At 33.3% G+C, this 72,089-nt stretch overlaps 1 protein-coding gene across 1 annotated transcript; it reads left to right on the top strand.

Moving 5' to 3' along the window:
• The first annotated feature begins 56,220 nt into the window (after positions 1–56,220).
• LOC123541971 (uncharacterized) lies at positions 56,221–71,822 on the top strand. Its single transcript, XM_053522688.1, has 11 exons — positions 56,221–57,069; positions 60,160–60,230; positions 61,304–61,423; positions 63,292–63,417; positions 65,235–65,351; positions 66,286–66,387; positions 67,179–67,276; positions 67,904–67,910; positions 68,385–68,492; positions 70,583–70,690; positions 71,253–71,822. The coding sequence occupies exons 1-11, from the start codon at positions 56,423–56,425 to the stop codon at positions 71,423–71,425; spliced, it is 1,677 nt and encodes a 558-aa protein (XP_053378663.1). The 5' UTR covers positions 56,221–56,422; the 3' UTR covers positions 71,426–71,822.
• The last annotated feature ends 267 nt before the right edge of the window (positions 71,823–72,089 follow it).

Here is a 72,089-nt window from a genome sequence, read left to right as displayed (position 1 = left end):
ATGTAAATGGATGATACTATAATAAATGGTCTAATCTAGAATGTACTGCGCTGAGGAGCGACGTCCACACAGTCAATTAAAACATGTTTAAGAGTAAGCGGCGTTTGCCATAGTACACATTCAGGTTAATCTTCTTTGTTCAGAAGATAAAATTAAGTCAAATGTGTATGACCAATTTGACAACGAAAAAGAACAACTTCCTCCCTGCCAACATACCTGTTCTCATGGTGCCATTCACCTTAAAGACGATCGCCATTTAGATAAACTGTATCTATTTATATTTTGGTTAAAATTAGTATATGGTAACTTCAAATTAGATTGTGATAATGAAAGGGATTTCTTTGCTGCAGAATCAGCATCCTCGTTTCCATTAATACCAACACGACATGGAATCAAACAAAATATGATAGATTTTTGACACATATGCATGAACCTAAGAAAAATATTTTGAAAGAAAGGCAATTCGAATTGACTGTAAAACCGAAAGTGAGACGGAAAAGATAAAAAAAACTTTAAAATCATTTTCCGTGGCCCAAGTTGGAAATTTATACAAACACCGCTGTAATTGGAACATCCTGTTCTTGTTCAAAAGATTCAAAAAGAGAAGGACCAACACGTACTTTAAAATTGCGATCAGATAAAAAATGAGACATATAGGAAGATGACATTTTAAACCCAAGTCGTCAAGATCATTTATAATACTATATTACCATGTCGTATCATAAGCTTTTTGTTCTAAATTAAAAAACACATATACAAAATGTTCTTTTTTTTACATATGCATCACGAATAAAATTTTCAAGTCGGTCAACATGATCAGTTGTACAAGGCTGTTTGCGTAAACAGCTTTGAAAAATAACTAGTCCTTGAGATTCTAGATACCTAACTAATCTTGAATTAATCAAGCATCTAGTGTTTTACATAAGCAACTAGGAAGGGCAATCGGTTTGTAGTAATTGGGGTTCGTGTTATCTTTCACGGGTTTTGTTATGGGAATAACTAAAGTTTCTCTCCTAGAATCTTTTCCATGTAATGTTGTAAAATGTTGTTATGTTTCAAGGAGGAGCTCTAATGATTTTTGTGGAAAGTGTTTTAAAAGTTGACAATGGATTTGTCCAGACCAGCTGCAGTATCGTGACATTTCTCAAGAGACTCAAGTAATTTTGTAAGTGAAATTTTTTTTTATCATAATATTTATCAGTAATTGAACTAAAATTTAATGGCTTGTTTGCTTTAATTGATTTAATATTTTGAAAACGTTGATCATAATTGCTAGATGAAGAGGTTGTTTATTTAAATTGTCACCAAGTGTATGCAATAACTTCGTATGTAATGTACTGATCTGATTTGGATGATTTTTAATGTTGAGTAAAATCAGTGCCAGTATAAGTTTACCTTACCTTACCAGAATTTGATGTAGAGCAGTAACTGTAGTAAACAAAGGCCACAGGAAAACGTTGTTTAATTATATAAACGTTACTTTTGGTATGATTACCCTTTAAAATGGAGGTGAGCTGTTTTAGCTTAAAATCACCCAGGCTACGTTTGCCTTCTAAAAAAAAGTTACATATAAAACATAGGATATCATATTTAGTGAAATTATAAACGTCATGTGAAACAATTGGTATATTTATTATGGCAATTTATACGTTGTTGAGAAATTAGTTTGCGTTTTTTTGGCATGGGATAGCGTCTAACTGATTGAGGACCAATACTTGACAATGTCTTGTTTAATAAGACAGTTAAGAGAGGTTTCTGGGACAGGAAATTCTGTATAATTATATTCCCTAGATGTCAATGATCTAGAAATCTCTTTTATTACGTTATTGTTTTTTTCGGCGACGCCGTCTAAATTCGTTTTCGTTACCTATGCCACGTGACTTCAGTTTGCAAATCAAACTACTTGATAACGCATTATAGATAATTTATCAGAATGGAAGATTTATGCAACACTCTGTCTGACTGGACGAGAGTGTCAATTTTTTTCACTCTGTTGATTGTGCTACGCTGAGTGAAATGTAGACAAAGCGTTTATCCTAAACGATGCTGTTCACAGTTTTAAAGATAACTTTGGCTCAGTATATTTAGCAAGAATATTGATATATCTCAAAATGATAAGTAAGTTTAATAAATATGGTAAAAACCTGTTCAAATACCAACATATATCAAATTAAAGAAAAAGCTGAATACGGTCTGCGTATCACATGAATAAGGGTGTGATAAGAGTCTTTTATGTAGAGAAGTGTTTTTTAAAAGATTTTCCTTGTTACAATTGTCGTCTGTATATGGAAAGGTTTCTTGCTTTTGTGACTTATTCCGATTGCATATTAAAATGAGTACTTGTTTGCTTTGATATATTTGTTATAAATTATTTAACTGATTTATTATATATGAATATTTTTCTTTAGTACGGTATGCAAATATTGAACTCAGTTGAAATCTGTTTTATTATATATATGCTATATAATGACTGAATCTCATCACTGTGAAATGAAGGTACGCTGCATACAGTTTATCTATGTGATATGACTACGGTCAAACTTTGCTTATGAAACAGAAATATTGAAATAATTACAATTGTATGTTTTGCTTGACCTTCACTTTTTTATAGGTGTGACGTCATTGTCCAAAGATTCGTGAATAGCGAATAATTATGCTATTTGATAAAGCGGGATCAGCTGGGCTATTTTAGAAATAAATAAAAATAATAAATAAAAAAATCCTTTAATTGATTTTTTCTCATGTATTCTAATCAAACTTGATTTGTAGCATCTTTATTAGGCCCGCAGCCAACTTTGTTCAGCTGGGACATTTGACCCCTTTTAGGGGCTGCTAGAGCTAAAACTAGAAATGCCTTTATACAGCGTCTCATGAACAGCTTGGTGGATCTTTGTCATATTTGGTCTGGAGCATCATTTTAAGGTCCTCTTCCAAATTTATTTATATAGGAACTTGGGCCCTATTAGGGACCACTATAGCTAAAAGTAGATATGCCTTTCTTCGCATTAACCACTAAAATGTAATGGATTTTTATCAAACTCGATGTGTAACAATATCGTAAGGTCTCCTGCTATTTTGTTACAAATGGGGATAGGGACCAATTTAGCTAAAATATAAACACGTTTAATGACCTCTTCTCATGAACCGCTTCATGAATCTTCATCAAACTACTGCTGTAATTATTCGTCTAAGGATAAACGAAACAAAATTGCAACCCTACGAAACCTTTGCGAAAAATCAAAAGAGAACCATTTAAATTGTTAAAGTGCGGTGTTTAGTTTTGCAATTTGAAAAATGTTAGATGAAAGATGAATGTTAGATGAAAAAATCATAAACTTCTTTCCTTATTACAATTCGCCGACCATCATTTTTAAAGATATTTCTTGTTTACTGATAGAAACCTCAAACACGGCTTTTATCTGCGGGATGTAAGTATTAAAAGCACATACAATTCCAGTATATCCGGGTGAAATGAGAGAATAATAGAAATTACATCTGTGCAGTGAACTAAGAATCATGCATTGAGACAACTTTCAGGGGGGATTCCGGAACCATTAGACATTACTTAATGGGAAATGGATTTGGTAAAAGCAGTTATTCTATAATGCAGTAACTTAAATCTTCCAAGAGGATTTGTTTTGAAATAAGAATATATTAGGTTAAAACATGTCGTGATATCGCAAGGGAAACACTTAATATTGCTGCCCTTTGTACGGTTGCAATTTTCAGCTAAGACGATATTATTAGTTAAGAGCCAGGACAGATACTCTTAGAAATTTGTATATTCTTTCGATATAAATATAACTTTACTAATAAAATCAGAGAAAAGTGTAATTGTGTTTGTTAATAATGAGGGGTAAACAAATATGTTATTCTTTCACGATTGCCGGCTGTGATTTTACTCCGTTACCGTAATCTATTTTACGGCTCACCGCTTGTTTATGTGAAATGCTAAATAAGATGATGTCTTTTGTTTCTGATGGTATGATGGAAAAAATACACTGTAAATAGGTACATACAGTACATATTTTTAAATATATCATGTAAACGGTCTGATAAATTAAGAATTTATATTTGAGAATATGATAACTATATAAGCTATTCATTGTTTATTTTCTTTCTTTTTTATTTATGATTTTTTTTTCATTTAATACTATTCCGTATTTTCATTGATATATGTATAGTAAGCTGTATGCGATGTATATATTTTCTCTGTTTCTACATAAAGATCTATCTATCTATTACTGTCATAACATTCACATATTTTATATATATCTTGACTTCAGTCAAGCTTTTGTATTCATTTATTATGTTTGTGAATGAGAATACAACCAAAGCAGTTTTGATTCCCAAAATTAGTGGTTTATAGCAGAGAAACCAAAACAAACCAGTCAATATGTGCATGCACAGTGAACCTCGATAATAAACGTGACAAAGTTGTAACACTTTCCACCTAATTTCAAACTTTAGATCTCCGCTCAATACACAAACACTTTCATTCTCCATATTTGTTCAATGGAAAATTGTAATGTTCGTTTTCTAAGAACCGCAAATGGAAAGTCACCAAATATCGTCGCTTGTGCCACTGTTTTGACGAGAATGTTCCCAGAACTTGATACTAACAGTATGCGCAATTTACAAAACAAAATTATAAACGAATGGAAAGGAAATATATTGTAAATATTAGAAATGATTGTTTTTGGAATTCATCCGAAATTGACGAAAGAAATTAATCATTAGCGGAATTCATTGATTTGGCCTTTATATTTCGTCTTTCATTTCTCCGCAAAATCAAATAATTTTCTTTAAAAAATAAACACGGTACTTTTGATAACATAATATTGAATAAACTTATTCCCGTTTAACCATAAATGAGTGTGAATATACCTGTACTGAGAGATAGTCTGCCCACAAAGACTTTTTTTTATTTCCCTGTTTGGTCTTTTCAAGCAGATTTGACTGTATTTTAAGGAATTAAACGCGTCCTTATAGACAAGAAAGTAAGTCCCGGTATACGCTAAAACCCATTCATTTCTACACGTATAAACAGTTCCACAGAGAGTTTTTAAGTATATCAAACGTAAACATTTTATTGCGATTTTAGTGTTTGAATACAATATTATTGATATAGCAGAATTCCGTTAACAAAAAATACTAAGTGCTCACAGATCATATCTTGTGACGATTATGTTAGCGTGTAAAATACATGTACATTGTATGCCTGTGCATAACAAAACATGGACCCTAAATATCTGATTAAGAAAAAGGAGCATAATTTCCATAAACAATAAATATAATTTTGATGATTGGTTTATTTGTATTTGATAAAAAAAATGTGACATAAGAGCGTGCGTTCGGATGCTTTAGTTTGAATTATGAAACTGTTGTAGTCTGGCATGGTTCGAAGCATACAATTATCCACATGAGTTTATAAGTACTTAACCGTGTTTGACATGTCACGTTACTGATTTCATAGATATTGTACCACTAACATCAGAGTTTTCAAGACAATTTTAACGATATTAACTAATTAACAAAATAAGTATTAAATGAGCCGCGCCATGAGAAAACCAAAATAGTGCGTTTGCGACCAGCATAGGACCAGACCAACCTGCGCATCCGCGCAGTCTGGTCAGGATCCATGCTGTTCGCTTCCAAAGCCTATTACAATTAGAGACACAATAAGCGAACGGCATGGTTCCTGACCAGACTGCGCGGATGCGCAGCTGGTCTGGAACCATGCTGCCCGCAATGTCACTATGTTGGTTTTCTCATGGCGCGGCTCAAATAATCTACAAACTAATGAAACAAATTTGTGATACTCACGATAATCTTTGACAGGAAATAGTGCTTAATCCAGCTGCTGCTCTTTCACATAAGTGACTGTTGTTAGACAATTACCCGTCTGAATTATTTTTTTGATTTTGGTTCCGTCTTTTAATGAAAGAACAACAGTTGTTGTTTCTTTTTTGCGTCAATAATACACAGGAAATGTACCTGTATCAACAACACTTTCTTTTGAACTATAATTACTTTAATCCGGATTTATAGACGGTTTTAAAGCATACATCGAAGCATCACTTTCCGATTACTTCTGTCTATGTCTAATGAAAGTTCCATCAAAGAAATATTTCGTCATATGATACTCTTGTTTGCCAATATCAGTCGGCTCTCACGATTCATTCATCACAAAAGGCATTAAGCTACAATTAATGCCAGTACTTAATTGAAATAAAATAATGTAGCATGGATGCTACATATATAATGGTTTACATTAATACATGTTTTAACGTCTGGGAAACTGGTTATATATAGATTGTGGTATGGAACATTTAACATTGAAACGATATTTTTCAAACCGCGAAACATTTCAAATTGTAACATTTTAACACTTTGGTCTTCATCTTGATCAAATGTTTATTTTGTTAATCAAGCAGGCCAACATTCTAAAACAATGCATGGCAGGGTTGTGATATTTTGACCTACTTTAATCAGCTCATAGTGATAAACGAGTGAACATATTTTTTTAAAGCTATAGTTCTTGTAGTATTAAAGGGAAAAAAGAACAGCAACTGAACCAATAAAAATAACATTTTCTAAATATCGATAGGGTCATAACTCTGCCTTATCACATCATAAATTTATGGTCCCTTGTTTACTTCTTCCACTAGTGGTAAACAAGTGTACAAAGTGTCAAGGCTTTATCTCTTATTGTATTCAAGAAAAGTATACTAAAATAAAAAAAATAACCAAGCTATATCAAGTTTCTAAATACAAAATATGGCTTTAGTTTTCACTTTTACCCAAATTTAAGTTACAGTTACCGACTTTGATAAAACCAGTTTAAAATTGTCACCACTGGGGTTCGAACAGGTACCATTCACTTTCAAAATGTAGACCAACAGCAACGAGCAAGCCCGCTACACCTCGGTGATTTTTAATAATGTTTACATTGACCTTGAGCCAGCTATCCCCATATGCAATCACAACCTTTGTCTTACTATTACCTACCTGCATAGGCCATGATTTATTTCAATTACTCATCTCAAACATAAGTTACTGAGCGAACATGGCGAATTTGACAACGCCAATATTCGTCCGCCCAACGGCATACTTTAAAAAAATCTGGTTAACACGTGTTGAAGAAACCGTTGCTTTATGTATGTATGTATGTTTTGAATACGTTTGAAGTGAAATGAAAAGTGCGATAAATAAAAAAAATGAACTGCTACAATTATGCTGATGCAGATGCAAGCATTTATTGTTCAGCCAAATTTTGTTAAGGTACATATTAAACGCAAATATTATATAGTTTATTTTGATATACCCTTTCAAATTTTCGATTGATTTTTATCTTTTTTCCTCATACATAAAAGATTTAAAGTAAAATGTAAAGGAAATCCTGGGGATCTTTAGATTTTGAGGAGCAGTCAGCGTCTAGGGCCATAAATTGAGAATTTTACGAATCGATAATGGAGAAGTAGAACGAGGTGTGTTTTCACGCGCTCGTTAAATAGGACAACGTTGATAATATAAAATCAATATAGAACGACGAGGAGGTAGCACTGCGGACAAACAGAAATAAACGAATAACTACTGTATAGAACTGTACAAGTAAATCACAGATTAAAAAAAAATAACTGACATCGCTAGTAACGGACCTAAAGGGAATCATTTGGAGATTACAAATCATCAACACCTCTTCATTCACCTAATGGTCTGAGTTTAGTTCATAAATCTATGAGAAACCTCAAATTGCAAGCAATAAAACATAAAAATAGGGTAAACTCATGGAAGGAAATAAATACTTTCTCCCTGTTTTCCGCTTTTCATGTTGTCCTTTATGCTTTGTTTTAAGTTACCAAATGGCTGACTATAGTATATGGCATAGAAACCAGGGTGGAAACTATTTACTATGATCCCTAAATGGCGGACGAGTTAAAGGGCATAATTTCTTAACTTGATATGGCCGCAAATGTATAGGTAAAAATCAGTGTCTTTTTAACAAAATGATTAAGTTTTTGACATTTTGGTAGAAAAGAAAAACAAAGACAAAGGTTCAACAGGAAAGTCACATTAAAAAAAAAACGCAAGCACATGTACAGCATTCAACATAGACCTAAGGTTACATGGAAATAAATGGAAATGAATATACGCGCTCTATTACGGAGTACATGTCTCCCTTTTGAAAAAAAGACTGCATGTGTCGAGTAAAATCAAATGCTTGTATGATTAGTAATTTCAGGTCGCAGCAGTGAAATTTTGATCGACTTTTATAGTACGCAAATGTAACAATTAAAATCTCGTTCGGAAGATACATTACCCTGAACATTATAATTCTTTCTTTTAAAGTTTAAAGATTATTCTGTAACATAAATATATATTGTGCATATTTTGTATTTCCAATTGGACAACTCATATGAGACAACATTGTGAGCCTTGAAAATTCATTTAAACGGGAATATATTTAATTCCTGTCTCACAATATCTTCTCACATACATGCATGTTTGTTTTAACAATTTATGCATTGCCCAAAGACTTGTCTGCGCTTCACTGCATGCAATAGCTTGTGATTGCTCGAGGAACATCAACTGTCAATTCGTTTTTATGTTGTTGTTGTTTTTTTTTTTTTTGGCAAAATAGTCGGTAGAATTACTTTCTACAGGTGTCAACAACCCAGAAAGCTATTTTACTCCAATATTGTTTTCTCAGGTAAAACTGCAAACCCGACTACAAGCCGCAGGATATAAGGCATAAAACCACAGACAATACCATTATGTCAGAGTAAAATGCGAGAAAGAAGGAAATTATATTTGATTATGTCTGTGCAGTGAACTAAGAATCATGCATGGAGACAACTTTCAGGGATGTAAAGAACCATTAGACTTAATTTTATTGGAAATAGATTTGGATAAAGCAGACAGTTCAGGTACTTATTAAGTGTTCAAAGAAGATACGCAATGAGAAATGATAATGTACCATTCAATATATATAAATAGTACTATTTCTATATTAAAGAATGCTATCAAACTGGTTTTGAAACACTTTAAACTCGTATTTATACATGCAAGAGGAAGTTAAAAGTAAATTTTATGTTTTTCCTATTTCTCATTCCCCATTGCCCCATGCAGTTCCCGCCCTCTCTCCTTTACCGTGAGTGAGGTTAGGTGCCCACTGTATTTTTGGCCACCGATCGTTCCTTCGCGGTGTCTCATTGTGTAGTTTTTTCCTGCCTGCTTGTTTGCTTTGCTTTGCTTTGCTGTGCGTGTGGGTGGGTGCGTGTGTGTGTGTCTCGTGCACGTCCGTGTTTGAGGTGTAGGGAAACTGCGTATTTGGAACTAGGCTTTCCCTGTTGCATATTTATCCTTGCTTCTTTCCTCTTCCGCCAACACCTCGTACTTTTGTCTACCCCTTGCCCATTTTGTATTAAATGTACTTGTTGCTGAATGTTTGAAGCAACCCGTCTGCTATATCTTTCCATTACAAGTTTTTGTTTTTGTTGCGGATGCATGGCTCTCTGGCTGCGTTTAGGGTACTCTATGCTTACGGAAAATCTACCCTAACCTTTTATTTTTTCATATACAGCACAATCAGTCGGTTTACAACAATATAACTTCATAAAAACGTGAAATATATCAACGTTAAGTAGTATTTGAGACAACTGTGTGCCCGGTTGCCATTCCCAGCCCGTTGAAACGACATCAGTAGTCACGAAACGTTACATATATTCTCAGAACATTGCTTCATGTTGGCTGTGAAAGTACTGTCGTAATAAAAAACTTTTAAAGAAATTGTAATAATCTGAATTTCATAGTGTGCATGATTGTGACTATGTTTTAATTAAAAAATATGCCAGTGGAATGAGTATGCGTTTTTGCGTAATTCTCATGTTAAAATGAGCTTATTTTAGGTAAACAAATATTTACTGTTACTATTTTCTTTCATAACTGCCTGCAGCGGATTTTACCCCGTCAACTTAAACTGCTTAAAGTTACACCTCTAGTGAACGTGCAGTTTAGTTAAATTTTATGTCTAAATAAACGGCACGGCATGTGTCCGATTGTTTTTTGGACAAGATAGTGCACAAGAGATATATAAAATTAATCTAAGAACTTTTGCGTAAACGGCTGGATAAGTTGCAAACATGCCTAATAATTAACAAAAAAGAAATAATGCCAAACCACTCAAACATTTTATGCATATCAATATCAAATACATATTTAAGCAAAGTCCTATAAGTGATTCAATTCTAGACCTTGAAGTTGAAGTAGAAATTGAAACTTACCGATCCCCATCTCTCTATTTCATCATACATTTCTATTTCATCATACATTTTCCCTGATATACCTATCCATCACGAACTTACTTCAAGTAGCTCCAACCATTGAGTATTATGTTTCTGTTTAAGTCTGAATCTATAGCTTGAAAGGTTTTAATTCTTAGACGCACAGCAAAATCAGAAAAAGAACAAACTTTGAAAAATATTCTAAATAATCAAAATTGAACTGGAAGAATTTAGATGCAGCCTTTTATAGCAACGTAAGACTCGTAATTTTTTAAATCCAATATAAATATATTGTGCCTATTGTGCATAATTGCGTCAAACGTAATAGATTCAAACTGATGCGACTATCGCAATGTACAGCGTTTCACCTAAGCCTTAGAAGAGCAATATAATTTTGAAATCTTTCAAATTAATAAGAACAGTTCATTTTATGCATTTTACTACTAGAATGTTGATCTTCTGTACAAAAGTTATATTTTAATTGAAATATAATTATGACTTTGTTCCAAATATGGCACTTAATATTGTTGAAAAACAGATTTTTATAAAAAAAGGAACTTTCGCCATATAAAGGACATATGTGGCTGTAGACGGCATCTGTGTTAATTTCAAAAATTCGCGTTTGTTTAAAATACTGGAAGTTTCCAATACCTGTAATGTAAAAAGTGTTTTAAGGTATTTTCTCAAATGTTAAATACTTTGCATTCAGTTTGTTATAACAATAGTTCATGATGGAAGGAATCTTTTTTATTCAATTTAGAGACATTCAGTTTCCAAGCCATTGTTGGTTGCGGGTTTATCCCGCTACCAAAGTTAAGTGTATTTTTGACAATCATGTAGCATCTTTATTTGATTCCAAATCACATCCAAAGGAATTTGTTCATGTGCTACACAAAGTAGTCCCATTCATGAACAATTACATCACTGACTTCCAGCTGTTCATGTAAGGTCAGGCAGAGTTTTTCTTAGATCGAGGCATATTAGTATTTGTTTCTTATAGTATTACATGTATATTTATAGATTGGCATTTAAAATGAAAATAACTCTAGCAAAACCCGCAACCACCAGACATCTCAAGGCATTGATTTTTATTAGAGTGCTTAGTTAATGGACTTGTAAAGTAAACTTGGATTAATAAAAGCATGTCATATGATATTTAGATGATATTATGATATTATTATGAGTTTAGAACAACAATGGCAACATCTTCAGATAAATCTAATTATATTTCTATCTTCCGATTTTCGAACACATTAAAACTGTTTAATAATAAGGATTAATGACTAAACAAAGTTTAGTTTAATTAATGACAAAATCAGACAACCTAACGAAAAATCGCATTGTCCAAAAATGTGTTTAGGTAACTCAAAATTCCTCTTTAAGACTTTTCTACAGAAAGACGACAAAAGATATTTAAATATCTCTTTCGCAAACCTACTTATAATTGAAGCATTTCTGTTCCAGTTATGTCAGTTGTTTTAAGTCATTTTGTTACTGTAGTCAGACAGTAGCTATTAATGTTTCTAAACTTTTTTCTCATGCAATCCATGCATAATTAGCACCATGCAAGTTGCGTTTGTTGATGTTTGAATACAATTTCTGAGACTACATCTTTACCTCAACAGCGTAGACCTGTTGAACAATTCGTTCTACATTTGACTAGTATTCATATTTATCTTGTGGTTCAGAGACATTTGCATGCCATTTGTCTTTTGTTCTTACAATTCGCACATCCTATCGGCTTTATAAGACTGATAATCCTTGATTTATACCCTTGATACCATCTATGTTCAAATGATATATATTCTCTTATTTCATTTGTGAACAAGAGATATGTGGTTAACCACAGAAAAGAAAATCTGTCTACGTGTTACTACCATCCAGTCAATGTAAACACAACTTGAGAACGCCCGAGAGATTACTTTGAGAAAATTGAAAACGTAAATCTTATATTTTTCACATTTTTGCTTAAACAAACGGAAAAACCTGAATGACTACATTTTAGCTTAAAGAAAGAACAAACGACATTTCGCAACACTGCTAGCATGTTTTTGGGTTACTATATAGAAAAATTGCATTTAAACAATTTCAGTTCACAAAACGGGACACGTTTTCTCTTTGAGTTAGAAAACATCTTGCATATTTGTGAGTACAATTTCCACCAATATTTGTAAAGACGTGTATAATAATTGATTGAACATAATTAGTGTCACCTTTTTAAAATCAATTTGGTCGTCCTGTACTTTTTTATAACAAACCCTTTTAAACTTTAAAACTTTGTTAGCACCCAAAGGGAAAAAACAGCCCCCCAATTGCAGGAGTAATTTTCTTTGGGAGGAAATGCATATGCAATCTTTAAACCCAAACCCCCCAACCCCCCCGAAACCCCCGCGAAAGCAAAAATGGTTAACGAGACTAAAATTGACAAAATGAACGCAGTTATCATGTTCTAAAGTTCTAGATAAAAAAAATATAAGATTATTTTTGAAAGCTAAAACGCACTGGGTTTTTCATTGAGTCTTTTCATGAGGGGAAAAATAAAGTGCAATCCCCCTAAAGTGCACTTGCTCACAGCTTCATTTAAAATGCCTTACACAGCTCTCGAAAACCAAGGGTCTCAGAAAAATGTATGCTTTTTTTAATTTTGTCAATTCTTGTGTCTAAAGTGTGACGAAAGTTGGACGAATTTTTAAAAAACCCCATCATAAAATACTTTCCATCTCAGCCCATTCTTGGTCATGGTTTTGAAAAACAGGCCATCCTTTAAATAAAAAAATAAAAACAAAAACTTTTATACAAAATTTTATTTATTAGATTCCCTTAAAATATCCCAAACAATTCCACCGACTGCAATGTTTTTTTCCTCTGTCAATTTTTTAAATTTTTAAAAATTACTTAGGGAACCATCCACTGGCTTACGGAAGGTCGGGGGTTCTCCCCAAATGCCCCCTCGTGTAAAATAGTGCGGAGGGGCCCCTGGGGTCTTCCTCAACAAAAAAGCGGAAAGCGCCATATACCATAACGTGTTGGTGCGACTTTAAAAACCCAACAAAAAAAATAATTACAAAAATTGCGTGGCAACATTTTGAGATTTTTTTAATTCTGATTATGGTCTTAAAGGGAAAAACAGACTATATTAATAACACACACGAAAAAATATTTTAGTTTTATCATTTTTCCTAAATAACTATTTACGCATGTAATAAAAAGAAACTTTTTCCCAATACTAAATTTTAAATTTATAGCTAGAATGGTGAACATAAAAAAAGGAAATAAACCTTAATATCAGAAAAGCTATTTTTATGAACAAAAAAACGGCGATTCATTTTGCCATTATTTAGAAAAAAACTGCTGTTTTTTTCACTTTTGGGGGGTTTTTTAAAAGGAAGAAAAAGTGGTTAACAAAGAATTCTCGCGCTCATGTGCTGTTATACAATTTTTATATGCGCGTTCCGTGGCAAACGTAAACGTTTTAAAGGGGCCCCAAAAAAAACGGATACTTCAAAGGAATGACGTAACGGAAAAAACAACATAGACTTTAGCCTTTTTCAGGGAAATTTTTATTGACATAAAAGGGCCCCAAGATTCATTTACTTATTTTTACCCCCGTTTTTAAGCTAGAAACGTTAACGATGTTCTTTTCGGTTATCACATCTTCAAAACCCTTTGGGAATTGTTGGTACCCTCGCTCCCGGGCCGGTACCAAAAAAAATCCCTTGGGATTCTGCAGATTTTATAACACGAAAAAACGTTTTACCTACAATATAAACGGGGTTCTTTTAGTGTTATTATGATACCAAACTACAAAAAAAACCTTGAAAAAAAAAAAAAACTTAGCCCTTAAAAAATACTAACACCTTTTAAATAAAAAGCCGAAAAAAAAAGGACAATTTGACTTTTTGTACTTTATGCTGCTCGTTTCTTGAATAACCCGTAAATTTTACTAAAAGTGCCCCCCACGACTACTTTTAGAAAAACAACCAAAGAGAAAAAGAAAATGTTTAAAATGAATTTTTTAAACAAAGAAACCAAAATACAAAGGAGTTCATTAATGCTTTGTAAAAATATACTTAAAGTTGATATGGCCTTAAATACAACCAAATTTTCAACTTTTCGGCCCTTGTTGAGGTAAAACCAAAGTTGTAAATATATTATAAAAATTAAAATCCCATATTTGTACTATAAGGCTTTTTTAAATATCAACGGGGTTTTTCGGGTTTCATTTTCATATTAATAATTGTATTGGAAACCGTGTTCTTTCGTATTTTAATTATCGGTTCTTTTTTAAATTGAGAATTTTGTGTGCCGTAAAATGCTCATAAATATTCTTGAAGATACGTGTTACATTAAAAACGTAGGGGTTGTTCAAATTTTCAACAACATGGCTTGGGAATCAGTAAACACCCTGTGACGGAATGTGTATTTTGTAGATTTTTTTAGCCCTTTCACGGGAACTAGACGGGTCTGAATATTTTTGCAAAATTTGTTGTGCTTTTTGACACGTTTTCCGCAAGCCTTTCTTTCATAAATTTTTGGGCAAAATTTTTTTGTTTAAAATTTTAAATTATTTTGAAAGAAGCTTCCATCACAGTCGCAATCCATGTTATGAAATGACCTTTTTATTAAAAAGAAGAAACAACGTTCAAAAACAAAAAATTTAAAGCTTAAAATGGGGGAGAATGCATTCTTAATAAAATCATTTGGGAATATCAGAAAAACGCTTAATTTAAAAATGAAATCTGAATTTGAAGTGACAAAATAAATGTTTTGTGTTTAAAAAGACTATGATATTGCTTTTTATTTTAGTGTCAAAAATGTGTATTTTATATGTATTACAGTATATGATCATAAACTTGAAGCTGACAAAAGTTTGATTAGAAGGGGTGACGTGCTTCAAATGAAAAATTAAAACACAATGTAAAATTTTGGAAACCAAGGTAATACCAATAGAAATAATTACAATATTAATCAAAAAGACTTTTTAATCAAAAACTTTGTGGGGGTTGAAAAGAAAATACGGGCATTTTATATGAATTTTTTATTAAAAAGGAATGAATTTCTGCAATTACAAAAATGCTTTTTGGGAAATTATGCACCCCTTTTTTCATTACCATCGGGGCAGAAAATCATCCTTTCCCAAAAATTTTTTCGTTTGTTTCTTTTTTTATAAAAATTCTAAAGTCGTTTTTGTGTTAATTTTCCCAAAAGAGAAAATTTTTCCCCCTATCAAAAAATTACTTCTTTTTTTTTTTATAATTACCTAACCCCGCTTTATCGCCCCCCCTTTGCGTTTAGGGGGGAAGTCATTTAGTATGCTTGGGAAAATTCTTTTCCCCAATCAAATGTTGTATTCCGTTCCCCTTGCCTAATAAACCTTAATGAGCATTTTAGTCTTAACTCTGTTTGTCAATATCATTCTGCTTCACGATTCATTCCCCAAAAAAAGCACACCGAGCTTTAAATTTTAATCCCTCTGTTTCGGTTAATGAAAAAATTTTTTTTGCCTCATACGCTGGGAAATTTTTAAATTTTTGTTTGACTGTTAAACGTTTAGTTTTTTTTAAAGGGAAAATGGAAAAACATTTTAAACGAATATAATTAATCCTTTATAATATTAAAAAGGTACGTTGATTGAAAAAATTAATCTCAAGTACATTGGCAAAATTTCAGTAGCCATTATGCCCAGGGACCAACGCCTTCTTAATAATGATAAATTTTAATCTTATAGTTTAAAATGCTCATTGCAGAAAGTGTATTTCGAATCTGTAAACTTATTTAAAAAATTTGGTACGATAAAAAAAAAGGAACATTTTTGCTAAAAAACCCTTTGTTCAGTGTATAATTATGCTTCTCAATTTACGGGAATGTTGTTTTTATTTTATTTCATTTATAAGCGCCATTTCAGATTTCATAATTAAACCTTTTTGTGATTTCCTGTACAGGTATATAGACAATTTAAAAGTAGAACAATTCCTAGAAAATTTGGTAATTCCTGATACAGACAGAACAGAACAAATTACGTAAGAAACTGTCTTAAAACAACATACAGCGGCAACACTTACGATAATTGAGTATATCGCTTGTAGGATATCTAAAGGCAATCTATAAAGACAGATGTAAGCCACTCGAACGTTTAACGGGTTATCTTTCAAAATAAAAAGTGGCAAATTGTGGGGAAAATAAAAACCCTGATCAGCTAAAAACTCCCAAAATTAACCATAAAATGGCAAATTGCTGGAACTCAAAAATAAATTGCCAAATTGGGATTTAAAACTGTTATTTTTTTAGACTTTTTTTCTATTAGAAAGGACCTGTTCCCATGGGCACTGGGGCTATTTACAAAGGGAAAAGGCACATCTCGGGACATCATTCCCTTTGCTGAATATTTGGGCTAGAGTCTCATTTAAGACAAAACTTAGTTCAAATGAAAAAAACAAACTTGGTGGCCTTTTAAAGAAAAATTTTTAAGCCGTGTTTGGACGTTTGTGACAAAAAGTGCCAGGGCGTTTTAAAATAGTTGTGTTCCATTAAGAAATAAATCTCTTCGAACATCTAAAGGGAAAAAAGGGTTTTTTTTAAATCTTGAAAAAAAGAAAGTAATTTTTAATTCAAAAAAAATGGATTCCAAAGTCGTGGGCAGCCGCATACCTTGAAATCGACAGTGAAACCTAAATTATCTAAAAGATTGGAACCTTCGAACTTTTTTTATGGGGCAAAACGTCTGTAAAATTATGTTCTCTCATTGTATTTCTAGAATCTCTTTTACAGAAAAACTCAAAGTTAAAGTTTAACTGGAGATAAAACCCGCGGGCCCAGATTTTCGGGTGAGAAAAAAATAGAAAATAGCCTATGCATGAACCCGAAAACGTTTGGGGGATTCATCCCTGTGAAAACTTTTTTCTGGGAACCTTTTGTTATCAGCTTTTCTTCTATTCTGACGTTCATAAATCTTTAAAGGAATTACTTTGAAAAAGCTGTGAAAATGAACTTACTGCTCAAAAATTAAAAATAGTTCTGCCTCAAAAAATTTGGGTAATCTGTGACTTTAGAATTTTATTTTATATTTTTTATACCCCTTGAAATCTTAAACTCGTATATTTTTGTATACAAGAAAGACGAATTCTAAACATTAAAAAATACAACGAAAAACATGAGAAATATTTTCCCCCTTGTACGTTAGCAAGGGTAATAGTTTTGGGCGCTCGGTGCCCATTGCCATTCTTATCACTTAAGAACAGACGAATTCTTTAATAAAATAAACAAAAACATCTCTTTTTTTTAATTTCGGTATTCACAGTGTAAATTTGGTTTTTTGACGTGTTAAGGGAGGAATAAACCATTTGACTGACTTCGTTTCGGGCGTTTTGAAGGGTAAAGAGTTAATTACTGTGACTGGCGCTTAAGGACTTACACCGTTAACATAAATTATATCATCTTCCTTTAGTCAGTTGAATTCAAATTGCCTTCTTTCCGAACCCGAAAAAAGTACAGGGTTTAACAAAAATGCTTTCAAAAAGGGTATGAAAGAAATAAATTTCAGAATATTACTTAACAACGGGTGATAAATTTAATTCAGAACTAAAAGGAATTTTGTAAACAATTATAGGTCCATTTTGAAAGAACGTTATATCATTTTGGACATTTTCAGTGACTTTTATACCTAACAATAGTTGGTCTAAATGGTTCCCAAGAATATTCGTTATTTCTCCCGGTCACTTTTTTGTACACCTTCAATGTATACAAGTATACCAGTGGCAAACCACAAAGTTATGTTTCATTTACAGTTAAAGTATGATTTGAACTATTGTAAAATGTGAGATTAGAAATGTTTCTTAAAACTCTGTTTGCAAAAAAATTTTTCCATGAAATTTATTTCTTATACAAACTTTTTATATGTCTTTAAACCCAGTGGTTCATTTAATTTATTTCAAATTATCATTTATGATACAGATTTCCTAAAAATTGTTTGCATAAATAATATAGGGCCCTCCTAGCTATTTTTTCACGATTTTTTCATCAGTTAATTGCGCGATCAAACTTATTATTTAAAAAACATTTGCATCCTTTTACTTAAATATAGTATGGTCTTTTGTGTCATTGGACCATGTTATAAAAAAAAAAAAAAAGGACAACGCCGGGGAAACCCCACATTCAAAAAACGCAACGCCTGTACACCCCACCCCACAAAAAATTTTGTGTATTTTAAACGTAAATGATACAGTAGCTGACAAAAGTAAAGTCCCAAAAAGGTCAATATGATAAACGGTAAAAAACAGAGAAAAAACTTAAATGAAAAAGGAACAGGTGGGGTACCGCTTTTAAACGGTCGTGGCAAAAAAAAAACATTGTTTTCAAATTTTCCTTTTGGTACCCTTTAGTTAAAGGGGAAAAATACTCTTCAAGGATGATTAAAAACATATTCACAGGGTCTTTGCTAATTTTTTTTTGAAAAAGCCAAAAAACCCATTTATTTATTTAAATTTTGGAAATATTGGGGGGGTATTGGAAGGAATTGGGGTTTTAAAGTTTATTTTGTTTTTAAAAGGGGTTTTTTTTTGAAATGGATGTAAAGATTTTTTTTTTTATTTAAGTTTTTTAATTTTTTTTTTGGGTTTTGGTTTTAAAATTAAATTTTTTGTAAAAGGAGTGGGTTATGAGGGGGGAAAGAGTTTTTTGGTTTAAATAAAGGGGGGAAAAAGGTATGGATTTGAAATTTTTATAAATTATTTTTTTTTATTGTGAAGGATTTGCTTAATTTTTATTTGGTATTTAAAATTGAAGGTTTAAAAGGGTTTAATTTAATTATTTTTATTTTTTAGTTATGATTGTATGTTTTTTATTTTGTAATTTTTGAAGAGAAAACATCTTTGAGCTTTTTCCCGGGGAATTTTAAATACTTTCGAAACCAGCTCTATTTAGGTTAGGGAACTAAAATCGATGTGTTTCTCACAAAAATCTCAGTACTCAGTGTGACAAACTTTCGAAAAAATTCTGCGACAGAGTCAATTTTGTGTTTTTTTCAGTTTTTTTTTGTCGAAAGGTATTTTTTCTGAGTCGTTTTAAAGAAACTGCTATTACGGGGGGCTATCAAAAATACGTAGATTTTCCGGATATTAACAAATGGTTTGTAATAGATAATCAAAAATATACGCAGCATAAATATTTAATTTTCCCCCCAAAAAAATTTAAAAATTTTCAGTAAACAATCAAAGTTAATTTTCATGGTATTATAAAATTGTCCTGCTTACAACACGGCGACACGGTGCAAGTAAAACGACTCTGACGTCGTCATTTAAATTTTTTTCAAAATACTCGCCGTTTTTCTCTATACATTCGTTTTCCGGGCCCCCAATGTTATAGAACCTCTGTCCCAAACACATGACTTCTTGGAAAAGTATAGTTTCATGGCTATCGCAACTGATCAAATTTCAAATTTGTGACCGCGCAATTCGGATTTTAAGCAGGAAAAAAACTGAATCCATGGGTTAGGTCCGGGACTATATGGGGGATGAATCACCGAAACCCCCAATACTTTTTTAAAGGGGTGGTTGATTCGGCCGATGGGGGTGCATTTGCCCTGATGAAATAAATTTAAACCTGAAATGGGGGTTTTTCTTTCGAACCATGCATCAATCTCGTCTGATGACCTGAAAATTGGGATTTTATCTTCAAATCACGTGCCTTACGCTTTTATTCAAATTAAATCTTTTTATGTTTTTAAAATCTAAATTTACTTTGATTTTTTAAAATAGTAGTTTAAAAAATAAAAATATTCTATTACATTGAAATATAAATATCGAAAAAACCCTTTTTAAATAGTATGCTGCGTGCCCGCTGTCCTTGGGGTACGCGTGCTTGGTTTTCCTTTTCCTTCCATGAAAAATTAACAATTCTTTTTGCCTTTTTCACAACTTTTGTTTTTTAATGGGGGGTGATGATGATCTCTTCCACTGGGAGATTGTGTTTACTTTCCGGGTAAAAAAAGAACACCCGGTTTGCTGTGTGATGATTCTTTTAAAAGAAGCATGCCTGGTTGTTGTAACGGCGCAAAATTCCTATGCCCAACACAGGCTTTTGCTCAGCGTGTAAACGAGGTACCCAAACGGATATACGGTGCATACAGAGTTTCTCATTAATATTGTTTGTATATTTCCGAACTCCTGAATTCTATCGCATTTTTCACCTTTAGTATTGCCTGTCTTCATCCACGACTCGTTTTACTCGTTGAATCATTTTAAAGACACAAGTTTTGGGCCCTCCCTTCCCAATCGTCCTCGGTGATTCCCCCTTCCTTTTCGAAAGTTTGTCCAATTTTACACAAACCCCACATACCGGCGGGTTTTAAAATTGGGGTCTGACAACATATTCATGGTTTCCGAGGGGGGTTTTTTTCAGTTTAACACAGAATTTTAATAGCACGCCTGCTCCTCAATTTGGCGTTTTCATTTTTTTTTGTTTTACGATTTCACACCTGTACTACAAAAAATGAAAATTTCAATAACGGTTTTTTGACGCATAATTTTTACCGTATTATAATGGGCTCAGACAACGTAAACTGATGTTTTTTGGGGAAATTTGACTTTAATCACCCGGACAATACATAACAAATTGGGGTATTTTTCTTATTTTGGGTTTTTATTTCGGGTTTCGCCCAAAGGGGCGTCATATGGGCGTTTAAACCAAGAAACACATTTTTATAAAGTTATTATATTATTTTTTTTTATTTAGGTAAATTTACATAATAAACACAAATTAAAAACAATTATAGACAAGCCACATTTTAGTAGTCAGTTTTAAGTGTCTACGTATTTTTTTTATAGCCCCTCGAGTTTAAAATTGTTAAGAAATTTGCTTTAAAAAAGTTATGAGCATAAATTGAATTTTTTTACCTTTTTTCAAACTCCCAAAACCCTCTCCCATAATATTGCTTTGTTTTGGACATTCAAAAAAAAAAAGAGGCAAGTTTAAAAAACACTTATTTTCGTATTAGGTTGTCTTTTACGCAATGTACACATTTTTTTGCTTTTACTTGACAGAAAAAAATCCTCTGAATGACCGGGAAAGCTACATCCAGTCAACTTTTGGGCCCAGTTTGGTCAGCCCCCCCCCAACACAAAATAAAAGCTTATTTCATCAAAAATGGCATGAACTTATCATTTCCTCGGCTAGTTTTGGGCCCTTTTCAGGTTAACAATTTTGCTTTCCAATACACAAAATTGGGTTTTACTGTAATTCCATTACAATGAAGCATGACTATTAAATTACTAATCAAGTGAAAGCCAAACACTTTTAAAAAGAAATAAAAACATGAAATTAATACTATTTTTTAACATCAGGGGGCTGAAAAAAAACTATTCAATGATTTTTAAAAACATTTTGCTATTCCGTGGCGGAGTGGTTTAAAATTTTTGACGGCGAATCACTTTTCTCCCCTGTGTCTCTTCCCAAAAATTTGTTTTTTGGGGGTAAAAATTTTTATGTGAGGGAACCCTACGGGGTTTGTAAGTAAATCGCGATACTACCCAAAGGGGCCCGGGGGCAATAATGGCATACGGCACCGTGTCTATCTCCGCCTTCAATCGCCCTATGAATATATCTTTGCGGTGTGATTGAAACCAAAAAAAAAAGCTATTATTGGTAGTTCCCTTTACCAAAAAAAAACTAAACATCATACAAAATTTATGGGTAAAAAACAGTTCTTTTATCCATGCTGTCAGTTTTACAGTTCCATGTAGCACGAGTAATTCAGAAAGAAATTAAAAATATATAATAATATAAAAATATATATATATTATATAATTTTATATATTAATATAATTTCTTTTTTTTTAATTTTTAAGCTGCAAAGACATAGCCAATTTTTCGAACTTTACAATCTCCTTGTGTAACATTTCGATATAACAAAAAATTTTTTAATTTCAAAGGTTCAATTTAGTCTGTTTGTAAAAATTTTTTTAAATCAGAGTCTTGATAATATTGAAAGAGAAGGAAAAAGGTACATGTTAAAAACGTTTACGCTGATTTTTCGCCGTCCGTCGTCCGTTCCTTTGTCGTCCGTTTATATTTTCTTTTAACCCTATCTTCCCTGACGCCATGAGGTGTGACTCAATAAAACTTATGTGACTTTTCCTTGCATATCTTTTTTAATATACTTCTTCTAACAAATATGCTCACCTGAACCCATTTTGACGAATTAAGATTTGAAACTCCGTAGAAAAACGCCCAGAGTTTGGGTTAAATATAATATTTATGTATATTGTAAAGAAAATTGTTTTAAAAATCATCATTTAACCTTCTGCCGACATTACTTTTTAAATAATGTTTCCGATGCCTTTAATATTTGTTCAAAATATTTAAATTTTCACCAAAAGGGCTACCAGAGGGTGCTCACTACCATTGCGTATGTTTTAAAATTTTGAATCTTTTCCCAAAAACGCCGACCCGTATTAATTTTCATTTAAAAAAATTTTTTTGGGGAACTCTACCAAAATTTTAAATTTTCTTTTTTGCAAACAAAAATCGCCATCGGAAAGCTGGTCTTTTTTGCTTAAAAAGCTATATAGAATTTATAATATTTTAATCACCTCTCCTGAATCTACTGGTCATTAGGCAAATATATTCCTTTATTACTCGCTAAATTTGTTGAAGCCTTTGACGGAATTTCTAACATATTCCCGATGGCGCAGTCGTAAATTTAAAAACTATTTGTTGGCCTTTTAAATTTTTTTACGCATCACTTCTTCGAAAAAACTTTTGATTATTTTGGGCGGAAATTATTTTTTTCTATATGTACATGACATAATTGAACACAAACAATCGTTGAGTAGTAATCCTTTTTTAAGCGGGCTCGGGTTTGGCATTGCCTCTTGGGGAAAAACTCCGGGCATTTTTTTTTTCGATAATAAATTTGGGTGTTGGGGAAAAAAAAAAATCCTTGCACTATTTTTAATTTTACTATTTGTAGTGTAAGGTAATAGCAAAATGGAAATTTTGTATTTTTTAATTTGGATTTTTGTCAACGGGTGCAACACGAAGCCTAGTTTGCAAATTGTTTTAGTTACGACATTTTTTTTTGGTTTATAAGTGACAATTCTTGTGTTTTCTTCGATTGGCTAATATCTGGGCTATTTCCACTGTAGACGTGCAAAATAGAGTCGACTAACTTTGTAAACAAAAACAAAAGTTTTATGTTGCTTGGAGTCATCGTAAGGGTCTAATTAAATTTTATGGAATAGAATTCCCAGTACTAAGGAAATGTAAAAATAACACTAAGAAAAAAAATACGTAAATATCTTAAATTTAAAAAATCAAAAAGTTTTATCTTTGTTGCGGTTGGTTTTTCTGGTGGGTGTTAAAACATTTAAAGAATAAATTTTGGGACTTACGATAAAAGTTTGCAAAAAATCACATATTAAAAAATGACCCTTTTCACTTCTGACGGAGAAAAAACCTTTTAAATTAAATTTTTATTTTTTTCAAAATAAAAAAATTCGTTTTGATTTTTTAGCTTCACCAATGTTTTTCTTTAATCCCCCTTCCCCTTTCCTTCTTATCAATCACAACTAGTATGTTTCGCTTTTAAATTGTACGTTTACATTTGCAAGTTGTATTTCCATGTCATCAAAAAGATACCTTCAGTTCTCCCAGCGGTTTTTTATGAACGCTCCATCAAAAATACGTTGCGTCATTTGATTTTCCATTTGCCCTATCTTCGGCTCACACGATTCTCACCAAAAAAGCATCAATTCCAATATATGCCCTACGTTTTGAAAAATAAAGAATCAAATCAATGTCCAACTAATCTGATTTTTAGTATAAATTTGACCTATTCCCCGGGCTTTCTGCAACCATGCCGATAGGAATAGACTAAAAATAAAATTTTTTTTGTTCTTAATTTATCTGAGGGGGGTATTGAATTATCAGTTGAGGCGGTGTAGTCCGTACAATTTTGGAAATTTAAATTTACCTTGTCCACTATATACAGAAACGGTGTTGTCACGCCTCCGATGTTTTTAATTGGCATTAATATATTGTTTGATAATAACATTTTTTTTTAATTCGCTGTAAATGAAAGACTTTAGTTTTTCAACCACAAAACAAAATGTATTTGGACAACTTAAGAAAAAACAGATAGAATACGCATGTCTTTTGGTTCTTTGAAAAAAATATTTTTGCCTACTCACCATCGCATAAATAGTAGAAAAGAAATTTGGGAAACTATAATTTTCCAGCGCTACTTTGGGGCTCGAATCCCCGAGATGCACAAAAAAAGATTTTATTTTGATTCCAAAAACGACCGTTTTCTTCTTGTGGCACAAGAGGGCAGTACACGTCTTCGAAGTGAGATTAGTAGGGAAAATACAAGAGATTAAAAAATTAGTCAAAGGGGAAAAAAGTCTGGCCCCGGGTTTTTAGTATCATAAAGCTTCAAATTTTCTTTTGAAAATCTTTGTAGAGTGCTTAAGTTTCTGAAAAAAACCTTCTAACATACATTAAAAAAAATCAAAGTTTTAAAAACCCTTCACGATCTGCAAACGCCCGTCGTATTTCATAAAACTTCTTGTTCTTCTATTCGTACATACGAAAGATCAGAAAATAAGCAGCCAAATCAAAGGATTAATTTCTGTTTTCTAGATATTAATTGATTAACAAGTATTTGTTAATTATAAACCGTCATTCCTTTCCCTTTTTCCTTATCATCAATACAAGTCTTAAAGTGATTTCGGGGTCGCAAAACAAACTGGCTGCGCCACTGACCTGTTTGATTTCAAAGATATTAATAAAAAATTTCAAAGATACGACGATTGAGCTTTAAGTCATTTAAAAGCTAAAAAATCTTTTGTCGCAGCATCGGCCACAATTCACTTGGACTATGAGTTAAAGTTTCAATTTTTTTATTTTTTTATTTTGGGTTTTAAAGGGGCAACAACACAATAGGTTATTGGCGCCCAAAAAGGACTACAAAATTTGGAATTTCATTTTCCGAAATAAAACACAGAAAAAATCAAAATTTGCAACCTGCTGGAATCACAGGTTACACCAAAACCCAAATGTTAAGCCCTTTTTTCGCCTCTTCGATCATGCAAGGGCAAGGCATGGGTTTCCATTCCATAAAAATTTTTCCCCGAACCAGGTGCTAAAGTTTTCAATGGTAGTTTTTTTTTTTAAGCATACAATATTATCCCAAAAAAAAGTACAAATTTCTTTTCCGGTTTGATCTATATAGTTGTCTTGGAGAATGTGCGTTGTAAAACACAAAAAAAAACTTTAAAACTATAACTCTTAAATCAATGCAAATCTAACGTTTAAACAAGAGACCAAATAAAAAAAAAAAACCGTCACTTAAAAAATAAAAAGGGAAAATAAAAACATCATACATGTAAAAAAGGTAGTCAAAAACGCACCCCCTTACACGGGCACTGACTAGTAAAGGGGCCACTTTGGGGTAAAACAAACGGGGGGCCATCTTTGGGGACCTGTTCTATAAATTTGTAACTCTTGCATATAAGAATTCAAAAGGCGGTGTGCGGGGGGCCATTTTGAAATTTTTTTTTAGAAAGACATCACTTCCTATTTAAGGTGATTCACTCTGCATTTATATCTCCCAAAGTTAAAAGGCTGACTTTAACCTATCTAGGGCGGTTCGCTCACGAGGTCAGCCCACAGGTCACAAAGCCCAAAATTTTTTCCCTATTATTCATATAAACTGACTTTTTTTTAAAAAAGTACAAACATACTAACCCCCTTTTAAGAACAAATCCTTTCCTCATTTAAAGAGTTATGATAAAAAGATTAAAAGAAAAGAAAAGTAGGGGTCATGTTTTCTTCTAAGGAGATTTCTCTGGTCACTTACTGTAAATTGACTCAAAATCACACTTCTGAGACCCGGAAGATACTCAACTAAAATTGAGCTTGACTTCACCGAAAAACCCGCTTCCCCCCTTTCCACAAAATGTAACAAATCCCATGAAATTTTAAAAAAAAAACTAGCCTCAATTTAGACCTCTGTTAAATGAAAAATTTGTATTCAAAAAACTTGACAGCCTACGCGACTGTTCCTTTTAGTTTTTTAGGCCCCGGGGATAACCGAAAACAAGCATACGCATGCGTTTAAAAAAACCTCTAGTAAAAAAATCATTCGAAAAAAAAATGTTAATATAATTCGAAACTGCTGACCAGTATTAAAACATCGAGAATACCTATTTATAAAATGATATTAAAAAACAAACTTTACCAAACCAAAGGGTGTAAACCTCGATATCCACGCTAAAAAGAACCAACACTTTTGAAAAGAAAATACCGTCGTTTCTAAACATAAAATAGCCCAAACAGAAGGCAGGAAAAAAGGGCCAAGTAACATCTCCAATAAATCGTTTTTACCAAAGAAAACGTCGAAAATTTAAACCAAACGACGCTCAAAATTATTAAGAAAGACGTCGCACATTCAGAAGCAATCGATATAAAGAGTGCACATTTCTCCCTTGGAAATTTTACGGTGAATGGAAAAATTTACCGTTAACACTTTCACCGGCGCGACAATTTTGCGGGGGTCACGCGTTCTCTCTGCAAAAGCAACGGTAGTCCTATATGATCAGGATAAAATATTTTGAAGCTTAAACCCCTTCTATAACTACAAACGATATTTTTCATAGCGCGATTTTTTTGCGCATTAATATAAAATTTTCAATTTTTTTTAATAAACCCCATACGAATCAAAGAAAAAATTAAAAAATTTTTCATACAACTTCCACCGGTAAATTCCCCTAATAATCAATGGTTGAAAGAAATATCGTTTTTACTACCAAAACCGATCGAAGCGTATTTTGACAACGTAACGTGTTTTCCCCCAAACACTGACAGGTTTTAAAACCAGTAACGCTTTTTCGTCTCTCCACGCTATAGTGTACAAAAATTTTCGATTTTAAAGCGCCGGGTTACCTTTATACATAAATTTTAAAAAATGATTATCAAAAAGTCATGAAAATTTTCCCATACGAAAATGAACGAAATACCTAATTTAAGTTCTACAACTCTGCCGGGTAAATTTGCCCAAAAGAATCAAAACTTTAGATGGTTGAATGAAATATCGTTTCACTACCAAAAGCCAATCGAAGCGTATTTTGACAAGCGGAAAAAGTTTTTCCAAAAACCTGAAGGTTAAGACCCGTATCGCTTTGTCACTCCCGCAAGGGACATATATATTATTTTAAACAGCGCCCTTAAGCTTCTACATAAGTATAGAAAAAGATTAAAGAAAAAGCTTTAAAAAACCCGATACGAAATGAAAAACAAGCACCTAATTTAATCTTCATACAGCATAAACCGGATGTGCGCTTTTCCTGAGATCCTTTTAACCGAATGATATTTACCTGTAAATGGAGTTAAACCTTCGCACCTACACCAACCAGGGAAACAAATTTTTACAAGCGTGGCGCGTGTTTAACACTTGGCCGCATATGAGCGCGTTTATAATTTCAGTGTTAGCTTTATAAATCACGGAATTAAAAAACTAGGTTATTGAGTTTATTTATTTCCTGTAACGGTTTTTAATGTGAAATAAAGGAAGTTGGCTGTTCTTTAATACATAGTGAATAACTATTGACACGGGAGTCAAATTTAAACACGAGGGTGTCTTACCTTACCTATCTGTTTTTAAAAAAAAAAGACAACATTTCTCTATTATGCTTGGAAAGGCTTTAGCATGTTTTTGGGTTTAAATGAAGGTTTTTACGAGTATATTACAAAATGATTTTTTTTTCACTATCCAAAAAGGCGCGAAGAATTACGGGGGGAAGTATAATAAATAGGCCAAAAAAACGTTCTATTATTAATATAAATTATAGCATTGCTTTGATTTCTAGCGATACGCCATTTTGATAGTTTTTTTTTCAAAAGGGAAAGGGTAGCTTTCTGTTAAAATTTTATTTTTTTGAATTTTGGTTCAAAGCTGTTTGAAAAATGGGATTTATTTTAAAACAATTTGTGAAACGTGTTTAAGAAAAAAATACAATAAAGGAATAGTCGTTTTTTTGTGGCACCCCCACCTACCGACGTTCATTTTTTTTCCGTTAAAACAAATTCGAATTTATGGGTTTTTAAAAAACAAGACATATTGTTCTTTTAAATTTTTTATTGCCAAGCTTTTTATTACTAAAAAGGCACGTATCAAATAAAAAAAACCAAAAAATTCATCATCCACTTCTTGCGATACGCATCAAACGGTTTTTTTAAAAGCCTTCATTTTTCGTCCCGGGAAACGGGTTTGTAAAGAATAACCAAACCCCGCTAATTTTTAATCCGTATCCTGTATTTGACTGAAGTTCACAAAATAACGCTTCTTTAACCTAGTCAAAAAAAACTTTGTAGTCCCGGTCTATTACCTAGTGAATCGAAAAAATTTTGTCGGGCCCCCTTTTTGAAAAATAAAAAACCACCCAATGTTTTCCTGATCCCTGGCTCGTGTCTGTATTCGAAATGACGTATTGTCCTCTACGTATTCGAAGTTGGTCCGCGGCGCATATTGTCACAGGGTACTCTTTTAACATTTCCTCGAGTTCGTAGTTATTCATTTTAAAATGTATAGGTGTTCCAATCTATAGTATCTTGGGTCATGCTTTCGCGATATTTCTTACGTCTTGGGCTCTTTATAACGCATGCGTATAGCTTTGTTTTCGTGTTATCTCCGGGCCTAACTAAACTAAAAGGAACTAGTCGCGTAATGGCTGTCAAGTATTTGAATACTAATTTTTCATTTAACAGAGGTCTAAATTGAGGCTAGTTTTTGTTTAAATTTCACTGTGGATGTATTGTTGACATTTTGGTAGGAAACGTGGGAGAGCAGGTTGTATTCGGTGAAGTCAAGCTCAATTTTAGTATGAGTAGTACTTCCGGGTCTCAGAAGTGTGATTTTGATGTCAGTTTACAGTAATGTGACCAGAGAAATCTCTCTTAGAAGATACATGACCCCTACTTTTCTCTTCATTTTATATCAGTTTTATCATAACTCTTTAAAATGAGGAAAGGATTTGTTCTCTGAAATGGGTCTAGCTATGTTTGCTAGCTCTTTGAAAAAAGTCAGTTTTATATAGAATATATAGGGAAAACTATTTAGGCTATTGTGACCTGTAGGGCTGACCCTCGATGTGCGCGAACACGCCCTAGATAGGTATATAAGTCAGCTCCGTATACTTCTGGGAGATATAGATAGTAGAGTGAAGTCATCCTTAAAATAGGAAGATGGTGTCATTCTAAAAATAAAATTCAAAATGGCCGCCGCACACGCGCACTTATTATGAATTCTTATATGCAAATGAGTTACTAATTATAGTAACTAGGTCATCCAAGATGGCGCCCGTTTGTTTACCCCCAAAGTGGCCCCTATACTACTACTGACATTGGAAAGACGGAAACTTAATCTAGCTAGTGTGCTCAGCATGTAGCATATGAAATAAGATATCATTTTTGTACATCTGAGTGGTATTTCAGCGGTTTTACCCATGCCGGGGAACCTATCTGGCATCTCCACTCGTACCTTTTTTGTATTGATGCATGTTTTATGTGACAAAAACCATAATGATCGTCCTTTGTTCCTTATAATATATTACTTGATTAGAAATGTTATTTAATGGAAACATAAGACCTTACACTAGTAGTAGTAAAACAAAACTGGAACTACGTGTTGTAGGTAATTGCCTAAACGGTCACCATCGAGCCGTATATTCCCATTTGTAACTAAAACCGGTGAAGGATTCTTAAACGAAGATAAGATCTAACTCATATAACAAGCCAACAATAAGATTAATCTGTACCAAGAGTTGTTTTCTCCTGACCTTACATTTCCTGTGTCTCTACTCTCATTTCCTTGCACTGTAAAGCCATTTTTGCTACTTCACTGATTCAGCAGTAAACATCACAATTCCCCCGAAACGAGTAGTATGTTTATTTCAACAACTGATTCATTGTGGAATAATTTGTTTGCCTTTTATTGTCATACAATAGTGTCTGATTGCTTGTGGACCCTCGCCTGTCAATTTCTTATTTGATTACACATTTCAGAACGGTTGTATGGGATAGAAAATTCTGTATAATTGTATTCCCTAGATGTCAGCGATCTAGAAAATCTCTTTTATTCTTTTATTACATTTCTCAGAGAGAAACCGCAAAACCGCAGTTTTAGCTGACGGTGATACGTAGTAAAATCGCAGACAATATCAGTAAATCTAAGTGACTGGAGAAAGACATCAATTGTGTCTACGCAGTGAGTTTTGAATTATTTAAGACAAGATTCATAATGACGTTGGAACCATTAGACATTAGGAGGTGGAAAGTAACTGACTATGTACTTTCTGGTGATATTGTAAAATATTGATGCAATATAAGGCATATTAAGTTTTTCAATATATTCATTTTTTACAGAATAAATGTGCTGAGCTCTATTTTATACTTCTAAAATATTCATTTGTCATTTTCACTGGAAGGAAAACAATTATCTGAGTAGTAAAAACGTACAAGGCATAGGTTTTGATCAAATTTGTGTGCATATATGTACCCGTGCGTGTTTGACATGGGCGGTGCCCCACCGTGATTTTACCATGAGTGAGTTATGGTGCCCATCATGACTTTCTCCGCTGGCCGTCCTTAGGCGGTGTCCGGATGTTGTTTACCCCTGATTATGTATGTGTGTGTGTGTGTGTGTGTATCTATGCGTGTTTGTCATGGGCGGTGCCCCAGAGTGATGTTTTTTCTTGCTTGTCTTGTTTGTTTATCTGTGTATGTTAGTTGTATGTGTGTCTTTTGTACGTGTGTGTCTGCGACGTTGTAGGAATACTACGTTTAAGGAACGTGGCTTTTCCTGTTTAACCTTCATCCTTGCTCCAGCTACACCCAACATCCGTTGTTGTTAGATTTTTGAAGCAACCCGTCTACAATAGTTTTCCGTTACAGCTTGTTTTGCTATGGGCCTACTTTGCGATGCATGGCTCTTTGGCTGTGTTTTGGGTGCTCTGTTTTTGCGGGAAATCTACCCTTTCCTATTATTTTATAGATTTTCTTACTGGATCGTGTTAATAGGTAATGGTAATGGAATGTGGTGTGAGCCTTAACATGTAAGAGTAATTGGTGTGGCATTTCAATGATAATGATTAGTTTTCTATGGTGGCTCATTACCTGCATATGAAAACAAATTCTTTCCGTGAAAATTATGAAAACTTCGAGAAAATCAAGTAATTTTTGCGAAAAAAGAAACAAATCTTTCGTGATTTTATTGAAAGTTTTCACGAAAATATCTGGCTGCCGAGGAAAATGTCATAAAAATAATCTGGTAATTATAATATTTGGATTTTGTTTTTAATTAACGGAAAAACTTTTATTTTTCATGAAAATGAAACTTTTACGAACGTTAGAAGTTTTCATGGAAATATAAAGTTTTCGCAAAACATAAAGATACGATATTCAGAACTTTTCTCGCAATATTCTCATTTTCAAAAAAACTTTAAATCTTTCACGAAAAAACTTTCATAAATAGTCATTTTTCACAAAAAGAAAGTAAAGAGTTTGCAAAAAAATAAGTCTTTTATCTTATTCAGTACATGGCATTAGCATTGATATTTTCTAGAAACATTTTGACATTTCACGAACAAATATTAAATTCTCAATATTACTTTTTAAATTAATTTTCATGAAATCTAACCGGTTATCGTATGAAGAAATATACCAGCATAGTTTTCTAATATGCTATTTAGCTATTCTCATGAAATGTTTTCTCATTCAATAAGCAAATGGATATAACAATAATCAGGGGTACTTTACCAGAAAGCCTTTCAGACCGCTGCGAAAATTCTTCAAATCAATGTGTTTATATTTCCTTATATTCTGGTATAGTTGTGAAAATGACAACTCTATGTGTGATGGAAGCAGTGCCAGACTCTTGTAAAGGATATTAACCTAAAATATTACGGTTTCCAAGTAGACCAAGATGACATTATGATTGGACAAGTTGTTGAGGAAAAATACTTGAGGAAATCTGAAGAAATATGTTCGTGCAGTTTGTAACAAGGTAAAGATGGGAAACTGCGTATTGGCTGTGTTTGATTCTGTCTTTATATCAATACAGATAGAAAGATTACACCATGAAAAGGCCATAAATGTTTTCCGTTTGTACCCGGAAGAAATATAGTGCCTTTTTCAAATACAGTGACAGTCTCTATATATATTTTCATTTTCCATTTCAGTTTTCTGTGTATACCGACAAATGCTTTGTAAACTCGCATACATATATACATAAATGCATACATAAGCAACGCATAAAACAATATTTGTCTAATAATAAAATTAGAATCAAAATTTCAAAGACTTTCTTGAATAGTTTAACATAAACAAATCAGCGTATGAATATTACGTTATTTCTGCGTCATGACATAAATTACAAACGAAAATATACTGGTATTGTTCTAGAATATTTCCTTCCCATTTGTCATTTGTATGCCTTTTTCAGAACAGTCTACAAGTACGGAGAAGTCTGCTATTGTATATCATATTAATGACATCAATCTACAAAATGTTTGAAAGAAAATTACAAATAACAATATTATCTGTAAACCGGAGGAAATCTCTTTAGGGGACAAAACTATTATGCATGTCTGGACAGAGAAATAAAAAGAGAAATATTCAATGTGACAATTTAAGAGACAACTGCTGCGGGAATGTCGGAAATATTATGCTGGAAATTCTGTGTGTTTTATTTCAGGGGAAAGGTTCAGCGGCTTTGATCGAAACTGTAACATGATTGAGATCTAGTTACTCTCCTAGCACCATGAATTTATCAATAGCTCTTACATCACAAGAAATATAGATATAGGATGTTTATCTAGGCTGAGTTGTGTCTGTGCATAAGATTGTTAAAATTGATGCGGTCAAACTGGTAAATACGATTATTGATTTTGCAATAAGCAAACACAAAACTATACATAACATAAAGAGCTCTCATCAATAACCAGATTCTTCCGAAATGCTATCTTTTTTAGGTGGAGTAGATTTCAACAAAAGTGTATGGGACGCTGATTTTACCTCTAAATATGATATAGTTTTTGACCTATAAGCGAGACATAGATTTTGACCTCTTACATAGATTTCGACCTCTAAATTCGACACATATTATGACCTCTACATCGCCTTTAAATATGATACAGATTTGGACCTATAAATGTGACTTAGATTTTAAACTCTAGATAAGATTAAGATATATGCAGGACTTAAGAATATTCTTTTTTCACAGTCTAACAGAAACGACTGTTGTAGATAAAATGTAAACATTGGAATATATAAACCATGCCAGCCATTCTCCAAATTCCGAGCCTCTTTTCTCGGCAATGACTGAAACGTTGCTTATGTATGTGCTGTAGAAAACTGAAAGTCATTCCTTAGAGAAGAAAATTAATTAATAACAAAACTGCAAAGTTAAATAATTTTTTTTTTTGACTTTTATTGCCTCATCAATGGTCTGGTCCTTTGAAGACCATCATTTTTTATTTGATTACGAACTTCAAATGTATTTATGTGGCTAAAAAAGTCTAATAAAGATATATTACCTTGATGCCACTGATCTAGTGATTTCTCTTATTCTGATTCTGCAAAACGACTGAATTTAAAAGTAGTATCTATCATACACAATAACGTCAGTGAATTGTTTGTGTAAGTAGTGAAGTTTAATAACCTTATACTTCGCGGTACTATTTCATTTGTTTCACTTTTATTTTGTAATTTTGTAATTTCATGTACTAGAGACTTATTCGCAACATTCAGGATGTGCTTTTCCGTTTAAGATTTTTTTTTATAATTGATGAGAGTTTCGAATTTTCACTTTGGTAAAATCACAAAAAAAAATGCAAAAATAAAACCCAAGCTGACATTTCCCAATCTACTGTATAAAAACAAAACATCATGTCTTGCAGCCTTACGACTAATATTGTATTTTATATTGTAAGAAAACAAAAATAAACAATGAGTATTGTATGCCGCCGGTGCAATATTTCTGCACAGCGAAGGGTTTCCTTTGACAGTCCGCCCATGTGCGTTTTATTGCCATACAAAAGTGTTGCTCAGAGAGCCTTTCAAATGATTGAACACTTCAGACAGAAAATCCTGATGTTAGTTGTCGTTGATTTCATCGATATGCAAATATATTTATCCTTAATTACATCACTGCTAAAGTGCAGTGTCTACTCCCAATGGTAGTAGGTCTTGGGAAATATATGTCCTTTACTAGAAAAGAAACATTTATAATAACCAAAAGAATTAAACATTTATCATTCGAGCACCGCTATGCGAAAACGAACGAAAAGGTTTTGAGACCAGCAAGGATCCAGATCAGTTACATGCAAGTGATAAGCGAACATTTTGGAAGCAGATCAGACAGCACGGATATTCAGGCTGATCTAGCTCCATACAGATTGCTAACCATAACATTTCTTTTTCGCAAAGGTGTGCTCGTATGAGAAACACAATGCCAATTAAGTAATCATGTACAGTATTTTAAACATAATATCACTTGACAGAGTGAGGTATAACTAAAATTGATTTATGTGAACGAGAATGTAATAAATCTATTCTCATATGAGAATGTATATAGATGTCGGAATAGAGCTTGTACTTGGCGGTAATGGCGCATATTCTGAATGAGAAAGCCAAAGGAGACGCATTAGCCAAGGAAAATGCCTTTCTAAAGCGGGATCCGTTCGAGGGGTCTTGAAACAGTTTATCGGTTTGGTAAAAATACCTTCCATAGTCATGTCAAAAGGGGTATGTGCGATGAGGGGAAGTAGGGTCCGTTGCAGTGTGACTGATGTCGCTGATTTTGAATCATTCACCTCTGATCACTGAATCTAATCGCTGTGTATGGCAGCATTCTAGCATAGATTGGGTTTTAAGCTACATCGGCATGATTCAGCATATTGGTACCTTTTCTTTCTGAAAAATTAAACGAAAACACTAAAAATCATTTGTTGAACGAGGGGACGAACTTCTTCAAATTTTAAAGTTTGTAAATAATTCCTCGAAAATTAAAGCAAAGGCAAAAAAAGGCATACTGGAAGTTATCTTTTCATATTCTTTACTCTGTTGGGTAGGGTTGGGTGGATGGGTGGGTGGGTGAGGGGACGAACACATACTCATACTTAAGCATATAAAGTTTCCGTATGGATATTTCCTGTTAATAACGTTATCTAATATCCTGTAAAAAACAAAGAAAAATATCAAACAGGGAATGCCACGCACCAAAAACGCAGCCTCCCCAAAACGAAACCCCCAGCACGCAGACGCGCGCACCACACACACATACACACACACCCAAAGCCAACACATAAGGACAAAACGAACAACACACACGCGCACAAAGCCAACACATAAGACGAAACGAACAAACAAAGGAACACAGTAAACTTTGTTGTTGTTTCTTTTTATTTTCATATTTGTTATTTTATTATTCAATGAGGGTTATTTTCACCTAAAGTTTCAAGTAAGCTAATAAATATTGCAGACGGTTGTACTATTTCTAGAGTGGTGATTTTGTTAAGCCTAAAAAATCTTTGTTTCCGGTAACATGCTAAAAAAATTAGGGTAGGTAAGTCGAACGTTTTCAAAACAAAAATTATTAAATGAGACTTCGGAAATTATTTTTGTGTCAAAAATGAATACAAATAAGGGGGTTATGCATCAGTAAGTTGATTTCTAACATCACTGATCATGTATAAAGCATAAAAGTGCAGTTTTGCAACTTTTGTTAATAAGTTGAAAAAAAATCTCCAAGGCCATAAAACATTTAGGGTCGGGCCAAAAATTTAGGGTAGGTCGGGATACTGGAAACAAACAATGTTTTTACGCCTTACTGTGTCTAGAAAGTCTTGTAAATACTCCACAAGGTATTCAAGTTGTAATAAAGCTATGTTCCTTTGCTTCTTTGAACAGAGATAATAAGGGTTTACTGAAAATAAAATAAAACTGAAGAAGTGATAATTAGCAAACTGCAATCAGACTATTATAACGCATATAGTAATTCGCTTTATTTCTACACATACGGGCATTTATAATATCAGAAAACATTTTTAATCTGTCCTTTGCCATTGAAAGTTTAATCTGTTTGACTGTTTATTATGTAATATAAAATCTGTGCTTAGAGCCAACTATGGAAAGAAAACACTTGTCTTCACGGTTATAATATTTATAGACTGGTTTGAATGTACAAAGATACCTATCTCAATTATATTATAATACCTCCTTTTAAGTAGCTTATTTTCTAATAATTTTAAGTCTCATTTCGATATATTCATCACTAAAACAAAACTATTATTAGATTTTGTAACGTTTGTTTCAATATATAGATGACGTCGCTCTAAATTTGATAATATAATTTCGAGCCCCATATAGGCTAGTCAACGAAACAATTGTGGTAGAACTAATTGCAACATAATTTTTATTTACACTGTGCGAAAGTACCTACATTTATGTACATTATGTAAAAAGTCCTGCTCATTTTACTATGTAATAACTCGGGAAAAGGAATTTGAAAATGAAACATACCAAGTTTTTAAAGATGACGCGAACGGAACACCATACCCGAGATTTTTGACTGTCACGCGCTGAAATCGATGACGTCATTTTAAAAGTTTGAAAAATTCCAATATCATTGTAGAAACACCGCATCTGGCGTAGAGAGAAGGTATCTATAGTTATAGAACTGTTTTATATAACGTATGAATATTTTAGTTTCTATATCAAGTCATTTTTTTCTAGGAATGAGAAAATGATGAACGATTTGCAATCGCATAAAGCTGTACAATATTTGTTTACATTTGATATTTATATTGTCTTTCAAAATATTTTTACATGAAATATAATCAAATAATTATTAAGCACCATGTTACTAAGCTCTATTGAAATTGTTTTGAAAAATCCACAATTTGAATGGGTAATTCTTGTCCGATTTTTCAAACTACGGACCATAATCTTGTTATTTGTTACAAAATATAAAAACGTCGATTTAAATTGTTTGTGTGTCATTCTTTCGTGTATAAACACTTATACATTCTTATTCAGGTAGAAGAAAGCTGGTATCGAGGAGAACTGTTTTGTGAATATGTAGAATTTGGCGATACACCGAATTATTGTAACAAAATAGAAGTGATATACGTACATTTGACGAGCGCCACTATATATAAAAGTATAACTTATCAGAATTAATAATTAAGGAGGCAACACAACAGGGTATTTCCAATCTTTCATCTACAGCTTACTTAATGCATTATGTACATACTAAAACAGGAACAATGTACGCCATGTTAATGAAATTCTGTATTAAAGTTTATTCGTAACGTATCAACATGATGAGAATTTGACGATAATACCATATTCATAAAAAGCAGTTTCAGTTCTGTTTGATTGGTATGTTGAACACTTGTTGATTTTTCAATTGATGGAAGCGTATACTGACCATATTTTGTTACTTTTTAGCCAAAAATGAAAAATAAAAACATCCATTTAGATTATGTCATTTGGTCAGTATTTACACTCATACATTCTTATTTAGGTAGAAGGCAGCTGGTATTGAAAGGGAAGGTTTCGTGAATGTCTAAGATTTGGCAATTCAGTGGAAAAGTTGAATTAAATGTAAGTTATGTAATGTTGAGTTAAAATGTAAAAATGGGTATTGCCAAAATCAACATGATGAGAACTTGATGATAGTACCATATTCATAAAAAGCAGTTTCAGGTCTGTCTGAATAGTATGTTGAACACTTGTTGATTTTTCAATTGATGGAAGTTTATATTGACCATAATTTGTTAATTTTTATCCAAAAATAAAAAATAAAAACATCTATTTAGAATATGTGTCATTTGTACAGTATTTACACTCATACATTCTTATTTAGGTAGAAGTCAGCTGGTATTGAAGAGGAAGGTTTCGTGAATGTCTAAGATTTGGCGATTCAGTGGAAATGTTGAATTAAATGTAAGTTCTTTAATGTTGAGTTAAAATGTAAAAATGGGTATTGCAAAAATCAGCATGATGAGAATTTGACGATAGTACAATATTTATAAAAAGCAGTTTCAGGTTTGTCTGAATAGTATGTTGAACACTTGTTGATTTTTCAATTCATGGAAGCGTATATTGACCATAGTTTGTTAATTTTAGCCAAAAATATAAACTAAAAGCATTTATTTAAGTTATGTGTCAGTTGTTCAGTATTTACACTCATACATTCTTATTTAGGTAGAAGGCAGCTGGTATTGAAGAGGAAGGTTTCGTGAATGTCTAAGATTTGGCGATTCAGTGGAAATGTTGAATTAAATGTAAGTTCTTTAATGTTGAATTAAAATGTAAAAAAAATGGGTATTGCAAAAATCAGCATGATGAGAATTTGACGATAGTACAATATTTATAAAAAGCAGTTTCAGGTTTGTCTGAATAGTATGTTGAACACTTGTTGATTTTTCAATTCATGGAAGCGTATATTGACCATAGTTTGTTAATTTTAGCCAAAAATATAAACTAAAAGCATTTATTTAAGTTATATGTCAGTTGTTCAGTATTTACACTCATACATTCTTATTTAGGTAGAAGGCAGCTGGTATTGAAGAGGAAGGTTTCGTGAATGTCTAAGATTCGGCGATTCAGTGGAAAAGTTGAATTAAATGAATTAAATGTAAGTTCTGTAATGTTGAGTTAAAATGTAAAAAATTGGTATTGAATTTGCCAAAAAGACCTCGATCTGATAGCAGTACATTGTCTGGATAGCCGTTTCATGAAAGATATTTGGTAAAAACACCCAACAAAATATGGTTTGAAATGAAGACATTACACACACACACACACACACACACACACACACACACACACACACATATATATATATATATACACAAAACTATAATCTTGAGTATTTAATTTTTTGACATTAAAGTTGTTTTCCGTTAATATCAAATTGTGATATATATTGTTTCAGGTGAAAAACGCAGACGGTTTACGAAACGCTTAAATGTCATGAGAAGAGAGATTGCAGCAAGGAGGTATATTTTGTGTCATGTGATTATTTTTGACTCATATTTAAAACTATTAGTCGACATGCAGTATCGAGTATATGAAAGTCACTACGTAGAGTTAAAGATGACTAAATTCTTGTAATTGCATTTGGTACACAAATAATAATTAATCATATAGATATGTCAGATTTCCTTAATATAGTAGTAACCATATATGCCAACTATACTAAACTCTACACAACCGACTTCTGTTTGAAATAGATTTTACAAGTCTGCAATGTCTTTGTTTTGTATTTTAACCTTACCTTATACTTTTATACTTACAGATGGAGGACTGCCCTATTTGTCAGAAAAGCATAGCAAATTGCGATACACCCGCTGTCCATCTTGGAGAGAAATGCTGTACTGAAATTATCAATGCCAACAGCAAAAGTGAACGTCCGGTAGAGGTGAAACCTGGGGATATAGTCCACACTCAATGTCGGAATGACTTTACAAGACCTCGAAAAATCTCAAAACCATTGATGCCTATTATTTGTTCTCCTCAGAGAGTTCTTAGATCTGACATGGAACAATTTGATTTTAAATCAAAATGCTTATTTTGTGCTTCATTTGCTAAATGTTCTTCATTTTCAAGAAAAAGATCACATGCTGTCTATCCCGTTCGTAGCTTTGATTTTTAAAAATTCTGAAACATTGTGTAGAAAGAAATGACAAGTGGGCAAATGAAATTCATTCCAGGTTAATTCAAGTTCTAGACCTCCCAGCAGCAGAGGCAGTGTATCACCAGTCATGTAGTGTGAAATGTAGGACAGGTAAAAATGTCCCAAAAACCTTTAATTTAATTGAACAAGACCCGATTGCAAAAGAAATGAAATCTCCTGGTAGATCACAGGCAACAGATCAGGCAATGGCTTTTTAACAAATACATGTAATTGAAAGTTGCGAAAATGCAACATTGACTGTCAAGGAACTGGTCAGGCAAATGTCGGAGATTTGTGGTGATAATTGCTATTCATCTAAGCACATGAAAAAGAGGATATTAGATCACTGCCTCCTGCACCTGAAAACCTTTCGAAAATAATCCGTTGCAATTGTAAGGCTAACCGCGACTCTAAGAAATGTACATGTTGTAAACACGGCCTTGGATGTTCGAGTGGTTGCGGTGATTGCAAAGGCGTTGCATGTTCCAACTCATTAGCTTTAGAAGAGATAGAGGAGTTTGTAGATGACGATGTGTGACAACCTGAATTGATATTTGTAATGTGCCCTATTATAGTTAGTGTTTGTTATCAATATGATTCATTTTCAAAACTCTGTTCATTGTCATATTGGCAGTAGTTTTTACATATAATAAAAATTATTTTTCTTTTAAAATAATTTGATTTATTTTTAGAGAAATCAAATGTCACGTCCGTTGCTATGGAACCGATACGCCCTCGCTCTTATCGTTATAAATTGGTACCCGAGTTTGTACAAGCCTGTAGCTAGTTAAATTTGATATCGGTAAACAGTCTGTTAAACTTTCATAAAAAGCTGAGAATTCTCGTGCAGCTCTCTGTCTGTTTTTGTACGTTGGCTGAGCGAGTACATGTAAAGTTGACAATTTTGAGTTGACAATTTTATAAAGAATTTAATTCTCTACGCTTGCCGAGAGGTTGTAATAAGAGAAGCGGGCTGGTCTGACAACAACCGACAATGAAGAGAACAGGCGTAATACGAGAGGTCCGTCGTAAATGAAAAGCCGACGAGTGTAACCTTGAAAGCAGGCCTGCTGGCGAACTTGTGGCACCTGAAGGTCGACGATAGAGGAAACAGACTACTACAGGATTATTCTGGTGGGTCAATTGTTATTGACTTTGAACAAATTCTTTCAAATTCTGATGTAGTTCTTTCTAATAACTGTAGAAGTAGCAATATTCCATGTAATAATTCTCAAAGTGGGTGTGGCGGCATAATGGTATAAAATCCTCTTTTTGCAAGTAAATTCCTTCAAACATCGCGTTCACAAAGATGAGTTTTTCAGTTCGGATAATTAACTCGGCCAAATCACGAGCTAATATAAACGCTTTGAAACGATATGCACGTGATAACGGTAAAGTAGATGGGTGGTTTCAACCAAGAGTTTCCTATTCTCGATTGCTTCACATTCAAAAAATCTTTGCTCGGTTGCACCGAATTCTTGTATAATACAGAAAGAAATAAGGAAGATGAAGCAGGAAGGGTTGCGGGCCCATTTGTATCGCCTATTAGTATCGTCCCGTAGAAACTGAATCATTACATTGACCTAGTTTTATGGTAAGGTTAGTTCAAAATCTAGGATGAACGGGTTTACTATCGGACGGCAAAAGTACATACTGGTTGGTGCACGGTCCGGGACAACTGGGTATGACAGAGGTAGTCATCATAGGAAAATTTAGCAGTGAATATTAGAAAAATGTAGTAGTGAAGATGTATAAGTAAATAAACAGTAAAGGAACTAGAAATTAGTTATTTAAACGGCTCACGCGAAATTTGGGCGTCACGTACATAAAAAACATGCGTGTAAAATTCATTATTTAATATTATGGCCTCAAACTTACAGCACCGCTAGAGAATAAATATAGCTGGAATTCTATAGCATTTTTGATAAATTATTAAAAGAAAGTTCAACAAAATTACATAAAAACAGCTGATTTTATACAGGATTACATTTGAAATTTTATATGGCGCGATCATAAATAAGTACTTAGTTTTTATAGTAAATACATGTAAAACACTTTATGCACATAATTCAAACTTTTGGCCGGAAAACACAAAAAACAGTATTGAAAAATATTTAATGATGAATAAGTGGCAGCAATTTAAAAACATAGAGTAAACGGTTACATGTCAAGCATTCTACTTTATCGACATGGCATATTCAACGAGGCGTGTAGCTTATATCAAACAGGTGTGTGCGTGACCTATATATCGGCCGTGTACGTACAGAATAAATATGTCGTTTTAAAATAAACATTAGATTTACTGTTATCATCCTAAAGTAGCGTATTGACAGTTCATTGCCACAACAGTTGCCACTTAGATGTTTTGTAAGTCATGAAGAGAACCGCGGGTCTTTGTGGATAATTTTGCTAATAAACAACTACAACATTAGAAGACAGCATTTGAACAGAAAATAACATCTTATATTATTAGAAAACAAAACAAAAATAATTAAAATAAATATATTAATAAATGAATTAATAAGTAAATAAATGAATAAAAATAAATTAAAGAAAGAAAGATTCTGTCTGCTAAAAGACATCATAAGGTAAATACAATCTTTGCTGCAGGGCTGGGCTATCGCATTTGGCAACTGTGTTTAAAAGATTATATTTCTAAGAACATGGCTTCCAATCGATAAGAATTTTGGGGGATAAATTTCTGAAAATTTATTGTTGCGGGAAAATTCTATCGACTGGAAAGTGACCGGGCGTTAGATTCGTTAATCGGTATCAGTTTAAACGTTTTTTGACTTAACACTATTGTTAGCCCGATTGATCTAGCTCGCGCGTTTTCAATATAGACGCAAACGTGAACCGCAATTGGTATTTAACCTTAGTTTGTTTAAGTTGTTGCATTGCGTTGCAGTTAAGTTACATATTTTCCGTTAATGTATGATTTTTGATTATTCGGACTGACTGGCATGTCACGCTTGGTCTCCTTCCCGTCGAGTGAATTTTTCATCAACTTGGTCGGAGCCCTCGCGCTTACCCTATCAAGTTTAATTAGAGCGGCCGTTACAACCCATCTTATTATAATACTATCCCATCTTGTTATAATATTATGTAAATGGAACTGAACCTTCAAACCAACTTGACAGGAGCTTCTGTGCCTACCCTGTCTCGTTGAAAATGTTACTGCGTATTAGGTTTTAATTACTTAACGGATAACTTTATTTTTGTCATATTTAATTTTTGTTGTTGAGTATGTTCAGAATTGTTGGCAAGGCAGTTAAGTTCATTAACCTTCATCAGCTGGGCAGGAGCCTCAGGCGTACCCGGTCCCGTTGAGGAGGTTACTTATTTTTGACATAAAAAGTTATTAATTATTTAACTTATGATCACTTTATTTTGTTACATTTGTTGTTATGATAGAATTGTTTGCAAGGTAATTATTAAACATATAGAGGAGGCAATGTGTGTTTATTTTTATTTCGAGTAATTTCAAATAATAAAAATTATTTTTCTTTTAAAATAATTTGATTTATTTTTAGAGAAATCAAATGTCACGTCCGTTGCTATGGAACCGATACGCCCTCGCTCTTATCGTTATAAATTGGTACCCGAGTTTATACAAGCCTGTAGCTAGTTAAATTTGATATCGGTAAACAGTCTGTTAAACTTGCATAAAAAGCTGAGAATTCTCGTGCAGCTCTCTGTCTGTTTTTGTACGTTGGCTGAGCGAGTACATGTAAAGTTGACAATTTTGCCCACCCGCCACACCCCATAATGAGATTACAAAGGCGCCGCTTGCAATGTTCTGTTTTATAAAATGCGTTTCCGTCCAGTTTCAATATGACAATGATAATGACGAAGTTTATTTGATGTAGCGGCCACTGGCCCAAAATTAAAATATGCATGTATATACAATCTGCAGTATACAGTTATGGAATACGGGACGTAAATTCAAATCTTATTCATAATATAAACCTATTAACTTGTATACTTTAGTTTCATGTATATAGTACATATTATTATATTTAAAGCAAACGTTTACGTTCTATGAAATCATAGTATGCGTACATGGCAACATTTTTATTGTAGTTATTGCTACTGCTTATAAGGATAATAAATGAGTAGACATAAATTGATACAATATTTCCTGGAATATGCTTTGCTCTTAATTTCTGTAAACAAGGACATAGCAAAAGGAAGTGCATTTAATTTTCTTTACCAGTTCCACATAATTTACATACATGTTCATTTTGTCAACATTATTATATTATCCTCTCTCTATCTCGAGCTGTTTCAGTAGGAGAGTTGAGACAGATTTTCTGCTCTAGTCATATATTTCAGATCGTTACTTGGCGAGGATGAGTGTACAAATAAATCAAAAGGTTTCCAAAGACGATTTCACACATATTTGCTCGAAGTATTGGACTGCTGAAGACAATGATTAGATGTGGAACACGGATAATATGCCATTCAGCAAGTGTGGAGATAAACAGTAACATAAGATGTGTTATCAATTTTAATGTGTGTTATCTAATTATGTGCGTTTAAATGCCAAGTGTTTGTATACTCTGGATCCTCAATCAGATAACGTTCATTACAAATATATTGTTTTAAAGCTTGTTATGGAACTTGCTTTTGAAGGGATAAAATTATTTATTTCATGCTTTTATGGTAGCCTACGACACAATAATTTAATTGTCGCTCTACGTTATCATGATATATTACTGGAGAATTCAAGTTGGCAGGGGGGAGACTGCGTGATATCTATATTAAATGCATTTAGTAAGCGTTTATAATTATATCTAATCTAGAGCATCTTTGTTAGACATTCAGCTATCATTTCTCATCGGTCGTTTCCAATTCGTACCCGAGGGGACATGACAGCTTCAATAATGTAGTTAGCTTGTTGCATCGCAATTGCCACATACGTTCTTGCAAACCGTTGCTTGTACGAGTTTAATCGCTGTTGTGTAGTTTGCTTTGCCTAAGACTACAATACATAATAGCATAATGTTTTAGGTGTTATGACACGAAGTTGCTTTGGGTTACTAAGTCCGGGTCTTATAGTACAGTAGAACCTAGATTGCCTGGCGTTGCATGAAAGGCATCAGTATATAGTAAACACTTTGCAGTAAATATTTAGTTATCTACGATTGCAGTAAAATACCACAGTTTTGATACCGTTTTCTAATAAAGTGTTATGACTCGAAGTTGCTTTGGATCACCCAGTCCGGTTTTTATAGTACGGTAGGACATTGACTGCTTTGTGTTGTATAAAAGGCATCAGTAAATAGTATAAAGATTTTTTCAGTGAAAATTTATTTATGTAGTATTTATATGATTGCAGTAGAATACCACAGTTTTGATGCCATTCTCTAATTAAGTGTTATAACTCGAAGTTGCTTTGGGTCACTAGGTCCGGCACTCGTAGTACAGTAGGATCTAAATTGCTTTGCATTGCAAAAAAGGCATCTGTAAATAGTATAAAGATTTTGCAGTAAGTATTTAGTTAAGATTGCCATAGAAGACCAAAGGTTTGATGCCATTCTCTGATAATTTGTTTTGACTCGAAGTTGCTTTGGGTCACTAGGTATATCTTTTATAGCTAGGTAGGACCTAGATTACTTTACATTGTATAAATGCATCAGTAATTAGTACATAGTTTTCTGCACTAAATATTTAGTTAAGACTACAGTGACATTTCACAGGCTGGATGCCATATTTTAATAAAGTGTTATGACTCGAAGTTGCTTTGGGTCACTAGGTCCGGCTCTTATAGTACGGTAGGACCTAGATTGCGTTGCATTGCGTATAAGGCATCAGTAAATAGTGCAAAGTTTGCTGCAGTAAATATTTAGTTAAGATTGCAGTGGAATATCACAGGTTTGATGCCAATCTATAATAAAGTGTTATGACTCGAAGTTGCTTTGGGTCACTAGGTCCGGCTCTTATAGTACGGTAGGACCTAGATTGCGTTGCATTGCGTATAAGGCATCAGTAAATAGTGCAAAGTTTGCTGCAGTAAATATTTAGTTAAGATTGCAGTGGAATGTCACGGGTTTGATGCCAATCTATAATAAAGTGTTATGACTCGAAGTTGCTTTGGGTCACTAGGTCCGGCTCTTATAGTACGGTAGGACCTAGATTGCGTTGCATTGCGTAAAAGGCATCAGTAAATAGTACAAAGTTTTCTGTAGGAAGTATTTAGTTAAGTGTGCAGTGGAATATTATAGATTTGATGCCATTCTGTAATAGAATGTTATGACTCGAAGTTGCTTTGGGTCACTAGGTCCAGCTCTTATAGTACGGTAGGACCTAGATTGCATTGCATTGCGTAAAAGGCATCAGTAAACAGTACAAAGTTTTCTGTAGGAAGTATTTAGTTAAGTGTGCAGTGGAATATTATAGATTTGACGCCATTCTTTAATAAAATGTTATGACTCAAAGTTGCTTTGGGTCACTAGGTCCGGGTCTTATAGTGCGGTAGACCCAGATTGTGTTGCATTGCGTAAAAGGCATCAGTATGTAGTACAAAGTTTTCTATAGGAAGTATTTAGTTTAGATTGCAGTGGAATATTACAGGTCTGATACCATTCTTTAATAAACTGTTGTGACTCGAAGTTGCCTTGGATCAACAGGTCCGGTTTTTATTGTACGGCAAGACCCAAATTGCGTTGAGTTGCGTAAAGGGCATCAGTAAATAGTACAAAGTTTTCGGCAGTAAATAATTAGTTTAGATTGCAATTGAATACTACAGGTTTGATGCCATTCTTTAATAAAGTCGTATGACTCGAAGTTGCTTTGGATCACTTTGTCCGGCTCTTATAGTACTGTAGGACCTAGATTGCTTTGCGTTGCGTAAAAAGGCATCGTTAAATAAAATAAAGATTTTTACAGTAAATATTTAGTAATGTAGTGTAAGATTGCAGTAGAATACCACAGTTTTGATGCCGTTCCCTAGTTAAGTATTATGACCGATTCTTATAGTGTGGTATATTGGTCGGGGTTGTGTAACAGGCATTAATAAACAGTAAACCACTGTAGTAAATAATTGGATTTAGGTAATGTTAGGTTGCTTATCTTTCTTTTCGATGATTTGTTTTTCGACGTCAACAACGTGAGTAAAAAGACTATGAGCTTGAATGGAGCCTCGCTTGTTTATAGTCCCAAACTTCTCTCAAGTAACGTGAACCGCAATTGGTATTTAACCTTAGTTTGTTTAAGTTGTTGCATTGCGTTGCAGTTAAGTTACATATTTTCCGTTAAGGTATGATTTTTGATTATTCGGACTGACTGGCATGTCACGCTTGGTCTCCTTCCCGTCGAGTGAATTTTTCATCAACTTGGTCGGAGCCCTCGCGCTTACCCTATCAAGTTTAATTAGAGCGGCCGTTACAACCCATCTTATTATAATACTATCCCATCTTGTTATAATATTATGTAAATGGAACTGAACCTTCAAACCAACTTGACAGGAGCTTCTGTGCCTACCCTGTCTCGTTGAAAATGTTACTGCGTATTAGGTTTTAATTACTTAACGGATAACTTTATTTTTGTCATATTTAATTTTTGTTGTTGAGTATGTTCAGAATTGTTGGCAAGGCAGTTAAGTTCATTAACCTTCATCAGCTGGGCAGGAGCCTCAGGCGTACCCGGTCCCGTTGAGGAGGTTACTTATTTTTGACATAAAAAGTTATTAATTATTTAACTTATGATCACTTTATTTTGTTACATTTGTTGTTATGATAGAATTGTTTGCAAGGTAATTATTAAACATATAGAGGAGGCAATGTGTGTTTATTTTTATTTCGAGTAATTTCAAATAATTATAAATGTAGTGTACATGTATTGTTGCATGTTATATTTGAATAACCTTCTAACGTAGACTAGTAAGGATGCTTTCTAAGATGTTGGTATTGAAATAAGAATCTAAAATATTAAAATGAAAAACACGCAATGATAGTGGGTGGGGCAATTTTAGCAAAGCTCAATTTACTAACGTTTAAAGCACCAAGTTCTGAAATAACACTTAAAATCAATCCATCTCTTTCATGCTAATACTGATGCTAATGACATTAATTTTTCATGTTTGAATAAAATCTGTTTTGATCGAACGTTCACTATGTACATATATTGTATGAAAAGTTATGCATTCTTACTTTGTACATAGTACAGTGCAACTTCTGCAGAGCAGCACCTTTTAGGAGATATAAAAATTGACTGTTATGTAGAGGTTATTGTTCTGGAGAGGTAAATTTGATAGAATATTTCAGCTTAGGGAAATTTTGACAATGTTGTTAAAGAGAGGTTTTTGCTTAAGAGAGGGCCGCTCTATAGAGGTTATACTGTATAAGCTAATTTAGGCTGTTTTCTGTTGTAGTGCACCATGAACTTATCTGCTTACACTGTACATGTAAAAAAGCTTATTTCTTGTATATGTTAATAATCAAATAACAAAATGAAAAATCAACAATGGTATATGGAAAAAATACTTTGAAACTGTTCAACCAAAAGTGGGTGGGGTAATTTTATACCTCAACTTTGTGTGTTTTTTTAATGATCAGAATTGTAGGAAAGATAATCTTATCACTTTTATCCGACATACTTATTGGATTTTGTTATTGAATTAATTTATTTTGTTTGAGTGAACACTGCACTTCCAGTTTATGTTATTGTACATTCTTACTTTATTCCAAGTATAAGCTATTTTAGCCTTTAAGTGAAATTAATACACTAGTTTCAATCATCTTATTTTATTTTATGTGTATGAAATATATACTCTATATGTTAGAGAACTTTTATTCTGGTATATGTTAATAATGAAATAAGAATATATAAAAAATCAGTTACATTTAATCTTAAGAAAACGAACTAACAGTTATTGAACAAAGTGTGTGGGGTAATTATACCCATATTTATATATTTACAAGGCACAAAGTTTAAAAACAAACTTAATTTGATCAATATGTATATTTAATGGAATGTTATGTCATTATCGAATAAATTTTGACTGAATAAACACTATTTTTCTAGACTATAACCCATTAACTTGTTACTTTATGCACATCATATGTCAATTTAAGTTTTTAAGATTTCTGAATATACCATATTCAAACACAACAAATTTTCAAAAAAGTGCAACAGCAACAAACTGGGACTTTTAACAAGTGACGGTACACATAAAGTCTGTGCAAAAAAATACAAAATAAAAACTGTTGCAATTACTTGAGCCCATTTTATGGCCAAATTGACCAGCCTAATATTCACAGATGGAAAAACGCGCAATCCAATTCCCGCTGGGAATACGTTTAAAATGGGTTGTGCAACGTCCAGTGATGGTGTTGCGCGTACAAAAAAGACGAAATTCAGGTACTTGGAGTGATATTTTTGCTCAGTGTGGCACAATTACGAAATTCTCGCAAACAGCAAAATGCTACTCGACACAAATAAACATCATACATACGAAATATCTGGATTGAAATTTATGATTCGACCATATTATCACAAAAACTCTGACGACACGAAGCGTGAAAAAAGTTTGAAATCAACAAAAATGCCAATTTCTGATCTCATGTGCCTTATCTGAGGACATCTGACGCTCATAATGATAAATCAACTGTAATACAGTAGCGAATATCACATTAATTTGTTCCAAATCCTGCTTATGGGAACATAATTGATAAAAAGTAATCGGAAATGGGGTTGCGCCTCGGGAACGGAGATGCTTGTATACATTTTTTTGTCAATTTTTTTTTTATATTAAGTCAAACTTTCCTTCACGTATGTGACTGCAAAACCAGTTTGCGCATATGTAGGTACTTATTAATGTATCTTTTCAATGGATATTATTGTCTAAATTATTTCGAGAAGACTGGGACCATGATTTAAACACAGTCTGGGATAATGAAATACCCGTATTGTATCATCGTCCCTAACAAATGGTACAGTGGACCTCAGAAATGTTATAGTGATTATAATGCAAATATAGTCATGAGGGAAACATGTATAATTTCTACATTTTTAACTAGGCTGTTTTCATTTTTTTTGTATATCATTTACGTAGTTATAAGACAATTAGCATATACACAAACGTTTGCAATTCTGGACGAATATTGACCAAATGCCGTTGACTGGATTTTCACAAGATATTTAATGGTTACGGAGTGCAGGTAGTTAAGTTTCTCTGCACTTCTGGACACTTTTGTGTCGAGTATAGTTGATGCAAAAATCAAGATGTCTTTCTGTTGAAATGTCTTTATGCTGAACCGTTTCTACACAGGTCGCGCATATATGTAACTACAATAATAGAGAGAGCGCAGATCTACGTATCGCACGGTCGTGAGTTCTTTCCTTAGGTGAGGCGTATAGTTTTCGCTGTGATAATAGACATCGTATCTGAAATAATTTATAATCTTCCACCTCTGATTCATGAGGAGAAGTTGACACTTAAGGAAAACATGTTACTACGGCTGCCGAACCTCTGGTTAGGTTAACTGTCCACACAAACATAACTGAGATACAGTTGAAAACGGCGCTAAACCCAAAAAAACCAATACCATGTTTCCTGCTCTTGTGTCGATTACGACTACTTGAGTCAACTTTTACACAGAAACAGAAAACTGGTGCCTGCGTTGATTGTATCTTGTTGCAAACACAGCATGCGTTTCATAATTTGTCTTTCGTCTTTCAATAGATTATCTTTATGTGTACGTTCAGCCTAGTGTTGGCCGTAAACTGGAAAGGACACTGGCTACAAATGAGTTTTCTTGACAAATAAATAAAGGAAAAAAAGGAAAGGAAAATGACATCGTAAAAACTATTGGGATTGAAAAATGTCTATTTGACTATATAATTATTATTATTATTATTATTATACCAGATTTATATAGCCCCTTTTCATGATAAACACGTTCAAAGGCGCTTTACATATAGCAAACGCAGCCACACAGGGTGCGCAATTCATCCTCTACTAATACAAACACAAAGCGATCTGATCAGAGGGACAGACTGAGATAAAGTCCCCAGAACAGATAAAGAGAAATCCTTTTTTTATGTATACGAGCAACTCCATATCTGAGGCGCAACCCAATTCCCGATGATATTTTGCCAATCCTTTCCCCAAAAGCAGCATTTTTTGAATATGTAATATTCATGATTGTATTACACGTGTGTGATCATTAGAAGCGTAACATTTCCAAAACGTAAGCAAACGAGTCAGGAAATTGGCATTTTTCATACAGTTTTGACTGTTTGTGCCAGCAGAGGTTTCGTGATAACAGAGTCGACTCTTATATTACACACCAGATATTTAACGCATGTGATCTTTATTCATTATTGTGTCGAATAGCATGTTGCTTCTTTCGAATACTTTCGTAAATGTGTCATTATCAACGAAAACAGAAACCCACCTACCTCGATATTGTATATATTGATGCGCAACACCATCTCCGGAAGTCGCGCAACCCATTTTAAGCGTATTCCCAGCGGGAATTGGATTGCGCGTTTACCACCCGTGATATTCATTTCAATATATGACAGAAACAAAAAAAACTTAAACGCGTTTTTGAGAATTCGGTTTTCGTAGTTGCTTCAGTTTAGGAGTCTCGGATATTACTTCTTAATATTCAAGAGACATTTCAATTCGTGCATCATTATGGTCGCGTAAATCAAAAACGTGGAATATTCACGAATATTATCCAATTCTTAGTTTGCGAAAACAATAATATTTTGCATGATAAAGTTGAATATGTCAATGCAGAGATATGAAATATCTTCTATTCCATTCAAATTTCTTACAGTGTACATTCTGGATGTGTATGATAAGTACAAATTGTATAAGCCGATGCTTTAGTATCCATGTAAAGCTTCTTTAACGAGTCGGCATAAAATAGTTATTCTAACATGGCTCGATTTTCATCTCAGTTAAACAGAGAATGACGCCAAGCGATATAAACAACAGCTGACGCGAAAACAGATGAGAGAACAATATTACGTCAATTAAAACGTCAAATCGCTGCATGACTAAGATGAATGAAGACTTTAACGTAATGATTGAACGAGCATGTTAAAATGAACAAAATCAGGCCTACTCGTGTTTTATCGACTTACTACGGGTCATCGTTTAGATGCTGTCTTACCACTCGAGGTAATGCCCTCGTTATATAATTCGTCTGTAGGAAAAATGAATAACGAATGGAAAAATACGTGATATTTATAATAAAAAAATCAGAAACATGCACGTTTTACAACAAGAGACCACCTTTCCTCCGAAAATATAACCGTCTGTAAAAACATCAGACCTTGGTAAGAGCTATTTCAGCAAACGCTTTCATTACTGTGGTAAAACACACTAAAATTTGTCTGCTTCCCATGCCATAATTTCCATGTATTGAATAGTTCTCTTTTACATTTATCGTACGTTGTAGAATAATTTGTTTGCTTTTTGTTGTCGGACAGTAGAAGCCGATTGCACGTATACCGCCTCCTGTCAGTTTCCTATTTAATTAGACACTTCAGACTGATTTTATGGGGCGGAACACCGTACTGTTAGTATATTCGGTTGATGGAATCGATCCACAAATACATTTATTTCTTAATAACATCAGTCTGAGAGAGACTGTGCTAAACCGTAAATATTTAACTGCATAATATCTTAATTTGCAAAACCGCAAGAAATATATCTGTCTATCGTAACCGTTCCTGTTGCTGGACTATGCATTCTGTTTAAAGACACGTAGTACACTTAGAAGAATAAAGTTTTAAACATGTATTTACCTTACACAACTGAACATAGAAAGGTGTTGTACTAAAAAGAATTAACAGAAGAGCATTGGTTATTCCAAACTTCACTGCTTTAAATCTATATTCTATTTCTCACATGGTACAATTGAAATGGTCAGATGATGTGATTAAAATATCAGAAAACTTCGAAATCAAATGAGCACAGGACGTAACCAAGCAACAATTGCAGAGACATTTTCAAGTAAGGTAATAAAAATTAACCCTTGCGCCGGTTATAACGGAACTCTTTATTGAAGATACATTGAATTGATAACAAAGAAGTCTGAAATGATCTGTCCAAGCATATAAAGCTACAAAGTTTAACAAATAGCATACTGGAACTGAAGGAGACCTTTTATAACGCAGTGCGAAACCCCATTCACGCCGCCCATGATACATTTAATGGACTCTTAAGATCCTAAACGTCCAGAGATGATGACAAAACTTACGTTACACTACACTTGATGCTTTAGTACTATGTAGTAAACGTCAGCTCCAATATTTTCACATGTATCTCGTGATTTTGTATAATTTAACAGATGAATGTAAAACGTGCTTAGACGTGTACAACGGATTTTGGTTAATTGTGATTAAGATCCAGCAAATTGTACTTATATGGTAAAAGTCAGCCTTTTATTTTATTCATAATACCCAGTTGAACTTAATACGAACTTAATACGAACTGATAAAAAGAAAGCTGGTCAGGGTTTCATCCCTCAACTATTGTAAATAAATATCTACAAAACTGAACAAGAACTAATGTTTGGGAAAAATTAAATATGTAGGTTTTATCCCCTACTAAAATGCATATTTCTAAATAACTGAACAATAAACATTCATAATGATAAGTTATTAGATAAATATTTTTGTGCTTCTTGTGCTTCTTGAAGCGTGCCTATGAAAATCATATGTGGACATACAGAGATTTGGTTATCGGTAACGTTCAAAAAATATATTTCAAGGCCCTGATACCTTTAGTGTAGTTCGGCACATTTTTAACAAATATTGTTCTACAAAGAAGTATAGGAGTTGACTAGAGAACTGAGCTGTTACACTGGTATACTGCTTATTTATTCATTGTGTATGCTATCACAGCATATTTTCCAATGTTAAAGGATATTGAAATTATTACTCATATTGATACTTATTCTTAATATAAAAAGCACATTTTAATTTAGTCGTACCGTGTTTTCAAGATAAGGATACGTATAATTATTATACCGATGGCAAGGGTAAATAACCTGGTTAACTCAATGCTTACAGCAATACTCCTCTCACTTTTTTTAGTTTTAAGATGAAATCGTTATAATAAATGTACACATATCAGTGGAGCAAATTTAGGAGAAGTGCAGTCCGATTAAAAATAATCTTTCTCTCAAAACTTAGTAATCGTCCGTACAATCAGAGTCTTATAGCAAATATCAACACATACGTATTTATCCAATTTGAACATTATCAATGTTTAAAGTGGTCAAATAATAAAATGTTACATGTCCGTTTACGTGGTTATTAATCAGACCATATCTTGAATCTAATCAATAGCGATATGTACCCTGCTATATAAGTCGGCTACGGCTCGAAAACGCATATCAATGTTATACGTTTTCGCAATTAACATAAAGACCGGAAAAAATCAAGATCTTCTTACATTTTATAGTTATCAAAATCAAAGTGGGAGAGTATGTTAATTTGTGTGATACTCATATATTAACAGAAACACAAACATTCATAGATACAATAAATTATAAAACATAAAGACAACTCTAACACAACATAAGAGATAAAGGATTACAGATTGATACCCGGTCCGTCTAAAATTCGAATGTTCAAAAATGGTTTTACCACATTAGATTTATTACAACGGTGTCCTACTGTATTTTTAGTGCATTTTGTCCTACTTGTGTGCTTGTTCGTGCGTTTGTATGTGATTATAGGTGTGTGTTGGACTCTTACACTGCTATGGTAAGTGGTATCTGGAGGCTGCTTGTTTGGAACTTGGCTTTCCCTTTTGATTATAGCGTTGGAATGTTATGGTGCAGTCATTCTCCCTGGAGTTATGGGCTTTAATTTGTGGCATTTTACAATTTCTGCTTGGTCAGTATGGGAGACATACGCTTATAATGAAAAAACTATAGTTAACCCAGTAAGATAGTTGTTATTCTATGCTTAAAAACTACTAAAAAGAGAATGACTGAATAAGTTTGCAGATGAAATTGTAAAAACGCATTTATTCAGGGAGTTCCTAAATTGTCCACCTGTCTTCTTGTAGAATAGCTGTATTATACCAGTATTATCAGAACGATTTGCAGGAAGTTCATGTGGGAGTTCATGTGGGAGGAAAAGTAGGTCACTAGGTCATGGTGGGTTTTTTTAAGTTATGATCCCAAAGAACCAGAAAATATAACAACAATCCAAGTATTGGGAAACCTTTTACAGCCGCCATACGGCACTTAAAGATTGCTGTTGTGACAGTTAATAAAGTCTGTAAAACGATCCGTTGGAAGCATAGAATGCAACCTAAAAAAGAATAATAGCAGACTCGGTTTGATTGAGTCCTTATTATTCATGAGAGGTAATGAAATGTGCAACACCTCTCACATCCCCTAGCACGGGCTGAAGGACCAGAAAGTAAAATCACTGAATTCAAGTACAGGGAGACTTTTACAGACGCCACACGGCAAAGATTGGTGTTGTGATAGTTAATAACATCTGTAAAACAATCCATTGGAAGCATAGAATTCAACCAAAAAAAAATAAAACACGGTTTAACGTTACACCGACATATTTTAGTTGGCGCTGACAAATTTGATCTACTACTTTATACAAAAGACGTTTCAGTTTTGAAATGATACAACAGACCGGCGATACACTGTATTAACACACATTCAATCTATTATTGGGCACGTAGAATAACTCGCTAAACTAAGACGTCTATGCACTCCTAAGTTATTCCGCCGGACGTGTTATTTCCCATAAATTAACACTGTTAAAACACTGTCACGAGTTGAAGTTATAACGCCCTACTATATCTGACGTCATAAATGCGTCATGTAATAGTTCTACCCTAATTACTTGTCTACATACAATACTCATTTGAACGAAATAATTAATGACAGAATCATGTTTAAACGTACCTAAACAATACGAACCGATAATTCGCCGTTTGTATGATTCACCTAGGCTTCTTTTTTTAAGTTATTCCGCAAGAGTATAACGTCATTGTATTGTATTGATATATTAAAACACTGTTCTACTTTATGTTATTTCTGAAATAAAACTGATAATATAACATAAAGTGTTATATTCCTAGTTCGCACGGCCTCTTAAATATATATCAAACTGTTCATTTTATAGATAAACTATCTACTTACATTTAGTTTTATCATACGTTGATACAAATACACTTTATTTAATTATATATGCCTCTAAAATGTGTTTACGTTAGGGTGTGATTATTGTGGGATCGTATTAACAAGTGCATAAAATAATTGTGTGAAGAACATTCCAACGACACACTTCAAAAATTGTAGCATGTCTTGTCATTTTTGAAGAGGGTGGTGGAGTGTAAACACTTTGTAGAAATACTTACATTTGTATAGCTTACTACAATTTTCACCACGAAATAAACATGAATCGTATATTTGGTAAAAAGCCAAAAGGACTACAAGAACAGGACATTGAGAAGAATGCAGATGTTCTGGCAACTACATGTGCAAAACATCCAGATCAGTCCTTAAACCTTTTCTGCTTAGAATGTGACAACGTCTACTGTACAGTGTGTATGATGACCGGTGTTCATAAAAAGATCTACGAAAATCATGAAATAAAATGTATTACTGGTGTTGCTGACGAGTTTACAGATACGACGGAATTTGCATCATATGACGAAAAGATGACCAAATTCAGAAACGATTTCGACAGAACACTCAATGATATAAATGAAAATATGAAAGAGTCGGACAAGCTAAAACGTGAAGTAGAAATCAGAATCAAACAGCAAAAAGAAGCATTAATAAAGTTTATTGAAACTCAATATCAAAATATGTCTGAAACAAATAACAACAAGTATGCTGAATGTTTGTCTAGATTAAAAACAACCGCTACAAAAATTGCCAAGTTAAAGAAAGAAACTGAACAAATTGAAAATTATATCAATAAAAAGAGAGACAAATCTGACATGACCGCAGTGTTTATCGCAGTGAAAAAGTCAAAACGCAAGGTAGCACAGATTGAAGACAGGTTAAGAGTGCTGAACGAGAGTAATTATGTAACAAGGTATATCATCTCCTTCCTATTTATTTTAAGAAGAGGTCATCTTTCGTTCCATTAATGTCTGTTTGGGTTGGAAATGCAGCTTTTATTTCAGTTACTTACATACGTGGCATTATTTGCATGTTTGCAAAATCATTTTTATTTGAAAAAAAAAACCAAACTTCTAGTCGTGTATTCTTGTGTGCCAAATGCATGTATGTCATTTCATTAGTTAATTTTGATGTAATGTAAATATTGGCATGTTATGACACTGAGTAGATTTATTTATCTTGCACTTAGTGATAACAAACTATGTTTTATCAGTGAAATATAATCAATGTCACTCTGAGTGATACAGCTTTGCCTACCTACTTCTAAAGTATGTATTTACTTCTAACTGTTTGCATAAAACAATGAAAATTGTTGACATGCTTATATTTCCAGATTCAAATTACTTTAACCCTTACCATGCTAAATTTCTATTATGGAGTGGTCTATCTTCCAATTTGGGCAGTACCATTTATCATTTAACGGGGTGTTTACTAAAAATTTACTGACTGAATAGCGAACAGTGCAGACCATGATCAGACTGCACTGGTCGCAAAGGCAGAATCACTTGCCGCCAGCAGGCTACGGGTTAATTAATGGGAATTTCTAAAGTCTGTTTGTTAGTATTCTATTACAATGAAGTTTACATCATCCAATATAAGGGAGATGAGTTCTTTATTCTTACTAGAGCGAACCAAATTTTGAAACTTGTCTCAAATAAAGTGAGATATATTCAATATATACGAAAAGAACACAATTTCTTTCGATTTTATGATAGTGAAAAAGAAATAAACAAATAAACAAAAACCCTATCAACGACAACTTTAAATTTGGTGATATTAGCTGTATTTCAAAAATTATATACAATATATCATTTTGGATAAGATATCATTTTAGATAGCAGAATATTGACTTTGTTTCTGGAGATTTATACACAAAAAATTCATGTACGATGTGTGTATTTATTTGGACTCACAAGAGAACTTGTCAAACTGATGCTTTAATTACTACATTTTAACACTAGAGAAATGTTTAATACAGTCCACACTTATTTTGACAGTAATTGCTTCGATAATGAATAAAAAACTCTGGTAAAAACCTTTTTAAAGTTTATAATTCTGGCAAAATAATAGAAAATATACAAAGTAATGATAACAAGGTTTCTTTAGTCAAAACATACGATTTCTCTACTTTGTATACTGCTTAAACACATAATTCAATGACAAACTACCATAATTTAGGATACTTTGGCCAGGGAGAATGCATGCATCTAATAAATTAAATATGATGTGTGTTTCAGTTAAAGCATGCATGCCATTCTGGAAACTAACAGTACATCTTTTTTTTTCGAATCACTTTTGTACAGCTAGAGATCAAACATTCTGCTGCAAAATACTTTATTTTCAGATAATTTTGGTCTATTTCTACGTTTTGAGAAAGCGTTACAGTAAGCTGTATATCATCAGAACACGCAAATACTACATAATCTAATCTAATTCATTTTAACATGTAGGGTTAGGAGGCTGCCATAATGTTTGAAGATAATGTCCTTTTTATACTTGAAATTTATCAAAAGTATTTTAAAGGAATGTGTAGGTCAACCAATTGATGAATAACTTAAGTCCTCCAGTCCGGTACATCGTTTTAATGACGTTGCAGTTTCTTTTCTTTTTTAAAATATATTAATACTTTTTAGTATATATTTTGTTTGAAAAGCCAAACACACAAATAAAATGTTGCTAATATTGTTTTAAGTTGACCAGCATTGATATAATATTAATATTATTTCAGCTTGCAGATGTTATATGCATTTGTTTTTGTCCTATTTCCTGCATTACCCACTGGCCCAGACAAAAGGAAAATGTCATTGTACAAGATGTTATACACTGCCCCTAAGTATACTACAAGAACCATTGCCGTGAGCAAACCATTTCAGCTTGACACGCGCAGACCGATGAATGTGTAGCAATCATATTTAACAAGTGTGTACCGTTCACATTTCGTCAATATTTCTTGTCTCAGAGAAACAACACGTTGTTTTGGGTTTTATTAAAGTTATAGAATAAGCTTGAATGCACTTTCCTGTCTAGATTACAAAATTATTCTGATTGACTGATGTAAAAATGTCAGCCATCATTTGACAACTTGTGTAAAATGTATATATGCAACATAAATGTCCAAAGTGAATTAAATACACAATAGAAACGTGAATAAGTCTATGACATCATTTCATAATTTTGAGTGTTTTTGTGTAAATGTGTGAATATTTTGCATTCTGTTTTTGTTTGTCGACAATTAACCTAACATGTGCGCACTGCTGTGACCCTTAGACCTGCTGTTCATTAGCGAAGTTCACGCAAACATTTTTTCTGTCTCTGCAATATGAAATATTGAAACAATGTGACTGGTGCACGATTGAAGATAAATTACCGCTAGTTCAGTATTCTTGGTACATATTCATCAATCTGCACGCTTTATATTTAAAAGTGTTAGTGTATTTTCCCATTCATGACCATAGTTCTTACAGCATACCTTGGGGTAAGGTAAAACAAATACAGTGTTACCTTCTTTATGGTCTGGTGTCAGTGGTATTCTCTTCCGGCAAAAGTTAAATATGATATGGCAGTTGACTCTGTCTGTCCGTTCGTGCGCGAGTCCGTACGACCGTAACATTTTTTTACTAAACTTTAATAGTTGATCATTGAGGCTATGTAGTGTTAACGAATCACCGCTCTTTATCCTTTTTAATTGTCTCTAATTTTATTTACTTATAACAGCTTTTATCTGGTTGGCAACACTTTAAAACTATTAAAAAGGCTTTTGTTAAAACTTCATCTCACTTTGACGGAGGATATTAGAAAATGTGCAATGATAAGAACAATCGTTTTCAAGGCGTATCTTTATAACTAATTCTTTTGTTTGTTTACTAATAACACTTTTATTCGTAGCAATACTCTAAAACTATTAAAGAGATGTTGTTTAGTCCTCATTCAAAGACAAAGCATTAAGCAGATATATTTCTTTTAAAGTGCTGTTCATGTCTGTATTACCTTTTTCTTTTTAAAGGTATGACTTCCAGGAAGGACAGTGCACACAAAATTTCATGAAGAATACAGAAGATTTCGGAGTTTTTGTTGGTAATAGATAAGAGCAGTTATTGTAACTATTGTTTGTTAATATTATAGCATGTTGTCATCTTATCTCCCGTATCAATTACAGTCAGTTGAGTGCCTCTTTATTGTTTAACGTTGAAGTAATATTTTTGTTGTATGTTCCTCAAATTACGATCTGCTTGATACGATGTATATTATTCCTTTTACTTACCTTAAATCCTTAAATAAGCTAAAAAGTATATTTGCAAATTTAATCAAATATCATTGTGGCTAAGTGTCTGTTTCTGAAATATTTAAGTTACGTCATCGTTACTGAAAGTTCGTAACGAATAGTGTATATATGTTGCACTTTTGTAACTTTCTTTATACATACTGGATATAATTTAGACATGCTTAAGAAAAAGTAAATTATCTTCTTTTTCTTCGACCTTCATGCTTTTGGTTTTTTGAACATGAAATGAGGCTATTTTTATAAATGCATTGACTATCTCAAAATCTTGTTAGATATATTAAGAATAAAAAATTTCGCCTATGCTTCTTTTCAGTTGTAAAACGTTAAATTTCTTTCCCTTAATAGTTTGCTTTTACTTTATTTTCTGGAATTTAAATAATATCAAGTTATTGTTTTGCCTTGTTTTCTAAGGGGCTAGTGTTCAATGTAAATAGTTTAAATACTTATAATTTCAATCATACTGTTTCTAAATCCGCCATATGGTAAATGTTCATTGTGCAAATTGTTTAGTTGGAAATATCTTACTTATTATGAACATATTGAAGAAATATGTTTTGCTGCAATTCGTCCTCTAGTTCATGTTTTGGTAGCAGTTTAATACCACTCATGAGATTTTAGTATGAAGCAATGCATGTAAACAATGCCTAAGTCATGTTATACGTCACACCATTTTCATTAAAAGAAGTAGGTTCTGTTGAAAATCTATGTTTATCTTTTTTTTTTTTTTTAATTTTCAATTTTGTAGTCTTTTTGTTGAATATGGTCTTGTTTTATAGGATAAGTAGCACATGGTTTAGAAACATGTTCACAGTTTATGTTAGACATTTATTCATGCATGGGCTACTGTTCGTCTTTTATTTTACAGAAAACCAGGAACGGAAGACTTCTACAAAGCTGCAAAGGCCATTATCAAGATATAAATCTTTACCGAGTCTACAGAAGGAAAGCGAATACGAAAGCCATTACGATGTACCAATAGAAATAGGTATAATGTTATCAAGGTTTAATTTAGCATAAATCAACAAACAGAATAGCCCTCTTTTCTTGTCTCAAAAGTCATGCGTAGAACCTGGAAAATAATGGCCCAAATATGTTGGAATAAGTAACAGTAAATGACATTAAAATGTCATATAATGCATTTTTTCCTGACTACATCTGCATAAATCGTTTTGGAATTATCACAGACATAGATTTTTTTCACCATATTATGTAAAACTGAAATGGCTTTTCTTCTACAAAATACTCTCAAATGGAACCCCGAGTTTAAATATCTCCATTGAATGTCTCACTTCAAAATACTCTGTGACTGGGTTTTTGCTCTCTTAAAACAAATTTCAAATCGAAAACAATCAAACTGTAGCTAAGGTTTTCGTACTTTGTAAACTCTATTCGTGCCAAATGCAACATTGCAGAACATTAGTCCTCTACTGGTAAAAACCAGTTTCGGGGACTATAGGAATGCGCTTTTCCGTCCGTCAGTAATTTCGTGTCCGGTCCATAACTTTGTCATCCATGAAGGGATTTTATTATTACTTGGCACAAATGTTCCCCATAATGAGACGACGTGTCATGGGCAAATCCCAGACCCCCTAACTTAAAGGTCAAGGTCACAATTGGAGATCAAAGGTCAACAGGGACTTTTTCATGTCCGGTCCATAACTCTGCCATCCATGAAGGGATTTTAATATTACTTGGCACAAATGTACCTCATACAAACACGATATGTCTTGCAAAACTTTAAGACCCCAGGCTCAAAGGTCAAGGTCACACTTGGCAGTCAAACGTTAACATGGCATGAACAGGGTCTGTTTGGTGTCCGGTCCATAACTCTGCCATCCATGAAGGTATTTTAATATTACTTGGCACAAATGTTCCCCGTGATGAGATGACGTGTCATGCGCAAATCCCGGACCCCTAGCTCAAAAGTCAAGGTTACAATTGGAGGTCAAAGGTCAATAGGGTTTTTTCCTGTCCGGTCCAGAACTCTGTCATCCATCAAGGGATTTTAATATTACATGGCATAAATATTACCCATGTTCAGACGACGTGTCATGCGCAAAACCCAGAGCCCTAGCTTAAAGGTCAAGATCACACTTGGAGATCAAAGGGCAGGAACATTTTTCCTGTCTGGTGTATACCTTTGTCATGCAAAACAGGATTTGTTATTTATTTATATATTTGGGTTTTACGGCGCACCAACACAGTATAGGTTGTATGGTGAAAACAGGATTTGCATTTTACACTATGTGATAAAGTGTTATGCGCAAGAACCTCGTCCCTGGGTCGAAGGTCAAGGTCACACATAGAGGCCAAAGGTCAGATACAAGAATGACTTTGTCTGGAACACTTCTTCTTCATGCATATAGGGATTTTGATGTAACTTTGCATAAATGTTCACTACCATGAGATGTATGTTTTGCGCAAGAACCAGGTCCCTAGGTCTAAGGTCAAGGTCACAGAGGTCAAATGCCAAATTCAAGAATGACTTTGTCTGGAGCATTTCTTCTTTATGCATGGAGGAATTTTGATGTAACTTGCACAAATGTTCACCACCATGAGGCACTCTTGCTTTTTAGAATTATGCCCCTTTGTTTTTCTATAAATAGCTTATATTGTAACTTGATATGAGACCTTTTTAAAATTTGATAATCGGCCAAAACAAATTGCTATTTATATATACAAATTTCAATCCAAGTGTTTTGTTATAACATATTGTATATATAGTATAATATTATTTATACATTATTGACAAATATCTATCCATTATGTTATACCGCAGTAGAGAAAATTACGTGCCTTCCAGTAGGGGACTTTGTATTGCATGCCAATACTTTATTCACTTGTTTTCTACAGAATATGTGGAACTACAAACCACAGACACTGCCAGAGGTGAAGCGATACAGGGGGATAGATCGGAATGTAAAGATTCATTTAACTCTTCAAGTGCGTTCAACGGAGCAAAGCCTAAGCCTAAACCAAGTAATACTGTTTAGATAAAATTTAAATTTCTTCATTTTCCCCTATAATTGAAAGAGACAAACGCAGAATTATACCTGAATACACTTTCTGCGAATTAATTGCAAGTATGTAAATATAAATTGCAACTCATTCCACTTACTGTCCGGTAGAGATACAATTAATTATTTTATAACTAAATTTTGTTTATATGTAACTGCTTACATATGTTTCGTAATAATTATACAGACCCTTAATAGAACGAAAACGCGAAAGAATGGTAGTCGCATAATAGCAAATTCAAATAGTTCTCATTGTGTTTGCTATGTTTCCTATTTTAAATGTTTGGCGGAAATCACATGACAGATCTCTGCTTGACATTTAGGAAGCATTTATATAATGGAATGATAGCTTGGTTAAACTTACGTCATTCACCACTACAATTTGGGGTCTCACTTTTTAAGCGGATTTTGCTATTTGTGTGATCTACTGAAAATACTTTTCTTGCGTTAAACATGACTATCGCTTTGATTTTGATTTTGTATTAAGAACTGACAATGTTCTTCTAGGAAATGCACGTTTCAGTCATTTAAAATTGGTCCTGATATATGGTGCTGCCATAAGAAATTTGTTAGTTTTGTATAGAATAAAGAAACAATGCTATGTGGTTTGTTCATGCGAAAGGGTGTATTTCATTGACATAAAATTAAATGATAATCGACAGTCAGATTACTTTCCACATATGTACAGCCGCTACAAGGTTTGTCAAGACTGCTTATGCTTATTCAACCTAGGACACCTTAGAGACAATAACACATGACACCAATCACTACAATACCGAAAGGTTTAATTTTTAAAGCTTCCAAAATAGATGACATTGAGGCAGATATATACTCAGTTCCAAAAGGAAGTGTGCACTTTTTAAGTTTTAAATATTTAAAAAAAATCCCCGACGTTTTTGTTTCATTTTTTCATACACTAACTCTCAGGTATAACTCAAAATCTAAAATGCACACCAATTTGTTTACGAACTGATTTAAATTTTGGTACCAAACATTATAAGTTTTCATGAAAATAACCGAGAAAAAATGACAGAAAACTAAGTGCACGCTTTCTTTTGGAACTGAGTGTATATAAAGCCGATCTATGTTTTTACAGAAACGTGGCAGAATGGCAGTACTATTTTCATGCTCATCAAAAATTCTTCTATTCTAAGACGGATATTTTGAAATTGCTGTAGATCAAATTTCAACCACTGACTTTAAGAGACTGTTCTAAAAATAAACTGCAAAGACAAAGTGAAATATTAAAAGTTAGTGTGCTTTTGTACGACTTTCAAATTACATGAAACAAATTCAAACCGATTCCATAACACACATAAGTGTATGTTTAGTTAGTTCTAACTCGGTTTCAAAAGTAATCTGATCAATCGAAATGGAAACGTTACATGTTACATAAAGTAATAAAATAATACCTACTTCGGTTTTAAATTTCAAAAAAATATTTTGATAAAAGTGAAAGACCATTAAAGTTATAAGCATTTACTTTGAAGCTTTAACAATGTCGGATTCTGCTCAAAACTGCATTTCTTACAAGAAAATGATATTCCAGAGGAAAGGTATTAAATTTGATAGATACGTTATTTACAAAGATTCCAACACTTAGTACGCAAATATGTCTCAATTTATGGTATTGTCCCTGAATATTTGGAAAACCATACCGTTGTAAACTCCAGTCGGGGCTTGAGGAGCTGTGTCGATTGGCCGTTGAAATTCTAAATTAAAGGTTGTTAATTACATGGTCAGAAAAAGAAAAAAATCTTCATTTATGTATTATTTTAGGACTTAAAACAACAGGCCGGAACACATCAGATGATAAGGCAGGAATACCAATGCAAAGTATTTTCCCGATGCAACTTACCCAACAAATCTCTGCGATTAATGTTAAAAGAAAATCAGGTACATGCAACTTCTTTTTTTTTATTTACCTTCGTTTCCCAAATCAAGAGGTAAGGTTATGAGATAATTTCACCGTAGAGCCACGTTACCACGTTAACATTTACCTCCAAACCGGAAATGTCTATTATGCATCAACAGCCAATGATGAAATATTTTCTCGCAAACAATATTCAACAAATAATTTTAATGAAATCAGATCAGATGACTACCTTAGAGCATATTTTACTTCCAGAAGCGTATTTAGACAAATAGCCAAAAATTTCTGTCCGTAAATTGGAAACTATCTCATGGCGTTACAAAATAATACTTCCGGTTTTGTCTCCTCTTCAGCAAGGAAAATAATATCTTTTCCACAATGTTTTTATATTCAGAGTTATACTATAAAGAACAAAGATCAACTACGAAGGTATATATTTGTATGCTGTATTAATTTAGAATACTGCACGAATCTATTTCAACAATGCATTTCGTTAAAAGTCTTAGTACGATGCCATCTCGCACAATTGATTGTAAGATAGAGGTTTGCTGCATGCAACACAGAAATGTTCTTTGACTATATTAGAAAAAGAACTCGTCTTAAAGAAATAAAGAAATACACTCACTGATAGAAATTATCTAGCTCGGATAATTCTTGGAGGTCATTTGGCATAGCCCTTTCACCGCCTAAACTGTTACCCTCGAGCAAGATATTCAATTCGTACTTTCAAATAGTGAAAGGTTCTTATGTTGCAGCAAGATAAAAAAAATGCAAAAAAGTATTTATTCAGTGGTGTCAATGCTTTTTAAATTCATTTAAAGTTCAATTAATAACCTTTGCACTGACTGATGTCAAACGCTTTTACCAAGCTTACAAACATGAACGAGACGTGTTTACTTTTTTTTTCATTATACATATGTTACGATACACATGTTTAGATATTTTTCAATATTCTAGCACCACCAGTACCGGACCCGAAACCTTCAGCACAAGCGGAGACAAAACAGGCAAATGAAAAATATGCTTCTAGTTTTGACAAGCCGATACATCAAGAGCAAGGTAGAACTATATTTGAATTTTATACAGCAGAATGTTAAAGCATATAAATGAATCATTTAGCTACATTTCATTCAAATAGATACATTGTAGTAAACTTAAAATATATAATGTGCTACAGGCATTTGGTAAAACATATCGTTATATCCCTGTCTTTATGGTAATGATTTTTTGTCGCATTAGACCAAGAACGAGGATTAACACAAAATCTGATGCCAGAACACAGATAGATAGGCCAATGTAAAATATTTTGATTTGATATATGGGTGTCATTATCCAACGTTTGGTTTGTCGGGTAAACTTAAGTACTTACGTTCTGTATTGGCCACGTTTCTTCATATTATCCCTGACTTTTTCATATTGACAAATATTCCTTCATAGTGGCTCAACTGATTTTGGATTTGGTAAAGACTTTTTTCGATTGTATTCACAATCCTAATTTTGTCCAGTATTACTAAATCGTGCTTACTGTCTCGCTCAAGAAATTCGTTGTTGACTACTGGTTTTCAGTGCTATCAAAAAGAGTAAAAAATGTAGTAAATGTTCCCCTTTAGTGTAAGACATGTTTAGTAGACGCACAATAGCAATCACATTATTCTTCACACATATTCGAAGCTACCGTTTAATAACCGTTTAATAACCTTTGTGCTAAATGAAGAAAAACAACTTAAACAATTTTTTTTATATAAAAAAAAACAACCAGAAAATTAATGAGATTTGTGTAAATCATATCTTTTGTCTGAAATTATCAATCATTTAAGATAAGTATGTTCAGACATTTATCATTATTTTAGGGCCTCCTCTAACGTGTCCGAAACCTTCAGTACAAGCGAAAAAACAGACAAAGGAAAATTATGTTTCTAGATATGAAGCACCGGTTAAAAAGGGAAAGGTAAAATTATATTCTAAATGTTAAAGTGGCAACATTTGCTGCCCTGGTAGCAGCTTTTAGGATGTTGCTAGTGTATAAAACTACCTGTTAGTTACACACTCTCTGTTCTAAAATTAAGTATATAAAATGAATATGGTATTTGCATAACCATCACATACATAGGATATGACATACCGTCTTTAAATGCGAAACTCGTTCGGTAATACAAATATTTAGAGCAATGATTTAGATAGCATTACAATGTTATCAGTCCAAATGTTTTATAATATAGCCTTGATTTTAATACGAGTTTAGCCCAAGGCCGAAAGACAGCTAACAATCAAAGGAAGATACAAAGGCAAATATGAAATTACATCTGAACTGATATTGATTAGCCAACGCTTTGTTTTGGACTCTCTAAATCTAACCAAAATAATTGAGCACTGATTTCGGCCATGTCTTCTTTTTCCCTATTGCCCCTTGTTCTTGATATCGAGCGCGACTTTTTGCATATTGTTCTTCTGGCGGGCACTTATAAAATATATTACGTGAATTACATCGGGTATAAAAGGTTAAAGAAAGCTTTATTTAACGTCGCAAAAAGTCTACAGACAATATGAACTGCAAAGCTTATACGCTACCCACTAGATATTAAGTAAGTTATTCTTACCTCTGATGATTTACCTTCTGGTACAATCCCATGCAAACTGAGTGTCAAATGGGGCTACAGGTAATATTTTTACGTCTGTGGTATGAAGAGGCTGGACCATGTCACCGAATAAACATTTGACCTCTAGCCTAAAATTCCGATCTGCATCCACAGTCTGTAAAATAATAGGTTATTGCATGCCAGATTCAACAAATAATAATTCGGATTTGTTTTATCATCTGCAGAGAAAAACAGTTTGGTGATTACATTTGTCCCTCTAAAACCCTTTTCTTTGAATCAGGAAATGTAAGATAAGGAACAAAGAGGAAATATGAACGTATTTGGTTTTAACCACATTTGAATAGTATCAATTACTGCACGAGTCTACTACAGCAAAGTAGTACGTTGAAATTTATTTGCTGCACGAGAATCATTCTACATCTTGGGTTATGAATTAAATGCTTTATACATGTCATACAGGAATTTCAGGACCTCCTGTAACCTGCCTGAAACCTTCAGCACAAGCGAGAAAACAGGAAAAGGAACAATGTGCTTCTAGTTTTGATGCAGCAGTTAAAGAAGAGCAAGGTTAGTTCTTAATATTATGCAGCATTAAGTTGAAATACCTAAAATAAATCAGGTGAACAGAAGGGAAAATTACTTTAAACGGCACATTCAAGCGTTCGGTAATGCACATATTTAGAACCCCTTCCTCTATGGAACTTCAATGTTATCAATCAAATAATTTCATAAAGAATTTGTGTTTTTACCACGTATAGTAGCGAGGACTAGAACGACTGTCAGATGACAAATGAAAACAAGAGGGTCATCATGATGGCCCTATATCGCTCACCTGAGTAGATTTGCTTGCTTGAACAAATTTCTTATCTAAAACTTTAAAAACAAAAAAAAGGAGAGTGGTTCATGGTAAAGATTATGCTAGATTATTTTAGAAATCTGTAAAAAAAAATATTACAGGTAGTCCAAATCCTTTAGCTGTTGCTTAGAAAACAAGAAAGTAGGTCAGTAGGTCACACTGATGGTCACTAAAAGTCACTAAAAGTCAGTTTAAAGATAAGCATGCAAAACTATACATGTCATCAGAATTTCAAAGCTGTATCTGTAAAAAACAAGGAAGTAGGCCAGTAGGTCACATTTAAGGTCACTGAAAATCAGTTTTAAGATCGGTCTGCAAAACTGTACATGTCATCTGAATTTCAAGGCTGTATCTTAAAACACAAGAAAGTTGGTCAGTAGTTCATGGTTACTGAAAGTCAGTTTTAATATCGGTGCGCAAAGCTGTACATGTCATCCGAATTTCAAGGCTTTATCTTAAAAAAAGCAAGAAAGTAGGTCAGTAGGTCAAAGTTACATTCAAAAGACCCATGATTACTTGGGGTCATACGATAATTATAATTAAACAGTCTAGGGAATATGATCTAGTAATTGTTTTCCTGTATAACTCATATCAAAACTATGTGACCCTCGTTGCGGGTCCTCCTTTCTCCCCAGGGGCATTATTTGAACAATCTTGGTAGAGAACCTCAAGGCAATGCTACATTCCAAACATCAAAGGCCTAGGTCTTGTGGTCTCAGACAAGATTGTTTTCCTATTTCAGTCTATGTAAAACTTGAGCGGGGCCTCTTATCACCCCAGGTGCATAATTTTCACATTCGGGACTACCAAAGTAAAGCAATGCGTTTACTGAAAACATTCAACTTTGATTAGCTTTTTACACGCCCGCCTGAATGACGGGATGTATTACGGGAACGCCCTTAGCGGGTGGACGGCGTCTACAAGCTTTGTCATAAGTATATGTTCTTCATGCATGCAGGAATTTTTATATCATTTAGCAAAACTTTTTACCACCATGAGAAAAAGTGTCATTATAAGAACCAGGTCCCTCGGTCTAAGGTCATACTAAAGAAGTCAAACATCAATTTCAAGTATGACTTCAAGGATTTCTTCTTTATGCAAAGAGGGGTTTAGATGTCACTTTGTTCACCATCATGAGGTGGAGTGTCATGCGCTAGAACCAAGTTTCTAGGTCTTAAGGTCAATGTCACACATAGACATCAAATGGCGATACTTTTTCCGGAGCATTTCTTTTCCCTGCATGGAGGGATTTTGATGTACCCTGACACAATTATTCACCACCATGAGACGGAGTGGCATGCGCAAAGACCAGGTCCCTAGGTCTTATTTCAAGGTCACACTTTGAGGCCAATGTCAGATACAAGAATGACTAAGTCCGTGGCATCACTTCATGCATGGAGGGATTTTGACGTAACCGGGCACAAATGTTCATCACCATGAGATAGAGTGTCATGTGCAAAAATATGGTTGGACCTTAATGTTAGAATTACTTCTATTTTATGTTGTTAGTATAGATAGCTTATATTGTAACTTTTTATTACTGGCCGTAGGGAAAAATCGAGACCAATTTTCTGTGGTACAACATGCATGTTATATCCGTTTTTAAGATTAGGTTAGGATTGTGTGTGGACATAGAATTTTTTTTGCAAGATTAGCTTCCTTTTGTTAGGATGGGATAAACTGTAACATTCTTACACTTTTGTTACAGACTACACACATAAACGAGACTTGTAGGAATGGCATCAATCTATGAATTATTTATCATTTAAGGCACATGTTTAGACATTTCTCAATATTTTAGGTATGCCTGTAACCATGTTAACGCGCCCGAAACCTTCAGTACAAGCGAGAAAACGGGCAAAGGAAAACTATGCTAATAGTTTTGACGTACCGGTGAAAGAAGAGAGAGGTAAATTTTATTTGAATATTATGCAGCATTATGTTGAAGTGTATGAAATGTATCAGGTATTAACATTACGCTCACATTAATGGGAAAAGACTCACGATATTGAATACAACATTCGTCAAAACGGGCAAAGGAAAACTATGCTATTACTGACGCCTATTACTATACAAAGAGATATTCAATGATGTTGTACCTAAAAATATAAATGATGAAATGTAAAACCTCAAAGTAATTTACACCTAACACCTGCTGTTATCGCATTTGAAGCAATTATCAAATTTTTTTTAAAAAATGCCATGAAGTCTCTGCGAACTTATCATCGATACCGACGACGAAATATTTGTATATCCGAATGAATTTACCAGAAAAAATTCGGAGCTTTATGGAAAGTAGTTATGCTTGATGTAGCACAGTCTCAATACTCATACTTATTATGCATTTATCATAAATGTACACGATAAAAAAAATTTCCGAATCCTCTTAGTTTTTGTTTCTAAATTACTTCAGTGCTCGAGTAAGCATGTGACATTAATACACTAAAAGCCGTTTTCCTTCCACATTTTAGATAAGTATAAAGTTTTATATCCATACACATCAGCCGGAGAACATGACATAACTATCAAAGAAGGAGATACAGTTACAGTCTTTGAGATTTTCGAAGATGGCTGGTGCTGGATAGAGATGAATGAAAAGAGTGGCTATGTGCCAGTAGATTACTTGGAAAAAATGATGAAATAAATCAATATTAGAGAGAAGTTGCACTTTTGGAAACGATACAAAGCTAGCTCTTCATGGAAAAGAAAATTTGCACGTATTACAGACACAAATATGCAACAACTGATCGTATTTCAAGTAGATAGTAAATAAGTTAAACGTATTAAGTCACACCGTAGTGCTGATCAAATACATCTCATATCTCAGCATTATAAAAAATAAAAACGTCTTCTCCCCGCAGGCAAAGAAACGAATACACGTCAGATCAGCGCTGTTCGTCCTAAAATGGCATATCCAAATAGAAATTACTCTAATTCTTTGTTTGAATACTTGTGTAAATATAAACTTCATACATTGAAGCAGATCCTTGACTATTGTTACGTAGTATGTATTCCAGTTACTTGTAGGTGTAGAATTCACAACAGTTTCATCTACATTTGTATGTGACTGTATATTCAAACCGTTTATAATCGTTAAATGACTTTGCTTCCTTGATAAACATTGAATATTGTTTGTGTTTTTTGTGCATTTATGATATTTACAATATTGCTAATTTGGTCTTGTTCGTTTCAGATGAAATACAGGTTGTCAACGTTATGATTTCAGACATTATGTGATTATGTCAACTAAAAATGCAAACATCTCCTCGTCTTGAACATTTTAATTAAATGTTTATAGCTTTATGGAT

Source organism: Mercenaria mercenaria, chromosome 14 (genome assembly GCF_021730395.1).
Source record: "Mercenaria mercenaria strain notata chromosome 14, MADL_Memer_1, whole genome shotgun sequence".
In the NCBI taxonomy this organism is placed as follows: domain Eukaryota; kingdom Metazoa; phylum Mollusca; class Bivalvia; order Venerida; family Veneridae; genus Mercenaria; species Mercenaria mercenaria.
The sequence above is the reverse complement of the archived record's forward strand: the minus strand, read 5'-3'. Positions and strand labels throughout refer to the sequence as shown.

Coding starts and splice junctions, on each gene's coding strand:
- LOC123541971 (XM_053522688.1), top strand. CDS start 56,423: ATGAATCGTATATTTGGTAAAAAGCCAAAAGGACTACAAGAACAGGAC. Junction 65,352..66,285: donor TAATGTTAAAAGAAAATCAG/GTACATGCAACT, acceptor TCAATATTCTAG/CACCACCAGTACCGGACCCG. Junction 68,493..70,582: donor AGCAGTTAAAGAAGAGCAAG/GTTAGTTCTTAA, acceptor TCAATATTTTAG/GTATGCCTGTAACCATGTTA.